This window comes from Abramis brama (genome assembly GCF_963993115.1).
Source record: "Abramis brama genome assembly, chromosome: 20".
In the NCBI taxonomy this organism is placed as follows: domain Eukaryota; kingdom Metazoa; phylum Chordata; class Actinopteri; order Cypriniformes; family Leuciscidae; genus Abramis; species Abramis brama.
In genome coordinates this window covers 21,801,859-21,873,947 of record NC_139982.1, presented here as the reverse complement: position 1 = coordinate 21,873,947, position 72,089 = coordinate 21,801,859, and the positions used below count along the sequence as shown (strand labels likewise).

The window sequence follows — 72,089 nt, the reverse complement described above, 5'->3', positions numbered from 1 at the left end:
ACCAGAGGCACCACAGACATACCCGAGGTGGGGCAGCGAGGTGGAGGACAGGGACCCGGCTCAGAAGGCCCGGAGTGGGGTCTGAGTGTGTGGTGCAAAACTTACCTGTCTCTATGGATCGGTGTGCATGAGAAGCCGTTTGACCAGGTCCTCGAACCGCACCCAGCTGCCGGCTGGCAATACAAGAGGGGCTGAGGGGTGCAAGGCTTTACAGGGTCGCACACCGTCAGTCTGGCCCTCTTGGGACCCAGGAACAGAGAAATTTGCTCTTTCTTTGAGAATGTGGGTACCGCTGGAACTCCGGAGAGCCAGCAGTGGAACACAAACACAAACAAAATTAAAGCTGCAAGCAGCATTTATCAGGGTTCAAGCATTTAACGCCTTTAAGCACATAAGCATCAAAAGACATTAAGTTTTATTTAGCAAGCTTTTAACCACTGTTAGCAACTGACTAGTTCGCAAAAGTAGTTTTTTAACATATTCGTGAATATTTAATGAATGGTTTGATTAACAGCAGTGGTTCTTGAGGCAAAGTTGTTCACTATAAGGAGATCTATCAGATGATATGCATATTGTGTGGATGTGTGTAACACCACGTTGATAACAGAGTCGTAAAACTTGTTAGCGCCAACTAGTGGCCGATTTCTTTCAAAATTCTTACAGGGCCATGCGTCGAACATGCCCATCAAGTTTCATTCCGATCTGCCTCCCTTAACCTTGTTTAATAGGTGCTCAAACTTCATTGGCCGATGGCGGCATTGTTTTTTGAGATACGCCAATGTCCTCATAGACATACATGGCACCTTGGACCAAGACACTGCATACCCATTTTCAAGTCAATCGGACTAACTGTCAGGTGGTCATAGCCCTTTTTATATTTTTTCCCATATTATAACGCCACCTAGAGCTCAATTGTCGTGATTTTTTTTCTGTAACCTCAGACTGAACTCATACATATGTGTAACGAGTTTAGTAAAGATATCTCATATACTTCTCGAGTTATAGCCATTTTAGTAAAATAGGCTCCTCCCACAGCATTGATCTTGCGCCCTTTAGCGACTGTGAATCGAAACTTCATCTTTTTTTGATAATTATTGATATTCAGACTCCAGAGAACATTTCTGCACTGGTTTAGTTCCGATCGGGCGAAAAACCTAGGACTAGTTAGCAAAAGTTTGACAAAATTCAAAATGGTGGAAAATTGATCATGGCGGAAATTAAATTGGATATACGTTTTGTTCGCCATGAGGTCTGGATTCTTGTGATATAAGACACTTGAGTCTATGACTCAATGAAATAATGGATAGGAAATCAAATCAAATTCCTTTTATTGATGCAGGTGACTCATTTTTAACTTTTTAAACCATATGAAATTGGAAATTATTTTAATGAATTTTTCATAAAGTTGATAAATTAAGAGAAATATTGTTTGGCAGGACCAGTTTGCCACATTTTTAATATCAGTATTGAAAAAGGGATTTTTCCTTTAGCTTGGAAAGATGCATAGGTTATTCATCTACAGAAAAATGCAGCACTGGGTTTTAATAGTCGACCAATAAGTTTGTATTGAAACTGATAGTTTGTGAGCAAATTCATTTATTCTTTAAGGAGAGTAATTTGCTCTCTAATTTTCAGCATTGATATTGAGAGAGCATAGATTGATGACAATAACTTAGGAGCAGTATTGTTAGATTTTAGCTGAGCTTTTGATGTACTGGATTATAAATTATTGCTGGATAAACTGAAATGTTCTCATTTCTCATACTGTAACTGTCTAATTGGACAATGTGTATTTTATAATGGAAGTTATTCAGATGTGAAAGAGTTGCAATGTGGTGTGCCTCAAGGAAGACCAATGATCTTCCTCGTTTTAAAGTGTGTGGACAGTCATGTATGCAGATGATAAAACATATTTACCTGCAGCATCAATTAAGCAGTTGTCTACTGCTTTGCATGAGGAAATTTTACCTCATCCAAAGAAAACTTTTTACCACTACACTGTGTAGCATGTAGCACGCAACGTGACTTGACGTGCTACACCCAGTTATAATATTCGGTAGGGCCTAATTAAATCAGAAGCAAGGAATGTCTACTGGAGGTACTGTAGGAAATGGTGCAACAGGTGAGCAAATAGTTGACACAATTTTGTTCTGATTCAAAGAGAAAATTATATTGATAAATGAAAAAGTTCTCTTCGTAGTTTGTTTCAGAAAGATGTGTGACAAATATGAACAATAGATAGTTAGTAAATCAAAACAGACATCATCGTCTCGTTTCTTTTAGGATGAATGATTCAACAGCCTAAAAGCTTCGATTCAATTAGGTGAAGTTCCACAGTTTTCATACAATTTGTGAAGAAAAAAAAATCAAAACCAATACTGTGTCTGTTTCTTTCATCTTGACCCAAATAACTTACAATAATAAAACAAAGTAATACATTCTATTAGGACTGTCGCGAAAACCGCAATCATGTAGTACCGATTAGCTGATTAGCCAACTGCAGAGGAATGCAAGTAACCGCAGCAGCCGCGATATTTGCGTGTTTTCATAAGGTTATAGACAGAGAATGTTCCACTCTCAGTAAACTTCCGGCTTCTGAACTGGTTGCAGTTCCACTCTGGTTCCATATGAGGGCGCTCACGGGACGAGTGCAAAATGAATTGAGGTCTATGGCACTATACCCATCAAAAACCACTTTTCTTAGGATATAATTTTTTGTCTAGAAATTTGAATGTTGTATTCGAAAGGAGATGCAAAGAAATTACACATTGCTGGGTGTTAGATTTTTTAGAGTCACTTATTTGCTTTAAAAAGTATTTTAAAATGTCAGTGACGTCATACACATCGTACGACCAGAGATACTGCTTTACGGCAATTCTTCAGTCACTTTGGTGCTTTCGCGCTCTGCACTTTCTTTTCTCTCGGGGCATCGACAACACAGGTTTTTGTTTTGTTTGTTTCTGGTCCCGCTTCGGATGCCACGATGCCATCAAGCGGTATCTCTGGTCGTAATCAGTCCTTCACTGACCAATCAGCGTTCATTAGCAGAATGCTAGCGTGATTTCTCAACGGCAATCGGGTGAAAGAGACAAATTTAGCCATCTAGCTCCATAGACTCCCATTCATTTTGCACTCATGGGCGATCGCCCCCAGTGGAACTCTGGTGGAACTACAACCAAAATTCGGTACAATAGGACTTAATAGGGAGTGGCCAGGCTCTCCGTAGACGGGCTCTGCTATAGACCTTATGCGCAAGAGAAATGAGGGTGCCGCCATCTTTAGAATATTGTCTTTTAACTTCCGTTTTTGCGGTCGCTCTGTATATTTCTATGGCGCTGCTGTCCAGGAGTAATTAGCTTTTGAAGTGGATTTACTTAGTGTAAAGTTAACGAAAGTTATCACGAGGACTGTAATGTTTAACTTCTTTTTCTTTAAAGGTAAAAATATTTGTTAGAACTGATAAGATAGAAAACATAGGATGTTTGTGAAAACATAGAACATTATATGATTGGGCTCCTGTTAAAAACTAGATGTACCGCATGCCGGTACAAAATATGACCGCCGCTCAGGCCTGCACTGGCTTTCCACAAAAATAAATGACGTGGAGCAATTTGGCTGTATTGCGTGTTTATGTATATACCTAAAAAAAGTAGTAGTATGTGCATGTCTGTCTGTGTGTGTGTGTATGTGTGTGTGTTTGTGTATGTATGTGTCTGTGTGTGTGTGTGTCTGTGCGTGTATGTATGCGTGCGTACATGTGTGTGCGCGTGTGTGTTTGTGTGTGTGTGTCTGTGCGTGTGGATGTCAGTGTGTGTGCATGCTTGTGTTTGTTTGTATTCCTGCATGTGTGTGTGTGACAGTATCATCCTAAACCAGAAACCCTTCGCTCAACAGCACCATCTACAGGCCAATGAGTGTACAGTCACTAAATGTGCACATAAATGAATTTATTTTATACCCCCCCATGGATGAAATTCTACGAAACTTAGCATACCCCCAGAGGATGTCAAGTTAATCATACACATGAAATATGGTGCAGTTCTGAACATCTCAACTGAAGATAGGGGCGATTAAAGCAGAATAATATTGCATTTTCATTTTTTATGGGAAGGGGCGCAAATCACAAATGAGTGATTATGGGCTAGGTTGATGTGGGCCCTTAAGACCAACATACCATAAAAATTTCTTCATCCTCGGTGCCACGGTTCAGGTAGTTATTTAGGAAAAACTGCATTTTTTGGGTTTGGGGGGGCCCAGCGCGGGGGGGAGTGGCCCCCGGGGACCAAACGAAATTTTTCCGTAAAAGTCTAGTGGGGCTACATGCCCACCAAATTTCATGTTCCCCGGTGTTTCGGTGTCCCTGGTATCGTTGACGAAAAAGTCAGTAGATGACAAAAAAAAAAAAAAAAAAAAACTTTGACAATCCCTATATGACCGCTTTCGCTAGCTATGCTAGCGGCGGTCATAATAAACGCCTGTTTCAAACTTTTGGATCCTTTAGAGGAATTTAAAGATCAGCAGGAAAGGCTTGATGCCCATTTTACTCTTATATGACTAGTTTTTCTAGTGTTTAGGAATAAAAACATCTGACCTGCTTCCTGTTCATTATATCATTATTCTGATTAATGGGTTTCACCCAACAGGCATCATATGGAAATGTGGGCGATCATGTGTTGATGCGTCTGGATGATGTCACAATATTGCATGAATTCAAAACAAATTATTTTTGCCTTTTGGTTTAATAAATGTATGGCGTTTTTATAATGCCATATAAATGCTATTTGGACTGGGGAGGAAGTTTTGAGTTCTTTTACTGCAAAAGATTAATAAAAAATCTAATTGAATTGATTAGCTAATAAGTTTTTCCATATTATGGCCAATAAATGGTCTATTAAAATTAAATGCTCTTTTGTATAAATAAATTAATAAATAAAACACTAAAAACTAAAATAAATCATTAATAAAGTGGATTTAAGCATCACAACATTATAATGTAAAGTATGAAAAAAATGGATATTCATTTTGAGATATGCTAAAGATTACATTTAACAGTGTCATTAAATTTAGTGTTTTTAAGGATGACATTTAAGAGAGCATTTAGATGATGACAAATATAATCTAAATGTAAAAATAGAGGAAATCAGCATGCACAATTAAATATCCAATAATAACCGATACTGATAAATTACAAAAACAACTCTAATAACGGCTGATAAATTATATGGTACAGATATATCAGTGTCCAGAAGCATTTTAGGATTGAACAGCATATTCTTTATATTTGATAATGTATATCAAAGCAACATCCATAAGATGGTGATTCTTTATGTTGTTTTTATTAACACTCTTTTATACACTTCGACACAAAAGAAATATTGTTGTATGTTTAATATGGATTATTCTTGGTGTGCTCCATGATGGCCAACAGGGCCAGCCAGGTCTCCTCAGCAGTCGGGACGATCTGATTGGCTGGCAGGATGAAACCATAGCGACCAGTGTCTCTCAGCTCAAAGGTGTAGGAGTACTTGATGCCCTGATCGTAAGTCCAGTCAATAGAGCCTCCACTGGCTTGGTCTGAGAACAAAACAGAGATTGTTAGCAGGGTAATTGTGATGCAAAACTTTAATAATATTCACTTAATATTACTTACAGATGGTGGTAATGATGCTTCCATATCTGTAGTAAGTGTTATACAATGACCGCAGCTTAGTAACGGCCTTCCTGGCAAGCTTATGCTGAAGAGACAATACAGAATTAATTTTAAATGTTTTTAAATAAATCTAGAACAGTATGTTTCCACATGCATACCAGTTCAGCCTGGTCCTTGGCAGGAGTGCTCTTGTATCCGTATGGATACAGGAGAAACTGGGAATAGCTGTGGATGGACACAAAGGCCTTGAGGTTGCCGTGTGATTTCACAAAGTCCACAATGGCCTTGACCTCTGGCTCAGAATGAGCTCTGGGTCCACGGTAAGTCTGAAAGCATGGGTCACTGCTGGATCCAGGACCTATAGATGAAAAACAGACAATTACAAGAAAGTATTACATAGTATAAATCTTTAGAGCCCCTTAAAAGTTACAAGTAACACTTTATTTCAATAGTACACTTGAGAAATTCTACTAACTATAAGTAACTTTGGAGCCAACTACATACCAGTCATTAGAGTATTAGTAGACTGTCTGCTTAATATCTGCTAAAACTTTATTTTGTTGGTCCCCCAACAGACATTCTAATGACTATAAGTAATTTTTCAAATACATGTCAACTTATTCTACTAACCCTAACCTAACAGTCTACGTATGCTCTAATGAGAGTTAGTTGACATGTAGTTGCAAAGTTACTTATAGTTAGTAGAATGTCTAAAGTGGATTATTGAAATAAAGTGTAACCAAGTTACATTTTAAGGTTTGTCTGCTTCAGTGGTCTACCAGCACCCGTCAATGTCAAAATAATTGAGATGGCCAAACAAATTAAAGAAGGAAGGCAGACCCCCCACCTGTCCCAAGACATGGGCCTTAAAGTACAATTTCAATGATGAAAGCATCTCACCTCCAAAGCCAGCGTCCCAGTTTCTGTTGGGATCAACTCCAACACAGCTGGAGCCAGGGTTCGGCTTTCTGGTTTTACGCCACATGCGGTCCTTAAACAAACAGATTCGCAATTGAAAAGCAGTCAGTTGGGATTTATTTATAGTTCTGAATTGAATGTGCATTTGAAGTCTTCCAGGCATCAGACTCTAAAACTCACACTGCTGTGGGTGTAGGCGAAACCATCAGGGTTGGTGACGATCTCCAAGAAGACATCATATTTGTTAAGGATGTCGGTGAAGATGGGGTCACGTCTGTAGTCGGTCACAATCTTCACAAGACAAAACACATGGGTATATGTGCTTAAGTCAATTCCTGTTCCACCAATGAATCAAGCATGTTTGTATTTGCTAACTCAAGAATAAATAGCTTTACCTTCTTGGCAAACCAGATTCCGCTGGCCTGGGTGACCCATTCTCTGGAGTGGATGCCAGTGTCGATCCAGATACCTGGACGGTTCGCTCCAGTGCTGAACTGTGTGAAAAGACATGATCACAATGGAGAAAAGTGTGATTATATTACACATACGACATACTATATTTAAATATACATTTGGAAAAGTATGAGACTCAAAATCTCTTTTGAAGCTGAATAATGTAAATGTGTTGGTGTCATTCATAGGTTAAACTTTCTTGTAAGCAATGTGCTTTAGGAGCGCTATGAAAATTCCTTTGTTTTGAGCAAAACATTTAATTCTACACAACACTGACTCAGCCAGTGGCTTGAGTTGTGGTTGGGGCTATATGTGCATTCACGCCATAACTTGTAAGCTGGGAATTTTCTGAGAGCTCCTAATTGTACCACGTGACCACTGTACCATCTGACCACTGCAGATTCATTTAGGCCAGGGGTGTCCAATCCGGCTCCTGGAGGGCCACTGTCCTGCAGAGTTCAGCTCCAACCCCAATTAAACATACTGAACCAGCTAATCTTACTAGGTATACTAGAAAACTTCCTGGCAGCTGTGTTAAGGCAAGTTGAAGCTAAACTCTGCAGGACAGTGGCCCTCCAGGACCGAGTTAGGACACCACTGATTTAGGCATTGATAGTGTTACCAAAGATATGCATAATTCTGACGACATAAACAGCTCAGAGTAGGACTTCACCTGTCGTCATAAAAGCTGCTTTTTGTTTAGGTTTCCAATAACGTGCATTTGGTAACGCAAAACCACGCGTGTTTGATAGTTGTACTGTTATCATTTAAATGCGTGGAGCGCGTCTTGGGTTTCTCAAACATCATCTCTGCGTGCTTTGAGTTCCGGACCGGTTGCTTATAACGTTTATCTGGGAACGCATTGTGCACCATTTCACAAAATTCGTAACGCAACTCATTTGTAAATCTACGCCAACACAGGAGAATACATACATATGTTTCTGAATATGCGAATTGTTGTTCATCGCGATTTCAAAATAAAAGTTTAACCCTTGCACTGAGTTTGCATGTTTTGATGTGCACATTCTTGTTCAAGAAATTACTATACAGCGGCTGTTGCATTTCTACCCTACAGAAGTGACCAAATATTAAAGTTAAGTTGAGATTTGAATTAAGTTGAGTCATTTTAAAGGCTGTTGTTCACTTGGAGCTATTTTTATTAGCACAATTTTTTATCCGATTAACAATGGAATAGAATACTCGATTACTAAAATAATCGATAGCTAGCCCTAAAATAGATAACATAATTAGTAATGAGGAAAGTGAAGAAAAATGCTAAATAAAACTTTCAAACAAAAGCTCTCAAACTTCTGGTTACAAATAATAAGCACATATGGGCAAGTTAATCTAAAAACGTAATGTAGTGACTAAGACAAATCAAATACACAATTATTTGTTATATTTAAATAATCTTTAAAACCCTTCAACCAACTACAAAACGAGACACCAAGGTATCTGTAGACAACCATCGAAGAACAACTAACCCCAAGAAATGAAAGCCATTTACGATCAGAAGGAATGTGAACAAATTAACTCTCCATTTCCTTTTTGAAACACACATAATGCCTATAAAAAAGGACTCTTCCCCACCCATTCATAGTAAACCTTCTATGAAAGAACATGGATATCTCCAGAACATTGTGTGTATGATTAATTACTGCCTTATATAGTGTATTTTGTACTGTATACTGTTTTATGCATGCTTTATGACAGAACCACTATATGTAACCTCAGCTATACCATGCTTCCTATCAAAATAATCCTTATGTAATGCCCTACACATTGGTAGGCCTATACATTTCTTTGCGTATTCTGGTTGCTGTTTGTGTGGGGCCTCACCCGACCCCAGAGCCGGTGCGCTCAACAGATTAAGCTATGTGTAACTTCCTCAACAGTAACAGAGTCAGACTATTTCAAAGGTCCTACAACAGTCTACAACAGCATAAGAATCAAAACCCGCAACGACACTGACCAAGCAAATAAATATAGTAAACAATAGGATTATAACGACAAATAATTTCCAGGTTTTTTGCCAAACAATTTCGGTTTATTATGTATTAATTAGTAATGCATTACACTTAACACTGCACATATATAATTATTTATCATGGCATACCTTCAGGACGTTCAAGGGGCGTTTCTCATAGCTCTTACCAATCACAATTTTGCTGACCAGATTACTGTTTTCTGCCACAAGCATGTCCATAAAAGAGTAAATCTGCAAACAGCATGGTGAAGATCAAATGACTGTAGATTTTGTGTGTAAAATTGTTTAAAAGATACAACAGGTAATGAAATTCTGAAAAACATTAGAAACACACTGAAACACACTCACAGAGTTCAGGTCATGGTAGGTGGAGTAGACAAAGTCATCGGTACTTCTTGGAAAGGCTTTATATTTCACCATCTCACGCTTTTCATCTTCCAGCAAATTCTTATGGTGCAAGAAGAATAGTGTCAACAAGAAAGAAAAATTAATATGACAAAAGGTTTATTGTGGAGAAACCTATGGTTTCCCAATCTGGGGTTTGTGAGGGAAATGCAGGGGGTTCAATTGGTGATAAGCTAATAATAAATAAAAATGTAAAATTAAAATAATTTTTAAATAAAAACTTCAAACTTCAAGAAAAAAATATTTGTTTACCTGCATGTCATGTGACCATTTACAAATATAAGAGAACATGTGAATGTGTTGTTGCTAAAGTATTAAAATATCAACTTAATATCTCACAGGCCTGGTATTTTATTCTAAAATATTTTAAGTTTACTCAAAAAAAAATATTTGGGAACCCCTGGTGTAACCAATGAATGGGTGTTGTATTATTGTTTATCATCTAAAATATTAAAATCATAATCAAAAAGGTTAATTAGTTAAAGATAATATTAGTTTTTTTCCCCCAGTAATATTCCCACCTGGACATCCATAATCATGACGTGATACTGGATCTGATTGTATGCCAGGAACTCCCTGACAGCCTGGAGGCTGTGAAAGGGAACACGAACATCCACAGGCAGGGACTCATGAACGGGCTCCATCCAGAAGTCCAGCTGAACACAGAAGGAAACAAGGAAATCTGATGTTCACAGTTTCCTAGTTTAAATACCAAATGCATATGAAAAAAACAACAAAAAAAGTAAATCTCTGGTCTTGATGTGAGACTAACCTCAAGATGCCCCTGTTCAGAAAGTTCCTTCAGGAGAGAGATTTGTGCCTCATCTTGTGCGGTGATCCGAAGAACCTGGTCTCTGACATCATCAACACCATATGTTTAATTATGTTGTTAGACATGAAATGTGGCATTATTTTAATTTTTATTATATGCCCCTATAGTGACTCACCTCTCGAAAGTCTTTTTGGCAAAAACAGCCACAAACAGAGCAGCTAAAAATAGTAATCTGTTCATCTTCTTACATAAAGTAGAGCTATCAACATTAAAAATCACACTTTATATTCTGTCTCTGTAGCTTTGACCATGTTGACCCTCCTCTTAACACTCAGCCACAGCTTCCTCCTGAGACTCTTAAAGGGATACTCCACTTTTTTTGGAAATAGGCTCATTTTACAACTTCCCCAGAGTTAAACAGTTGAGTCTTACCATTTTCGAATCCATTCAGCCGAACTCCGGGTCTGGCGGTACCACTTTTAGCATAGCTTAGCATAGATCATTGAATCGGACAGGACCATTAGCATCAAAATGACCAAAGAGTTTCGATATTTTTCCTATTTAAAACATGACTCTTCTGTAGTTACATCGTGTACTAAGACCGACGGAAAATGAAAAGTTGTGATTTTCTAGGCTGATATGGCTAGGAACTATTTTCAGGCGCTGTGTCATATCATTACGCCTGCTGGACTCATGGTACGGCAGCAAAGTTTCTTAATTATTACGCAGGAATGAGAGTATAGTTCCTAGCCATATCAGCCTAGAAAATCGCAACTTTACATTTTCCGTCGGTCTTAGTACACGCTGTAACTACAGAAGAGTCAAGTTTTAAATAGGAAAAATATCGAAACTCTTTGGTCATTTTGATGCTAATGGTCCTGTCCGATTCAATGATCTATGCTAAGCTATGCTAAAAGTGGTACCGCCAGACCCGGAGTTCGGCTGAATGGATTCAAAAACGGTAAGACTCAACTGTTTAACTCTGGGGGAGTTGTAAAATGAGCCTATTTCCAAAAAAAAGTGGAGTATCCCTTTAAAGGGATAGTTCACCCAAAAATTTTAATTCTGTTATAATTTCCTCACCCGCCTCAAGTTGTTTTCCGAAATTGTATGAATTTACATTGTGTCATTATTTATTTAACAAAAATAAAGCCAAAAGGCAAAAGCCATGGGTGACAAACTACCCAGGCAGCAACATAGTGTCGGCCCAGATCTGGCCCAGATCTGGTACACATGATGGATTCCACACGGCCCAGATGTAAGAACACCCTATGATTCAATTGCTTGTAGAGCCACTTTTAGCAGCAATAGGTTGAAGAAATCATTTTCTGTATGACAGTATCAGTCTCTCGCATCGTTCTGGAGGAATTTTGGCCAACGTTGGGCCAATTTTACAACGTTGCTTCAGTTCATTGAGGTTTGTGGGCATCCATTTATGCACAGCTCTCTTTAGGTTCTGCCACAGCATTTTAATCGACTTGAGTTCTGGACTTTGACTTGGCAAGTGCAACACCTTCATTCTCTTCTTTTTCAGCCATTCTGTTGTAGATTTGTTGATGTGTTTGAGATCATAATTGTCTCACAGTTGACTCTAGAATCCTTTGGTATACTTCACTTCCCATTTATTTTTATAGCGCTTTTCACAATACATATCGTTTCCAAGCAGCTTTACAGAAAATGCATGCATCTTCATTTAGAGTGATCTGTCATCAGAGGTGACTGTGTCCACACAGTCAAAGTGATACAAAGTTTTACAATACAATACAAATATTACAATACAAAGTTATGCATTTCAGAAATGTACATATACAAATCATGAAGTTAGCAAACAATGTATTAATTTAAGGCAGAAACAATGAGCTTATTGAGGCGATGAATACATGGTATACAGTATAGGAGTTCATGGTCGGCTCAATGACTGCAAGGTGCAGGTCAGCACTTCAACAGACACAGGTTCACGATAAGGTGGACGAGCGCAAGGCACGTTCTCTGCGAGACGTTCTAACCATAATGGTTCTGATAGCGTACTGGTTCTATCACTGACGGACGCTTGAACATGTTAAACATATCTAATAATTTCTGTAATACATTTTAATTTAAATAAATGCAATTTTGCATATTACATTTAAATTTAAATATTGCTATCCATATGCTTCCATAGAGTAGAACTAGCTAGAGACATCTTTTATGTACTGGCTCACTGGCTGTGACCTTGTATTTGAGGTGGTAATGGGAAGGGAAGCCGGCTGCTGTGGTTCCCACAATACTGTACAATACTAATGCTGGAGTGAGAGGAATGCAGCTGTTTTTCCTAAATGTTACTTATAGCAACATAAGCTAGTAAATGTAATCAATATACCTCAGTTGACTAGTAAATGTAATCAATATGCCTCACCTGGTATTGCCTGAAATCAGAGAGATCGTAAAAACAAGACCAAATCAACGAGTCATGGGTCCTTTGGGGCAAATATGCTAAATTATTGGTGTAGTCCTTTCTTATATAATAATAAATGAATACATTATTATTTTTTTGAATATATTTTATATATGTTTTTAATAATTATTGTTCATTAGATGAGTTACAGCAAAGAAAGCATTATAGACCATTTGAATATTATATTAATATAGAATATTATTGGGGAACTGGTTATATTTGAACGAAGCAGATAAACAAGAATGTGGCAATGACATTTACACAACTTATTATTGTTATTTTTTTATATAATATTATTGCTATATATATATATTGATTACAGCTGTGTGTGTGTGTGTGTGTGTGTGTGTGTGTGTGTACTTTGTTTGAATGGAGCAGATGGTCAGAACAGTTGCATTTATACCAAAACTTATCAGATATTACTATATAGGTCAAGATAACCAATCCATGGTAATCATTTACTTCTTGAGTTTTCTTATCTGAACCACCTCAATTCATATCCTGACAGGAGAGGCACACCTAAATGTTAAATAAGTCACATACACTCACCCTTCATAATATTACTACTTTAGACACAGATAGCAGTGGTACAATTAGTCACAATTACAACCTATTTCTTCATTCTTACCTCATAAAATGAAATAAGCAGGTATAGAATGGTTATAGAAAACCATCAAAAACATTAAGCTTATGCATTTAGATCTCTGCAAAACAGGATTTTGCTTTGTGAAATAGAAGAGCAGGAAACACTTCTACCGAGGATAGTTTTGACGTTATGACATAAGCTCAGACAGGCCTGCTGCTTTGGTTCTCACAACTTTGTGTAACACAAAGATGAATGAGAACAATGCAGCTGTTTAAATCTTTATTTTTAGGGATTACAGTGCGATTTAGTTAATACACAGACTTCTCATGAAAAACATGATTGGTTGATTTATTTAATTTATTGATTTAAATACACTATTCACTTCAGTTTGCTTAAAGAAATAGCTTTTGTCTATGTGAGGATTTGTTGTGGCGGCAGCTTATTGGTTGAAGATCTGTCTGCAAAAACACGTTTAATCTGGTCGATGAAACCGAGCTAATGAAAGGAATGACACCCAATTACACCCAAGATAAGACACGAAACACACTTAGTTGCTCAGACAGCAAAGACATTATCAATAGTGATAATATAGTTAGTCATGACAATGAAGCAGTGGCCATGCTATCCTAACTTCATGTCCAAAAAATGAAAGCAAGAAATTCAAGCAGGCTTAAACGAAGACAAGTCCACACAAATCTTTAATAAACCCCTAAAAGAGCCAGAAAAGCAAAATTTAGGATTTAAAATCACATACAGAGAGTTTTTGGTCGACTCAGTGACTGCAAGGTGCCCAGGTCCTGTGGCTGCAAAACAAGCCCAAACATCACCCCTCCACCACTGTGGTTGACAGTTGTTATGAGGTGTTTGTGCTGATATGCTGTGTTTGGTTTTTGCCAAATGTGGCGCTGTGCATTATGGCCAAACATCTCCACTTTGGTCTCATCTGACCAAAGGACATTGTTCCAGCTGTCTTGAGGTTTGTTCAGATGCAACTTTGCAAACCTAAGCCATGCTGCCATGTTCTTTTTAGAGAAGAGAGACAAACCCTTCCAAACAAGCCTTTTTTTTATTGTACTGTCATGAACTTTAACATCACTGTAAAGAGGTTGCTGTAAATTTTACAGTAACTTACTGGCAGCTGGGTGCCAGTAATTTACTGTAAAATGTTTACAGTATTATTACTGTATTTTCACTTACAGAATACTATATCATTTACTGTACTTGCATTTACAGTATTATTACCGTATTTTTATTTACAGTATTAGTATTGAGTTTTTTTTTCCATAATTTTTTTTATTTTTTATTTTTATTTTTTTTTATGTAGCCTATGTTTACTTTCGTTTAATACTTCCACACAGACGTGTGATTCCACATGAAGCCTACCGCTCTGCGCTTTGAGAGGGATGTGGGACACGAGGAGGAAAGAGACTGATCTATTTTCTGATATCTTCATGTTTTCTACTTGTTGTAAAAGGTATGAAAAGCGAATTTAATCTTCCACAAGGACAAGACATTTAAGCTATGTTTGAAATTGCGCTGCCAGTGAGAGCGAAACTAAAAAAAAAAAAAAAAAAAAAAAAAAAAAAAAAACCCGTGCGTGTGAAACGCGCTTTACAAATAAACTTGACGCGCCTTACATGTCTAATAACAAGCACAAACTGTGTTGAAATGAATCTGACGTGCAAGTAAAAATGTAGGCTATCTGTCCTACAACGTTTTTCTACTTTACCACAGTAAAGAATGTGAATATAATAGGCCTAATTAAAAGCAAACCAAGCTTTTAACGTTTATAATCCCCTTCGAAAATCGAGACGTAAGTGAAGATTTTGGGGGAAAAACAAGAGATTACATGCAGGGATGAGTCACGATTTTTGAATATTCGATTAGTTTATTTAATTATAGAATTATAGAATATCGAATAGGTTGTGTAATTATTCTCTAAAATAAAATCTCCATGTTTTTGGTGCTAATGCGGTGGTGACGCGTTCATTTAATTACGTTCTGTAATAAGGTCCTGTGTCCTGAATGTTCAAGGACAAAGTTTTTGCACTACCCTCCTAAGTTGCACTTCAGTAAATGTGTAGAAGATGTTCACAGATTTAATGTGACATTTGAAGTGAGTTGAGCGGTCTTATTTTCCTAATTTTTTGTAATGTCTTTGAATATGGGGGAGATAAATCGCAATATATCGCAGAATCGAATCGCAATACTTGCTGTATCGCAATATGTTAAGAAATCGCAATAATTCTTGAATTGTGGCCCAAATATCGCAATACTATCAAATCAAATTTTTGCCAATTTCCACCCCTAACCTACAGGGATGGTATTACCTCATAATCCATTACATTAAAATCATTAAAGCTTCATTCTTTTTCAATACATTCCTGTAGCTTAGATTTCCAGGGAATGAATAACTTAAATTAAACTTAAATACAATGTTAAGTTGCTTTGGATAAAAGTGTCTTCCAAATGCATGCAAGTAAATGTAATGTAATATATATATATATATATATTTTGGTTTACCTAATTCTGCATTCTACAAAATAGACAGCTAATGCTGAAGAGTCGTCTGTTAGCTGTTGTAACTGGATGATGATTCTGCCCTTCATTGTCAGCATCCATGTTTTTGCTTAGAGAACAGACTCTCCTGAAACAGACCATGTCATAGACTTTTAGTGTTATAGTTTACAGAAAAAAACAAAATACAATAACAGAACTTATTACTAATAACAATAACGTGGGGTGAAGATGAGGTAAGATATGATGTTGTATGGTGTTTATAGTTTTTAATCAATTAAACAACATTAAAAATATTAGTTAGCAAAACTTTGCCTCCTCCTCCTCCTCCTCCTCCTCCTCCTCCTCCTCCTCCTCCTCCTCCTCCTCCTCCTCCTCCTCCTCCTCCTCCTCCTCCTCCTCCTCCTCCTCCAGTCCGGAGGGAATGGCTGCTGCAAATTCAAAATAAAGAACAGAAACTGAGGGATGATTGTTTAAAAGCACTTTAACTCTGCTTCCGTTGGTTTCATCTGCAGTTATATTATGTTTGCCTGCTTAACTAATGCATACTTCAGCTAATTTAGTTGATGTCATCTTACTCACCTGTAGATGTTATCACCGTTACGAAGACAAAAAAAGACTCCAAAATACACCTCCGACATTGCAGACGACATAATTCAGACCACAAACTTGAAAATGAAACAAAAGATGAAATTAACAATGGTGTTGGATAAAGGGTTAGTTTACTCAAAATTGTAAATTCTGTCACCATTAACTCACCCTCAACTTGTTCATAACTTCAATTAAATTATTTAATGTGCTGTATACAAAAGATGATATTTTAAAGAGCATGAGCAACCAAACAGTTGGTCCCCATTGACATCCAAAGTATTTTTTCTATTATAGAAGTCCATGGGGACAAGCAACTATTTACCAACAATCTTCAAAATATCTTATTTTATGTTCAGAAGAAAGAACTTCATGCAGGTTTAGAACACATTGTGGGCGAGTAAATGATGACATACATCATTTTCTGTTTAAGGTGTACTATCCCTTTAACTTAGTTTTACTCAGTCAGTGTTGCCAGATGTACGATAATTATCGTATTTGTACGATAATTTCGACCTCTGTACGATGTACGATCAATAATGGAAAAAATCCTATAATGTACGATAATTTCAGAACTGTGTGACACTTCAAATGATGGTCGTTGTAATCAAAGGGCTTCTCATTGATCTAGCTGTGGATTCTACGTCTACCGGGGGAAGAACGTGTAGAGAGAGGGTGCGAGAGACCTTGCGTGTGTGTGCTAGTGTGCCTCGCGAAGCGCATGTAAGGACCCAACCAATATAGTGGGACCCAACCAATATACACCCAACCATGTAAAGACCCAAGGACCCAAGGACCCCCCCTAATATATGTGAACTTAACTTACTCACCAGTTAATATTATCACCGTGACAGCGACCCGGCCGACAGTCAGGAAAAAAGGCAGTAATAAGGCACCAAAACCATTCAGACGAAAGCAAAACGATAAATCATGTTAGTTTGCTGTTAACATAAGTAAAAACATTTGAAAATGTTTGTTTTACATAAAATAGAAATAATATACTAACCTTTTTGGTGAGTTACATGATCTTTTGTCCGTGCATTAACTGCCACTTCACCCCTCAAAAAAACACTTGAAAAGAAATCTCTCTTGCCATTGGTCAGTTTTTCGCGGGCAAGTTCACTACTGTAAATTGATTTACAGTAGGGAAGAATTACAGTAGTGACCCTATATTTTCCCATAATCCTTTGCTGTTTACAGTAACATACTATATACATATTACAGTAAAATACTGTTCAAATTATAGAAATCCATTACAGTGATGTTAACTGAGGCCTGTAGAGTCTGAGATGTAGCTCCTGTTTTTTTTGGGGGGGTTTTGCAGTTTTTCTGAGCATTGCACGGTCTGACCTCTGGGTGAATTTGCTGGGACGTCCACTCCCAGCTGGCAACTGTCTTGAATGTTTTCCACTTGTGAATAATCTTCCTTACTGTAGAATAATGGACTTCAAATTGTTTGGAAATGGCCATAACCCTTCCCAGATTGATGGCAGCAACAATTGCTTCTCTTAGCTCATTGCTGATGTCTTTCCTCTTTAGCATTGTGTTAACACACACACCTAAATGTTTCAGACCAGCAAACTGCTGCTTTTATAGAGGTGATCACACTTAATCAAAGACATTTGATTAGCAGCACCTGACTGCCATTTACCCCTCTTTATTCCTATGGAAGCAGAAAGGGTGTTAGTTTGTCAACCACTGCTTTTCCATTTTGGCCTATTTTTTTGATAATAATACTAATGCACGGTGCAATATGTCATGTGTTGTTGTTCATCTGAGGTTGTATTTACCTAATTTTAAGACCTGCTAAGGACCAGATGATTTTTTTATTATGTCATACATAAAACCAAATAATTCAATAGGGTGTCCTTTCTTCTATCTATCTATCTATCTATCTATCTATCTATCTATCTATCTATCTATCTATCTATCTATCTATCTATCTATCTATATGATTTGATATATATTATATAAAAGACAAAATTATTTTATTTTAAACAATTACATTTTATTTATAATAATTTCAAACTAATATCTAAAATAAATAATTGTATAAATATAATTTAAAAATGAAGCAATGTAATCCACGTGACGTCACACACACACACACACACACACACACACACACAGCATAACAGTGAAATATAGTAGGCTATTTTACTATTCATAATAGCCTCCGCTCTATCCGCGACTGTTTCGATTTGTAACTTTGACATGTCATGCTTGGCTCTGATTGGTAGGTCTCGTGGACATCTCTGATTCTATTGGTTGAACAGCGTACATTGACTATGATGAGCGGAAGTCTCTCAGAGAGGGGCAGATGTGGGAGACTGTCCCGTTCAACAAAAGTGATCCTTCAGGGAAAGTTGCCGGTGGGAATAGATTCAACGCCGTTTATCAAATCTAAACAAGCTCGACAAGAATGGAGATCGAGAAAGAAGTTAAAAAGGTACGCTTATTAAACTGGTCATGGTTCAAAGGGTTAGTTGCTGAAACATTCGGCAACGCCCTTAAAGGTAAAGCCACTGCCATTGTTATAAGTTACATGGCGAAACATTTGGTATAACGACTTGTTGGTTTCGAGCATGGTTAAAAAGCGTGGTTACATTTATTAAGAAATAGGAAGTGGTCATTAATAGGAAGTAAAACATAGAAGGAGGATCCTGGTACCTCTTTATTTGATAGGAAAACATGAATTGGAGTTGATGGAGCCAATAGATTTCAATTTTCCCATATTGTAAACAAGCTACAAGATGTTATCATTATTATATATCATTCTGCAGATACATTCACTATTTTTATAGGGGTGTTACTGCAGAAACTTTCTGCGTACATTACAGTTATTCAACCACAAGCCAAGTTGCAATATGTTGTGACATGCATGTACAGTAAAGAAAGAAGTGGGTTTTTGCAAGATGATGATGTAAAGATGTTAAGTTCCACTTCTTGACAGTTTAAAGTTATAGTTCAACCCAAAATTATAATACTACTGTTACTCACCCACCCACATGTCGTTCCAAAGTTGTTCTTTCTTTCTTTCTTTCTTCTGTGAAACACAAAAGATACTTTGAAAAATGTTTTTCAAAGACAATGAATGATGACCGAAGATGTCAAGCCTCAAAAAGAACACAAATTCAACATAAAAATAGTTAATATGCATTGTGCACTTTGTGTGATGAACAGACTGAAATTTAATCTAAATGATTTGTTCAAATCAGACTGGTCTAGTTCTTGATTTCAATGATCCAGTCAACACAGTTAACATCTCACTGGAGATATAATAAAAAACAAATTATTATAAAGAAGACTTAAATTATACAAGTATTAAGGATTACTTTAATGATACTTTTATGTCACCTTTGCATGTATTTTGAAGCTTGAAAGTTGCAGTCAACTTTGGAAAAGTGTCCAACAGTCTTCAGAGAATTGTAATTTTTGCGTGAAACGGACAGTTTCTCATGTATATAACATTTCCACATTTTTACAGTTGCAACACTAAGTGTACTAAGAGTTCAAGAGTCTATCAAAGAAACGCCTGCTAAATCTTTGCAAGAACTGTAAAATTGTCATGTTTTTAAAAGCAATAATTGAGGCTTGCACTAGTGTTGGTACAGTATAAATAACAGTAGTTACAGGTTTATGCCACAGTGGGCCTCATAGTTTTGCCGTTCAACAGATCTGGAGGGATCTCTCCGTATTTTAGGCAGAAAAAAATCCTCCAGGCATTCTCCATCTTTATGAATACTTGACCTTATAAGGCAGTCTTCCAGCTCAGGAGGATTACTGTTGAGAAATGCTGAGACAGGAATGAACTTTATAATCTAAATATTAGAATATCTAGTGAAGAAGACTGGTGTCAGATTCTTTTCTTACCCTTTAATTATGTTAATTATGTCCTGCTTCATACTGAAGTGTTTTTGTAAAGTCTTTTATTTAGTCCTAAATAGTAAGTTCTATGAAGTTTTAGAAGCACTAGATCGTGTATCTACGGAGAAAAAAGCCTCTTTGAATCTTGTCTGCTTGTCTTATGAGAAACAGACAATGCAATTTCACCTTAAATGGAACAATTAAGCAAGTAAAGCATACATGAAGTGTGAGAGAACTTTCCATGAACATGTTACATGTTGGTCTTTTCTTTTTTTAAATAATTGGAAACACATTTTTTTTTTTTTTTATGAAATTGGGGGTTGGACTATGTTAGAGAATAAAGAAATAATAGTGAATAATAATAATAATTTTGTCTCAAAATTTTGCTAATCTTAATATAAGCTAAATTTGCGACGCTTTTACCTGTTTTGGCATAGTTTATTTATTTAGGCTTTTTTTATTATTGTTGGAAAACTATGCATTATAAATACAGTAAAAAATACACTAATATTGTTAAATATTATTACAATTTGATGTAACTCTTTTTTTCATCATCATTACTCCAGGCTTCATTGTCACATGATCCTTCAGAAATGATTCTAATATGCTGATTTGCTGCTCAAGAAACATTTCTTATTATTATCAATGATTCTTTGATGTATAGAAAGTTCAAATGGACAGCATTTATTTGAAATGTAAATCTTTTGTAACATAAAAATCTTTACGATCACTTTAATGCGTCCTTGTTGAATAAACTTAATTTATTTGGATCAACTGATTGATAATTAACATTTTCTGATGGTTCTGCAAATCCTTTCACTGGTAATTTGTTTTTAAAAAAAAACTTAATAAGAGTTTCATACCAAATTTGTGGAATGTGCCAGATGGTTCATTAAAATACCATGCAAATGCTTTTTAAACTTAAGATGATTTGATCAACACATGCGTTTGATACGTGTTGATTTCTCCAATGTGTCTTTATGCATTGTTTTGGCAGATAACCCTGGGCCATGAGATTGGAGCCGGAGCTGCCTGTCTGAAATGCAAGGACAAGTGTGAAGGCTTTGATCTTCACTTCTGGCGGTTTGTACTTGCTTCCTTCCTATGTATTTGTGTAGTGATATTGTTCATGCGTGTGGTTTATACTGTGAAAACTGTGTAATCATGTTTGGGCCATCATTGGTTTGACTTCTCTGTTTTTATCCATCATCATCTTGAAAAACAAGGCAACATGCGGTACCAATTCTATCTGACAAATACGTCAAGAAAAGTGTCATGCTGAGAGAGCTCTGGCCGTTAGCTGCGCTCGACCAGTTTTTCTGAAGCGAGAGTCACAGGTGCCAAGATGCCCGTGCCAAAGCTCTATCGCTACGGCGGCGCTGCGTGACATTCCCGAGCGCCCTCGTGGGGCTTCAGGAATTCTTTGAATGAAAAGACGTCAATGTGGAGGTCATTGGATGCAGAGCCAGAGACTTCATCTTTGTGTTTGTTTCTATGCAGCAGAGATTGGCGACTAGCCATCCATTGGCTGAACAGAATTAGTGACATCTGAGTGGGAGTAAAGTGACTCAGACAGGCGTAGGCCCACTTCCTGTTCCTCATCTTCAATTCAAAGTCTTTCGTTTTTAAAACGCTTTGGGTAAAAACATCTGTGCTTTAATGCTTTGGATCACTGACATGCTGAAACATTTCTTTTGGGTGAAGATAAAGACTCTTTGGATTTGTGGCTACGATTTATGTTGTAACATTTCCAAAGACCATCATTCTTTCTGCTTGGCTCTTTTTGATATGTTAAACAGCTCAAAGTGTCCTTAAAAGGGGCCATGTTCTACTTTTGTAGTATTTTATTTTCTTCCCTTATAATGTCAGGGTTTCTTGCACTAAAAAGTCATAATTTAGTTTTCCGGATTACCCTCTCGCTGACCCTGCGTTCACAATAGCTGAGTTTCCATACAAAGTTGCGAATGTAACTTATTGAGCACATACATTTTTATGCACATCTTGGTGTTTCCATCCAGCAATTTCTTTATGCAATATGCTGAAATTCACATTAACAATTGGTGGATGGAAAACATAGCTAATTACAGTGGTTTGAAACAACAAAGTGACCTGAATGCATTCATTTTCCATTCAAATTGTCAACAAAGAGTTTGTCATGACATGTCCAATATAAACCTTAAGTCAACTTGCAGATAAACAAAGCACTTTATCCTGCTCTACAGAAACCGAAGTCTTTTCTCAGAATGTTCACAGGTCTCATTGAATGCAGTACAATATGATTTATTTATTTTCTGTTGCGGTAAGAATCATGACGAAAGGGTTTCAGCATGTAACCCACGTTGTTCTTTTTCCAAGTAATAACTGACTACTCTGTGCATGCCGTAACTCGACGTGCACAGCAATCCAAACTAGTGTCATCAGACTCTTAACTTAACAAAACAGACATAACTCAGAGAGACAGCTCGTCCGACAGTAATAATATGATACTCTCATTCTCTATCAATCATTGTTTTTCCCTCCAGTATTCTGCGGTTTGATTCTTCATACAGTGCAAATGTTTGGGGTCAGTGTCTTATGCTTATGTTTTCTATTTTTAAAATAGTTTAATTATTCCTGTGACTGTGAAGCTGTATTTTCCGCATCATTACTCCAGTCTTCAGTGTCACATGATCCTTCAGAGATCATTCTAATATGCTGATTTGCTGCTCTAGAAACATCAATTTTGAAAACTGTTTTTTGTAACATTATAAATGTCATTTACTGTCATATTTAATTAATTTAATGCATCCTTGAATAAAAATATTAATTTATTTCCAAAAAAATCGAACTGACCGCAAGCCTTTGAATTGTAGTGCATTATATAAGTGTTTCCACAAGTGTTCACCCCAAAATAAAAATTCTGTCATTCTCTTTATCAGAAAGATTTGCCGAAACTGCAAGTGCGGCGTTGAGGACCATGACGTGCAGCTTGAGACGGAGGAGAATAAGAAGGTGGGGAGGCTTTTTGAGGACACCAAGTACACAGGCCTCATAGCCAAGCTGAAGAAAGATGGCATCCCGTCTTATAAAGGCAACCAAGTCACGTTCAGCATCCCGGCAGCCACCATCAGCACTGCTACTCCTGTTCCGGCTTCCACTTTTGTCCCCGGCTCCAGCCAGACCTACACCCCCAGCTCTCAGTCCGCTCACGCCCCACCTGTTGCTGCCACTGCGGTCCCAGGAGCGTCAATTCACTCCCCTGCAGCCCCAGCAACAGGCCGTACTGCTGCATCAGGAACAGGCCGTACTGCTGCATCAGGAACAGGCCATACTGCTGCATCAGGAACAGGCCATACTGCTGCTTTAGGGACAGGCCATAGTGCTTCCATCCCATTTAAAGGCCCTGGTGCTGCCACTACTGCTGTCCCAACCCCCACTGCAGTGCCTGCCAAGACAGATGTGGTTAAGTCCGTTACCTATGAATGGGCTCCACCTGGGATCAACCAAGGCTTGGTAACTCTCTTAATCTTAAAATCATATACTATGATTTACTATACATTACATTATATTTCAATTAAGTTTTATTATATATATATATTCAAACTTGTGCTTGAGGGTCAGTTTGTAATTGTACTATGATACTTGTATCCACTAGAGGTCACTGGTCTCTACTTCTTCTTTTTTAGACTTTGAAGGTTTGGAAAACGTTAAGTGCTCTACCAATATTTTGATTGTCTTAAAATGCTGAATAATAGAAATATCATTTGCATTTATAATTAAGCTGATACTTAAAAAATGAGGTAAAAACAGAAGTTTAAAATATTAGCAGTAATGTTACTTTTTTTTTTTTTTTTATCAATTTTTTTTCCAATAAAAACATTATTCTTCAGAAAAGAATATAAAAATGCATGTTCTTTTAGTTTTAATTAAAAACATTCTTTGAGTAATGAAAAGTTACACCTTTCATTGATAGAAATCAAGCTGACCTTTTTGTCTGTAGGCCTACATGTAAACTTTCTGTTGCAAAATTATACATAAAACTTAATAAAATAATAGAATTATACACTTATATTTATTTACTATTATTTTTATTATTAATATAATTAAATTATTCCAAAATATTTATAAAAATATCTCTTAGAATATCCCAAAATATATATTTTTTAAATATGAAAGGAATGGTTCACCAAGAATGAAAGTCCTGCCACTCCTTTGTCATTTATTTTTGAATACCCTGCAATTAAAAATGCATCACGTTACAGAAGCCAAATAAGAGTTGCAAATCCCGTTTCATATTGACCAAAAAACATCACGTTTGTCCTCTCAGGCTCTGCTCTACATGGAACTTCTGCCTCCGGAGCGGCGACCCATCGCTGGTTCGGCGGGAGCGGATTACCGTAAGAAGCAGATGGCCAAGCAGCTTCCCGACCACGACCAAGACCCTGAGCGCTGCCACGAACTCTCACCCAGCGAGGTCAAGCAAATGCAGCAGTATGTCCGAAAGTACAAGGATGAGGCGTTGGGCATAGGCGACATCACCTTGCCCGAAGAGATGGGGCTGCAGGCAGGTTTGGCCGGGGAAAGGGGCCCTCAAGGTGTCGGGGCTGGAGGGAAGCCTGGTGTTGGAACAACAGGGACACCAGGAGACAAGGGTGATGCTATTGCTACAATGGGAAAAGTTGGCGCCCCAGGGGCTGATGGAACTTCACTCAGTGGACCTGCTGGTAACTACGTAAGTATTAACGGTAGTAATGGACACCTATTGTGAATGTGAATGTTGCTTGCCATGAATACTTTTCTCTATTACATACAAATAGCGTCTGTAACCTTTTTATTCTCATTATCCTTTTATATCTAAATGAATCTTGATCTAGATTATTTCCAGTTAAATGTCAACATCTATTAATGAAAAATCCCCTTTGGAGTTGTTGAGCAGCAGTATTTATTTCCACCACATGTGCGCCACAGGAGTCAAATCATTCTCCTGTGCTTATCTCCGGATTCACTTGATTAACATAAGAGCGGTTCATATACTGCCAAGCCTGTGTTACTCAGGCAGCTGGAATGAACGTTATGTTCTTCCAGAGATCTTCATAAATTACCACACTTAGTCCCTGTGGTTATGTTCGAGCTCGGGTGGATTTTTCCAAAATCTATTGTAAGCATCTGAAATCTCATGATGGAAACACATGTATGCCATCAGCCTAATGTTCTTGCCCTTTTTAAAAGGATAGTTCACCTAAAAATGAACATTGTGTGTGTCTTTTTATTTACTCAACCTAATGTTGTTCCAAACCTGTATGCTGTTATTGTTGCCCTGGAACAGATAAGAAGAATTAAAACAATCTTCTGCAGCTCTTTCGCATAGAACAACAGTTCATAATGATCACATTTCTCATGCTCTGAAAAGCACCATACATGTGATCCATACAATTCCTTTACTATATTTATAAGTTTTCTGAAGTCAAACAATAACTTTCTGATGAACAAACTGAAATGTTATTCACTGAAAATCTTGCCCCCTGCTGCAGCTATAATTATAATTGCGAGAAATAAAGTTATTTTGTGAGATATGAAGTCATAATTATACAAAATAAATTTGCTTTGTAAGATATACAGTCATAAATATGAGAAATAGTCTGAATTATGTAAAATAATCACATTGTGAGTCATTTTGAGATATAAAGTCATAAATACAAGAAGTCGTGAAATAAAGTTATAAATATGAGAAATAGTTATTATTGCATGCGATAATTGCATTGTGATAGTCATAAATATGAGAAATTGATTATCTAAAAAAGTAGAATTATGAGATATAGTCATAAATACGAGAAGTAAAGTTGTGATTATGAGATTAAGTAATTAATAATCTAATAATTACAACTTTATGTTTCATTAAGTCATAAATACAAGATGTAAATTCATAATAATGTGAAATAGTTATATGATATAAAGATCAATACAAGATATATCATTCATATTGTGAGATTGAAGGCATAATTATGAGATATAATGAGATATAAATGTGAGATATAAAGTAATTATGAGAATTAGTCACATTTTGTCATATCAAATAATGTAAATCTTGGGTCTATTCATTTAGACTTGGTAGTTTTTCCTATTTCCAATATTCATGTTTCACCTGGGGTGATGAATTTTTAAAGTGAACCATCTCTAGTCTTTTCATTAATACCAACCTCCCCCGACTGTGTTTTCCCCCCTTTCATTCTTTATTGATGTTTATGCCAAGCTGAACTCATCACTGAATCTCTGCCCACAGTCATGTCACCGGTGCCAGCTGCCCATGAAGAAGGGTGAGCCGGCGGTTTACGCCGAGCGGGCAGGCTACGATAAACTCTGGCACCCTGCATGCTTTGTGTGCTGTAACTGCAGCGAGCTACTGGTGGACATGATCTATTTTTGGAAGAAGGATCAGCTGTACTGTGGCCGCCATTATGGAGATAGCGAAAAGCCTCGGTGTGCAGGTTGCGATGAGGTGAGTGGAGGCAAAGTAATTCACATGGTCAATGTCACAAATTTGCTTACATTTGTTTAGCAACCTGGCAGACTAGGGGCTGGTCCGAAAATTGGGCTGATGGTGCAATAGGTGGCTCAGTCTGCATTGTCTTAGATGACAAGTTCAATGGTTCATAATGAAGATTGGTGCAGTAAAAAGTGTTCAAAATTTGAATTTTGTTAGAGCAGTACCTCTAGTAAAAAAGTCCTTCTGTCCACTTTAACGTATCCACTGTGGCACCTTAGAAACCGCACCACGAATTGGGCTAATTGTGCAACAGGTGGCTCAGTGTGCATTGTCCTATTTGTTCAGTGTTCAGTGGTTAAAGGAGCTGTATGTAAGATTGTGGCCAAAACTGGTACTGCAATCACTTTCAAATTGCTGTAGAGCAGTGTATCCCCTCCCCCTCCCCCCTGACTCGAGGTTGCCAGATATGCTGCAGGATCCAGCACGAACGTTTGTAGCTGCAGCTGTGGTAACTAGAGCAGAGCTGGCAACCCGGATGCCAAAACACTACTGACTTTAGCCGCTTTCCGACCAAGTAGTTATAGGAACTTAGTTCTAGGAACTGTCCACTTCTAAACAGTTCTAAGAACTACTCTCCCCCAAACTCGGTTTTGCTGTTTGCGTTCGCACTGGCCAAGTGGCCATAGGAACTGGTAGGAGGGGTAAGGGAGTGACGCAAGCACGGTGACTTTTATTTTGACGGCGCGACGGACCTTTATTTTGGCGGCGCTGAGAACGCCAGAGCAAACAATGCTCGCATTCTCTGTGTTTATTAGTTAGCAATCTGTCTAACAGTACTGTTTAATATCTTATTAGATAGAACTGTTATAGAAAGTAGACAGTATATGAAAAAAGGTTATTAGCCTATGCCGTGTGGTTGATGTCCAGTGTTGCTAGCTGGGCAGATAAACATAATCATGTTTGGCTTGGTCCCCTCAAAGTTGCGTTGGATTTTCTCTTCAGCATAAAGGTTTAGAGACCCATCTATCACTGTTTTCCATGTTTGTATAGTTTATGGAGTAAATATATATAGGCTATAATCTGTGTGTTAACATTCTAGCTGTTTTAAAAATGGCGGGTGCTGATGTTCCGCGTGCGTTCGGTCAATCAGCGTACACTAACGTCACGGATAGTTCCTATAGTGCTGGTTTAGACCCTACTCTGAAGTAGGACCCAAATTAGTTCCTACAAATGGAGTTCCTAGAACTAAAATCGTTCCTAGTTCCTGCGGTGCGAACACGCCGACATCCGGGTACTTTAGCCAATAGTTCTAGGAACTGTGAAAAGGTTCCTCCGGTCGGAAAGCGGCTTTTGTGATTGGTAGATAGGTGGAGGGTGGAGCATCAGGCCAAAACACAACATGACAACATCAACATCAGTTGAGGGCTGCAACTTCACTTTTAAATGACAATATCCTGGCCGGACTACTCTTGTCAGTGATATAAGTATTTGAAATGAACATGATTTCTTAATGTCTAGTGACATATCAGGGCCATTTTATGATTAATTGAAATACATTTCTTACATACAGCTCCTTTAAAAAAAAAAAAAAAAGAAAAAGATTAGTACAGTAAAAAAGTGCTCAAAATTTGGATTTTTAATTAGTGTAGTAACCTCTAGTATACAAAGATGTTATGTCCGCTCTAACGCATCATCTGTAGTGGCTGAGAAAGAGCGCCACAAAATGGGCTGATGGGGCAATACGGCAGTGTGCATTATCCCACATGCCAAGTTCAAAGGCCAATAAAAAAAATTGGTACAGTAAAATGTGCTGAAAATGTATATTTTGTTGGAGCAGTTATTCTAATAAAAATCTGTTATGTCAGCTTTAACGCATCCTATGTGCGGCCATGAAACCGTGTCAAGAAATGAGCTGATGGCACAATAGGCAGCTCGTGTGCATTGTCCTATATGCCTATATAGACCCCACCATATGTTTCATGTTAAAATCTGAACAAGTCTTAGTAAAATAATGAATGCAATTTTGTTGAATGTTCTTAAACTGTTTCTTATGTCGAATGTTCTTAAACAATTGTGTCTGTGTGTGTGTGGCCTAAAGCTCATCTTCAGTAATGAGTACACTCAGGCCGAGGGCCACGATTGGCACCTGAAGCACTTCTGCTGTTTTCACTGTGACTGCGTGCTGGCTGGAGAGACCTACGTCATGGAGAAAGACAAGCCTGTTTGCAAACCCTGCTACATGAAGAACCACGCTGTGGTAAAGAGAAGACATTCCTTACTTTCTCTCTCCCTCACTGTTTCTCTGCTCTATTTGATTTTGAGTATCTTTCTTTCTATTGGATGTCTTTTTATCTTCCACAGAATGGAATGTATAAATGAAATAAGGCATTAATATGTGTTTAGTAATAATAGTAAAGTAATAGTAAAAAGTAATAATAATAAATAGCCAATAACCTAGTAATATGATATATATATATATATATATATATATATATATATATATATATATATATATATATATATATCTTAGTACAATAATATTTAAATGTTTTATCAATTTATAGATAGATAGATAGATAGATAGATCATTGAAACAATTAGCTTTACAACCGTTGTACAAGTATCATTCATGTCACGCCTAAATGGAAGTGAATTCCTGCTAAGCCTGGGCTATTAAAACTAACATGCTCGGCATGTGTTTGCCAGCCATATTGGTTCAGGAGCAGGTGAAGGAGATTAAGGAAGTGCCAGTGACATGATAATCAGAGGAAAGGGAGGGCGGATGCGCTTATAATGGAGTTGTGTGATATCGGACACCACCGTTCTCTCTCAACGCCTGCATGTCCAATGACACACAGCTCTTATGACTCATCTGTTAGACATCAGCTTAGAAAGGAAACTTCAGACATTCAAATAGAGCAGAGTTTTTATATTTGATCATCTGTATATTATATTAATATAATATTTATAATAATTATTCACACACATATGTATAATTATTATTTTTAATAATATAAGTATATATTATATTGATATAATAATGTTAATAATTAATGAGGGTTGCTTCCAAATAACTTTGATTGCACTTATTACAGGTGCAATCACACTGGTGCATCCTGGGATGCCTTGCTGAAGGGCATTTAAAATCTACATAAAATATTAATGATTATTAATTATATTAATGATTATATTAACTATTAAAATATGAATTATTGATTGTGCCTGTAACATATGTAATCAAAGACGTTTGTCACAAGTGTTATTTCAAACAAATACATTTACTATGATACACTTCTTCCTGTGAATTTTTCCATGTCTCTCTGTGTTCACAGTGTTGTGCGGCCTGTCAGAACCCCATCGAGCCTGAAGCTCAGCGCGTGTCGTATGGAGAGCACCATTGGCACGCTGAGCCCCAGTGTTTCCAGTGCTCCTGCTGCTCCAAGTGCCTTATGGGCCAGCGCTTCATGGCCCTGCAGGGAATGCTGCTCTGCTCCGTAGAGTGCAAGAAAAAGATCATGGCCTCATGAAGGAACAGCTACGAATTCTACTTTATTTGGGAAAGTGCTCAGAGCACTGCAAACCAGTTTCTCCCTAACGCATTACTCATAAATATATACTCCCAATATTTTAGAGATGAATGTAGTTGAATGACCAATCTTAATTTTCATGTCATTTGAATGTTTTTTGAGAAATAATAAGCAATATGTTGGAGCAGAGGCTGATGACCCAATTTAATAAGTGTTGTCAATGTGACAGTGTCTTTTATTATTAATAATTTAGTATTAATAAACAGAAGCAATGATGGCTTTTGTTTTTTGGCTACTGAATTTTTTTCTAAAATTGCACTTTATGTTTTTCATAGCTTTCATTTTGTAATCCAATAAATGTTTTGCAGTAATATGAATGGATTATTTCCCCATCTTTCCACTTCAACTATGTATCCAAATATCCATCGTTATTGTGACGTACAAGTTCGGGATCTCAAGGGACTGGTGTTACGTTCATGTTAACGTCTTGAACGCTTCACACCATTGAAAATTCCAATCTAGGCCGGCACTTTTGGGGAAAAGTTAGTCCTCTGTGTGTTTTCTTACACTTAGCTGTGGAAACCGGGCACAATTCAAGGAAGCCCGGTTCCATTGTCTCTAATGGTGGCGAACTTAAGACTATGCCGTCATTTCCTCCCATCGTAACTGTCCACGGTTGCACGAGGGGCTCTACTGTTCCACCTCCCCTCACCTCACGCCACACTAGGGTGGAGTTTTCCAGGAGGGAATTCTTTCCTTCAATGTCACTCCTCGTGCAGGAATTTATTTACATGGTGCTTTCCCTGCCAAACATGGAAGTGCACTTACTTGCATGCTTGCCTCCTTAGCACTTGTTTTCCCATGAGCACTAACTGTGCAAGAGATATGATCTGTTGATTTGTAGCTCCCTGAGGTGATGAAACAGATGCAAAGCATTAAGCGTCACTGCTGTTTAGCGAAATTATAGCACAGACCCCACACATGAAGAGTCAAGACAGGCCAGGGAGATGATCCAGATCCCTGGAGGATCCTACTGGTGACAGGAGAAATGTGACAGGTGGGATCCTGGAATTACACTCGTTAGTCACAAAACTGTTGAGCTTGTTTTTTACAGACATTTGAGTAATGACAATATAGCAAAATATGGTTATTAGGTTTGGACTCTCTTTCTGCCTATATACTGTATGTTCTGGCTAACTATGCAGTGATGTCTTTTGAGCCTTAGTTAAGTGTTTGTATTGCAAGGCCCCCTCCTCAGTGCGGTCATGTTTATCTGGCCTTTAGCTGAGAAAATATTCCTAGATAAGCACATAGAAACAAAACCGGTCCATTGTGTAGTTCAGTATTGAAAAATAATCTGGTGTTAGCACATTATTAAAGTGCACATGGCCAGTTCAATCAGTTGGGTTACACTTTATTTCGATAGTTCACTTTAGACATTCTATTAACTATAAGTCAATTTGCAACTACATGTCAACTAACTCTCAGAGTAGTAGTAGACTGTTAGGTTAGGATTACTAGAATAAGTTGATGTACTTGCAAAGTTACTTATAGTCATTAGAATGTCTGTTGGGGGACCATCAAAATAAGTGTTAGCAGATAGTAAGGCGACAGTTTACAATGCTTTTTTGACTGGTAGTTGACATGTAGTTGCAGTTATGAATGTCTAATGGGGACTATCAAAATGAAATGTTATAGATAGATGGATAGACAGACAGACGTGTTCATTCGGACACCCGTTTCCGCTTTAGCAGCAATAGTTAAGATGATCCTGGAGAGGGCGCTCTTCCACATTCTATATGTTGTTGCACAGCACCAGTCTTCACTATTTAGCACTGTTTAGTTCATAGCAATGTGCAGTGCATCTGTGTCCCAACGATTGTATGTTGCTCACCATCACACCATGATTTTTTTTTTTTTAGCATGGTGCTGTACGACATCATTGTTGGTCCTCGAACAACATTTTCGTTAACCAGGTTTAGGGTTTGGCCTGTAGGGCTGGTTTGAGGCTTGAACAACATTCTTATCAAATAATAATTTCTCTTTTTGGGAAGTGTGTGGTTAAGGTTATAACAAGAAAATTGTCAAAGAAACGTAGTCTAACCATTACTTAGCAAGTTATGTGACTTTTTGTTGTTCTTTGTCAAGGAATGATCCAACGGCATGAGACTCGTCCAGATGCTCCAGGTAATTGTGAGAGGAATGTGAATACAGAAAGAGAGAGGAGGCAGAGTCAGAGTCAGAACTCAAGCTCAGTCAGCTGTCTCTTTGACTGATAAGCCTCCCCAACAACATTCCTCCTAAAAAAAAGAGAAAACGAGTGAGAGTTTGACACATAACAGTGACGAAACAGAAGGAACTAGTGTGCTGCCTGCCAGAATTGGCCTGACGCCTTTCTAGTCACCTCAGTGATGTTTACTCAGCCATAAAACCTTAAGGCCACCTCTCTTCACATTTCTCTTCAACGGCTTTCCAAATTCTTTTTGAGCTGTTTTTGCATATGTGTGCTGATATGAAGCAGACAAGACCAGGGTTTCCAGGTGTACTCCCCACCTCTATCATCTGGGCATGCTCATACCAACTCTGGGCAGGCAAATAAAGCAAATCCCTGGCACAGCCCAAATGGTCTTTAAATCATATCTGCGGTTGGCTTTGGGTTCTTTCTGCGCTCTTTTGTGCTTTTGTTCATCTCGTACACTCCTCCTTTTCCTGCCTTTTTCATTGTGTCAAGTCAAATACGATATTAAGTGAACTCTCCACACCCACCTTTGGTATATTAGACCATTGTTTGATGTACTTGCTCATTCTATCTATTTCTCTCCCAGTGTGTTTATCTCTTTTTCTCTAGGACAAAAAATGGAGAAGCCCCACCCAGATGAAGAGTAATGTAGCTCTCCCCAAACATAGCTGAGGAGTCATGTGCTATCCATACTCCACCAAGACCATTTAAGACATTAGTGAAACTTATTATTCACTGGGAGTGTTTTTCTTTGACATTGTGGGTATTTATTTTGGGTAGCACAAAAATGTTTTAAGCACAGTGAATTAGGATGAGATAACTCTCTTTTGTACATTTTAAAGTTTTGGGACGTTTGGTTTAGCATTTCACATCAATCATTAATACAGTAAAGTAGAGAACAATAGAAAAGTATGTCAAGTAATACATATGCAAAACACCCAATTTTAGGAATGATGGTTCGTAATCACTGTATATTGTACAATGTACAAAACACATCTGGATACTTATGCAACAGTTACAATATAGAGAAAGTAATTGCACTATAATATCGCAATTAGTTCCGGTCCTCGAATTTGATTGGCCCAGCAAGTCAGAGATGAAAGAAAGACAGAAAATAAGACGAGGCATTATGTTCAATCTGTGGAGTAGATAAAGGATGAGAGGAGCTAAATGTAGATGCAGAATATATGGACACAATTTAAGTTCATTTAAAGTGTTTAGAGAAAACAAACAGAAAAAAAAAGTTTTACAATATGGTTACCATTTTAAATGTTCCTCTTATTGAATTTTTGTTGGCCTATTTGTTGTTGCATGTGTTGTAGAGATAATTTTCATCCATAGTCTGATTTCTGAATATTCTGATCTAATCTAGATCTAATGTCAACACAACATGTTTTATCAGTTATTTTGAATTTTACACATGCATTGAATGAACTGATGAATTTTACTAATCATAGCCAATAGACTATATGCTTTTGGGTGTGTTATGTTGTGCGAATATGTTTATTTGATAATATGTGTTATTAAATAATGTGTTTTTAATTAAGATACAGGATATTTTTTTATAAATCAGGGATGTCCCACTTTACCAGACCAGCTGGCCCACTTTACCTGAAAAGAAATTTGTCTGGAGTGCATGATCTCAAAATGTTTATTGGTATATACCTTGCAAATAACACATTATATCAACTGTATTCAAATTGAAGTATAGCTGGACCTTAAAGTTACCAAAAGTAATAAAGAAAAGAAAAGAAAAACATCTACTGTAGGTATCTAAATTACATGTTTTACAAAAAGTGGCCTATTTTACCTGCATTGATAAATAGCGGCACTGTGACCTTAACGCCATTTGTATCACTCCCAGACAGACTAGGCTATAGCCAAGTTTCCGAAATTGCTATACTCCTTCATTGACTAGCCTATTCCAAATGGATACGGTGCACTACTTGAGGAGACATTTTATACAATAATAAAATTATATATCAAGAGCACTCATTCAATCATATAATATAACAACAGATGCAGCCATAGTCCCCTACATGAGAAAGGGGTGAACAAAAATAAACAAGTGTTTTGGAGACAACGTTGAAACGAATGGAACTGAAAATATTAGCGCACAATCCTGAAATCACAACTTGTTTACTGGATTAGCCTACTTCGAAAAAAGTAATAGACCTTATGTAGCTCCGCCCCTTTCAGCTCTGGGTTCGTTCCACTGATCTATATAGAATGACAATGTCATTATATAGATCAGTGGTTCGTTCATATTTAACGGCTCTGGGTTCGTTGTGGTCTTTTGTTTTGTATTTCCACAGCATGAAGGTAGGATCTTACGAATTTATGACTGAACCGCTCGTTTTAAAATCTTCCAGGTCTACTGACATTCATGACATCCGCTTTAAATATGACAATGCCCATGATGACTTTCGTTAACAATAACTCCACAATATGTAAATTCACTTCACCAGCCTACTCATTGACAACATATGCCAGCTCCCGCAGTTAAAACACAAAATAGTAAAGATGCCTGCCTAAGGTCCACATTTTGTTCTTGAGTAGACGTCTTAATTTATTTGGTAGGCTATATTTAGCAAAGTTGCGGTAGTCGCTCTCAAATTGATTGCTTTTTGTCTATGTGAGACCTTTTAAGGTGTTCTGCTCAAACATATCTTTAAACTATTTCAGTCAAGATAGATTTATCAAAGCTGAAGTACAAAAAGTGGACTTCTTGCTTATGGCAAGAATGCAGAGAATCTACAGAACAATGAAAAATTATAACGATTATTCCAGTACATTCTTGGTGTATTGTGTTACTGGAGCTGATGTTTACTCAACAGTGTTTGACAGAGATTTTACAGGCCTCATCAACCATGGGCTCTCCAGGTTCAGTTTGCATAGCCTAGCAACTGCCTCAGTTTCCTGCCTTTGTACACTGTTTCATTTCCCATTCTTCACCCTGGAAAAACGTACAAGCAGAGGCAAACACAATCCGTCAGAGCTCAGTCATTTAAACACCTCAGAAACGCACAGTAGTTTAGGCCAAGAGAAGCGAATAATCTGGTGAAGCAAGACATAAATTACATAAATGCCACAAATGGATAGATAACCCATTCAAAAGATCCTCTGTTGTTTGATTCTTCTCACACAACTCCAAACTTGTACCACTCATTTTGGAAAGAAAACATATTTAAACTGGCAAGTAATGGTTGTTTTTCATTCCCAGTGCCATGAGTTTGGGGTAACTATCTGATTGACCAATGGAGATGGAGTATAAACATAATATCACATAATCACACGTTAAACATATAGATTATAACTTTTTCCTGTCAGTATAACCATATGTTTTTTTCCAATGATTCATGTTCACGTGTAGGCTACTTTACAATAATGATGATGCACATTGACTGAAGCACTTAACCTTTACATAAATAAGTATGAAACCCCACACTTAAATTGTTTTAAGTGTAGAAAGATAAGAATTCTTAAAGGCTGTACTCTGGATTTAGCAAGCTATTGGAGAACAATTTTAAGAGCTAATAAACGTCTCAAGTAGGAATGTGTAACTACCTTGTATGGGCATTAAAACCAAGAGCTCTTTTTTTTTTCTATCATTTTTCTGCAGCAAAGAGGTTTACTTTATTTAATGTGGTTTAAATAAGGAGGATTTCTAAAGGTGGTGAGGTGGGAAGGTCAAACAGAGAAAAAAAACACTAACTTCTCTCATTCTAGGACCTTTTTAAAGGTGGTACAGAAAGGAGGGGATTCCTCTTCCTGAATGGTGCTGATGTCACTGAGTCTCACCTCTCTGTGAAGGAGAAATACTGAGGTGAGAATGTGAGGGGTCAAAGTCTGGCTCTTGTAATGTTTCTGAACTTCTTTTTTACATCTCCATCAGTTTTTCCATCCATCCATCATTTGGATGAAAGAGAAAAGTGGATGTTTGACATCAAAAGACAGAGGACAAGCCTCTCCATTCCTGTACTGCATATTCCGCTGACAGGTGACAGAGAAATGTCAGAATTAGCCCAATTCTTAGCCTTTAACCTTTGACCTTTATATCCACATCTTTCATAACTTTTACTTTTAGTGCCACTTTCCAGCAAAAACAATATTCAAAAGTTTGATTTTAAACTGAGTGTCCACCTCATGGAGGTGAGTTAAGAATAAGTTAATGCTATTTTTAACAAGCTGTTTGCTGATATTACTCTTTATATCCAAACAGAGCTGATTTACTCCCAGCTAGCACATTTATACTCTACAAAACATTTAGCAAACATTATAGTTTGCTAGTGGGAATGTTAGCAACATAACATGTTTGAAACGTTCTCTCAATGAACATTGATTTATATTATTGAAATTGTTGAATATGTACAGAATACTACTTTATGTGAACTGTACAGTCCACATTTTCTTTTTTAGGAACACTGTAAAAATTGATCAATTGACTTAACTTAAAAAAGTGAGGAAACCCCGACGACTTAAAATTAGTAAATAAACTTCATGCGTAACTGAAAAATTTAAGTTATGTGGAATTGTCTAGTTCACATAACTTAATTTCTTTCAATTACGCATGAAGTTTATTACTTAATAATTTTAAGTCATCGGGGTTTCCTCACTTTTTTAAGTTAAGTCAACTGATCACTTTTTACAATGAACAATTATTATAAGAACTGTAAATTGTTTCCCAGTTTTTCAAGGAAATAATATATTACCATATTTGCTGGAATATATTGCTTTCTATAATCTGAAATTTAACACCAAAGAAGCCTTTTTGTGTTTTTCACACTACTCTTTTCCAACTATAGTTCAAGTGACAAGAATTTTCATTTTTGGGTTATTGATTCTAGGAATGTTTGTCTCTAATGTTTACACAGCCTCTATATAACGTTAGCCCTGTTAGGTATTTTCCCAAAACTGTCCAGGTCAGCGTAACCCTTCCTCAAAGGTATTTGAATCGATTTGGCCTGCTTACCGCTCATTGCTAACTAGCCTATGAGTCTGTAAACTTTTAACATTATTTCATGGCTGTGCTTGCCTTGTTTTGGCATTACACAACACAATCATTTCCCTTCCCCTGAGACTGATTCACTATAGAGAGCTGGTCCATGCTTGCTGAAAGAATGCACCTCATGGAATGCCGGTCTTTGTATCACTGTAACTTTCGAGCCAAGTATCATGAACAATACGAACTGTCACAGACTTGTTTAGTTGTTACTTAGTTGCACCTCCTTTGCCTTGAAACACTAAGCCGTGAAGATTTGAGCTGTAGTGAATTAGAGGGATAAGATAAAAGCAGCCATTAGCAGACTAGGGGCCTGTTTCGCACAGAATGCGTTTTTGCAGTTAAAAACTGCATGTTAACATTGAAAAACATTGCCGCAATGGAATGGAAAAACGCGTTCTGTATCACTTACAGTTTCTTTTCTATACAAACCTGACATCATAGGCACTCATGTAAAAGACGCCTCATGTAATTCTGCTCATGTGATTGCCTTGGTTTGACAGGTCTCAATGATGTGAAACAGCCTATATATATATCAACAATCATTATTCTGTTTTCCTCATCCAAGTCTGAAACTGAATGCCATTTATTCCATGGAATGAATTGGTAACAGCATGTCCTAGTGTTTTCACAAACATGCTGTACTGATAAATCTGTGGCTCTGGAATTCTTACAGTCTGAGGTAATGGAGTAAATGCAGAAAAGTGTGGAGCAACCATTGAGTTTTTACCCCCTCACCAGGCTCACGGCGTAAGGTGATCAAGCAGATTATGCTAATAGCTTAAGTGAATTTCCATGCATTGCTCTGAAACTAAATCATATGGAATCTTGGTGTAATATCTGCATTTTCAGAAACCTCCAGTGTTTAAATATGATAACTATGATTAACTATAGTAAAACAACTGGGTGTTGTTTCACAAAGCATGTTTGGGTCATGTTTCAAGCCAAAACTGAAAGGAAAAGATGATTTTAGTTTATTTTTTATTCAATTGTATGAATATGTTATAAAATTGATATAATATTTTATTCAATTTTAGTTTATTTTCTATATATATATATATTATTATTATTATTATTTTATTTATTTTTAATAAAATTTGTTTTGGTTTTTTTTGGTTGATGTTTTGTTTTTTGTTTGGAGTTTTGTTCTTTGTTTGGAGCTTTTGTTTGGTGTTTGATTTTTGTTTTGTGTTTTTTTTTGCTTTGTTTGGTGTTTTGTTTTTGTTTTGTTTGTGTTTTGTTTTGTTGTTTTATGTTTTATTTTGTTTTTGTAAAAAAACAACATGATTTTAAGTTAAAGGCAATAAAAAAAGAAAGAAAAAGCACAATTTCTATTCAAAATATCAATAAAATTATACATTTTTTTTTACATTATGGTAATGAGAAAGAGTTTTCTTTGCATTCCTAATTAGTTGAAACTAGCTGTTTATGTTTCTAATGCGATTAAGACGCACTAGTGCTCATTTATTTTAAATAATGCCTTTAATGTTTACTAATGCTTACTAATTTATGAAATCTTTTTTTACGACTTGAAGATGAAGTGATGCATACTGTACATTGCTTCCTGTTGTGCCAGAGTTAATGTGAGAAAGAGAAAACCAGCTTGGCTTCTTCTGTCAGCAGACTATAACTTCTCTTGAGTTTCTTGAAAGATTTGTGTCATGCAATGAACTAACTTCATCACAACACAACAACTAGCCACATTGTTGTCCAGATCAAAGCTTTTAATACAACTTAGCTACTTATGCTATCATATACACATAGAAGAGGGACTCTGTCTTGTATTTTAATGAGCATAGTGTTTTGTCCCAAACTCATCTGTTGGTTTCAGATCATAAATCAGATATCACTGAAATAAAGAGGATACTGTTTATACAAAATTCCTCCTCAAGCAACAGCACCAGTTTATTCCCATTGCCATGCCAACAGCCTGGTAAACGGCAACAGTGTGGAAAGATTAACAGTTGTGTGAAGTAGGTTTCACCGGGCACTGGGTGAAATCCTTTGCGATCCACCAGCAGCTCATTTCTCGGAATGGCTAAATGGTGCAATAATCCAGGCTATTCATGCAATATTGCATTTGTATTTTTGCAGAATTTGTGTCAGACACAGGTTACCAAACTATCATTTCGCTTGGATTTTAAAATCTCATGTTTTGGTCCATATAATGAATAAAATTACTTTTATTGTATAGCCAAAAAGCACCTTTTTTTGACATTTTAAAAAATATCTTATTTTTTTTGCTTCACAGAACATCTTTCTACACATCATTCATGAAAAAACAACAAATAAAAATACTTTTTCATGGTCATGTTTGCGGCATTTGAGGAGAATCCTCCATCATGTGGAAGGAGTTTCCCAACCTCACCTCTCTCCCAGAAAACAAGGGTGGGTTAACTTGCTCTCTAATGACAATATATTGAGCAAGCCATGCTTTACCCAATTTCATTAGCAAATTTTCTCTTTTTCCTCCCTTCCTCCCTCCCTCTTTCTGACTGTTTCTTTCTCCCGTTGCTGCAATTTAAACTGAAGACACGCATGGGCCTTTCACACCACTTCTGGAAAATTCCTCTCCTCTCAGTCTTTGCTTTAGGGAGGATATGCTCATTTATATCTGTGTTTGTAGGTTATACGCCCTGTGGGCATCTGTGGACTGAGGGGTGTGCCAGGGCAGGGCTTTTTCAATGAGATTCTTCCCTATATGTTTACTGTTACACTAATGTTTAAAAGTTTGGGGTTGGTTAGATTTTTCAGTGTTGTTTTTTTTTTAAAGATGTCTCTTATGCTCACCGAGGCTGCATTTATTTGACCAAAATATTGTGAAATTTAACTTAACTCGTTTTCTATTTGAATGTATTTTACAGTGTAATTTATACCTGTGATGGCAAAGCTGAATTTTCAGCATCATTACTCCAGCCTTCAGTGTCACATGATCCTTTAGAAATCATTCTAATATGCTAATTTGCTGTTCAAGAAACATTTCTTATTATTATCAATGTTGAAAACAGTTGTGCTGCTTACTTGTTTGAGAAAACAGTGATACATTCTTTGATGAATGAGATTTTTTTTCTTCAGTCTTTTGAACAGTAGTGTATTTCCAAAAATCAGCATGTAATACTGAGAATCACATTCAAAATCAGTTTGCATGTGGTTAGATGTGACATTGCCTTAAAAAATATAAATTACAGTAGCCTCAAAAAGTATCTGGACACATTTTGTTTTTGTCCAAACAATGAATGTCAATTAGGTCTGAAACAATGTTGGCCCTCATTGGCTTTGATTGTATTTAAAAAAAGATTTTATTTTATTTTATTTTTTATACCGTCTTTTGTGTCACTTAAGAGATAAAGTAACACAAGTTCGGAACAACAGGAGTAAAAGTAAATGATGATGGTTTTTATTTTTGTGTGAACTATCCCTCTAAACTTCAAGTATTTCTCCCACAAAACCCAAGATGCTTCATCTCTTGGCCTCCAGAGTTCAGTCAAAGCCAGTTATCTTTCAAACAGACATATCAATGGTTAAGACCCCATTTTCTGCCAAACATTTTGGGTCTTTCCATGCAATAAATTTAGCGACTCACAATGAACTCCAAGGAAACAAGGGAGGAATGACATATTTGTGAATTCCCAAGTGTCCCTCAGCACTGTATAATGATTGTGGTTAGCTTCTTCAGACACACCTCTGTGTCTGAATTTATGTGTGTTGAATAATAAAAACAGAAGGAGTGAGAAAAAGTGGGAGGCTGAATAGATAGAGAGAGACACGCCCTGATAAAACTTTTTTTAACGTCTTCCAGATGATATCGCTATGCTGATGCTTGGTTTGAAAACAACCTCTGATTCATGTCAGTGTATCCAGCTGGTGCCTTCCCTGTTGTTTTCATGTCATGTGTCTGCATTTCCAAAATTCCTCCAGACCTGGCCTTCTTAAATAAACACTTGTGAAGAGAAATACTTAAAAAATTATTTTAAAATGTAAAATAAATATATAAAACGTAATTAATCACTATATATATATATATATATATATATATATATATAAGCAGTTATCCTGCTTCTGTAAAATCTGTAGCCCTAGGAAATGGGAGTATGCCATGTACTGTATTTTTTCCCAAAGAATGTGCCATGTTGTGGCAGCAACTTCCAATAGGCTATAATGCATTTCCAGTGACTCACTATCCTTTTTTTTTTTTTTTTGTACTGGCCACTCCTATTCTGCTCAGGTGCAGTCTTCACCTATTAACATTTAATGCAAATAGTGTTGCTATGCAGAGCCCCAGTATCTGTTTATAATGTAAACACCTTGACTATATATTAGGGCTGGGTAAAAAATATCGATTTCTCGATTTTAATCGATTCTCATTTTTACGAAACAATATCGATTCTTAAATCCCAAGAATCGATTAGTCATCCTGTTTTCAGTTGATGAATGAATGGAATATTGTTGCGCGCATCCCATCCAATAAATCGCAATAATCTTTGTGCTTTGTTATTATTGATATGAAACAAAGTCTCAGATTTCAAATTACGTCCATTTTCTTACGAAATTCAAAAACATAATTACCGTTTTGGTGCTGTGGCGTGAGATCGCTCTGGCGCAGCTCAGCTCTAGAGAAGCAGCAACGCGGAGCGCACATGATCTTCTCTTGCCTTAATAAAACCAGTTACCGCGAGAAATAAACACGAATGAGCATCTGAAAGTGTGTTAAAAGATAGAGTACAACTTATCGAAGTCCGTATCATGTCACATGGAATCGCTCAGTCAGTGTTTCAACCGTGGAAAGACGTTAGTAAACAATGTCATGTAACGTCACATTTACCTCAGAAAAACCATATCCAGTGACCATAAACTCGTTAGTCAGCTAGAAAAATTAACTCTAGAGAGGAGCATTTTGCTAAATATATGCACCATATTACATAATCATTATTTATAATTTGTATTGTTCTTCAATATTTAATGCATGTTTAAATAAATCTGGAAAGTTTTTATGACAGCCACCATTTAATTTTTTTAATTTTCATATAACTTTATTATTATAAAAATAAATAAAAGTGTATTTTAAGTGTTTGTATACAAATCAGTTAATTTTTACCTTCAATATTATAGTAGGCTAATGAAGCCTATAGGGTACAACTGACTCCCATAGTTTACAATAATTTTTTTCCCTTTTATTTTCCAGTTTTCCTTGAGAAAATTTACAATGTATTGTACCTGATATCCAAAATAATCGATATTGAATCGAATCGAATCGTAATCGAAATCGAATCGAATCGCAAGCTTGTGAATCGAAATCGAATTGAATTGTGAAATCTGTGTCAATACCCAGCCCTACTATATATGTGACCCAGTCAAATGGGTAAATTTTTTGCAATTGAGATTTATACATCATCTGGAAGCTGAATAAATAAACTTTCCATTGATGTATGGTTTGTTAGGATAGGACAATATTTGCCCGAGAAACAAGAAACAAAAATCTGTACTCTGAGAGTGCAAAAAAATCAAAACATTGGGAAAATCGCCTTTAAAGTTATTTATTTATGTTCGCGATTGTGCTGCATTCACTCACAAAAATAAATGTTTTATATATTTACGGTAGGAAATTTACAAAATATCTTCATGGAACATGATCTTTACCTAATATCCTAATGATTTTTGGCATAAAAGAAAAATAGATCATTTTGACCCATACAATGTATTTTTGGCTATCTGTGCGACTTGTGACTGGTTTTGTGATCCAGGGTCACATATGTTCACATGTGTTCAAAAATGTAGTTTGTTTACATGCTGATTAAGGGTAAGGTCATGTTGATGTATTACAGTATTTTATCTTTCTTATTAGCATAAAGTTGCAATGTTTTAAAAATGATTTCATAATTAGGACAGTGTTTTAGTACCACAGTAAAATAAAATAAAATTAAGAATGAAGTTATGGGCCTATTATGAGATAATGTAATAATATGCCTACGATTCTATTTATGAAATCGATCATTTACGATCATTTATGAAATCATTATCAAAACATTATGGGCCCTATTTTAACAATCTGAAACGCAAGTAACTTTGTGGGCGGGTCTTGGGCGCTGTTGCTATTATACCGGCGGGATAAATGACTCTTGCGCCCGATGCAAATCTAAAATGGGTTGGAAGTAGCTTCATTATTCATACTGTAGGTGTGGTTTGGGCGTAACGTGAAATAAACCAATCAGAGCGACATCTCACATTGCCTTTAAGAGCAGGCGCGTTTGTTCCATGGCGGATTGCTATTATAACGGCGGATTTGCCAGGCGCGCACCAGGAGCGGTTCACAGCCGAGGAGACTGACGTTCTCGTCAGGGCCGTAAAAGACAGAGAAGTGACATTGGGGATGGGAGAAACCCACCCAAATTAGCTTCGGTTAAACAGGCGTATAATAATTTATTTTTTCACATCTTCATGGACACAACAATGATTTCCCTCGTGTGTTAATATTTTTCCTTGTAATAATGTATGGTTTTCTAAAAATGAAAACTGCTGTTTCTGTGTAGATGAGAGTTTTGGTTAAAACAGCCAATCACATTTTTAATAGAAAAGTCACCTGATTTTTGTGTGTGTGATGAGCTACAGTAGCAAAATGTATTATACTATTTTGCATTTTATGAATATATGTTGCTGAAATATAATCTTCAGTCTTTCCCCATTTAGATAGATGCCTTCCATTAGCACAGCATTCAAGAAGATTAATGGCGCCTCTTACATCTGCTACGCCTCATTGAAACATCCCTCAACCATCTTTCCATCTGGTGTTCTCTACCTGATAAATGCATTGTGTGAGAAGCAAAGATGACCTGCGTCAATAGTCGGAAGCTCTCGGCCGAAGCCGCATGATAAAAGTAGACATCTCAAAGAGGAACTGTTTTCACGTCTCCTGTCCAAAAACAGTTGCAGTCGTTTCCTCAAGCTACTGCAAGCTGGAGGACAATACAAGGGTGTGTCTTAGGCCTTTGGGGGAAGATTTATGCTCTCTGTCCCATTTGTATGGGCTTCCACTGACAGGAGGAGTTCCCTGCTCGAAGAATTCTCCCACACAGACGACCCACGTGGCGAGCAGGGATGTCCTCGGATAATTTTAGCCAGCTGACGTCGTTCTGTGTTCCTACCTTACATCTGTTCCTCCTTTTGTTCCTGATGTCTGCTATTAACTGTATCGCTTTTTCGTCTCTGAAATTTAATGTCAAACACATGTGCTTCTGCAAGGAACAAAGCTGTTTGAGAGAGACAAATGTTAGCAACCAGACCTCAAGTCTCTATCTCCCTACCGCACAATGTTATGTTTTGGTGCCCATTGACTTTCACTGTATGGACAAAAACAGATTCTTCAAAATATCTTCTTTTGTGTTCCGTAGAAAAAAAGAAAGTCAGGTTTGGAATGACTTGAGCGTGAACTATGTACTATCCCTATAACAACATTATTTTCCCTATAATTTTATCGTGGATACTAGATCTTTTCCTGAAATCTCATGATCTCAGAAGGTAGATACATTTTTTGCACATGGCGCATCAGGGAAAATCTCACAGAGAGCTCACATTCATCACAACTCAAACACATCCTGCTTGGAGTCCATTGCAGGAAAGAGTGGGTCACCATAACATTATGTAATGGGCTCTTTGCTGTCATGGCAACGCTGTGGGAACTGGAACTGTGTATTTGTGCGGTTGGAGGCTGTGGCGTATGTTGACAAAATGTTCCTCACATTGGGTTCCTGGATGGGCTTGGCTATAAACACTCAGTCAGGGAGTTCCCTCTCTGACACAATTCGGGGTTTGGAGTTCTGTGCAGGTATTTATTACTACGTTTTTGGTCACATCCACTTATTTTTCATTTTTCCACAGGATCTAGAAGAGGTTTTGTACTGTACTCTGAAAAAGGGGTGTTTTCTGAAAAGATCTTAGGCCAGATCAATTGCCAAAGGCAAACAGCGATGACAGGCCATTTTGTAAGTCCAGAAGTATTTATCTTAAGGTCTTTTTATAATTGATGAACCATTTGATAACATTTTGATAACGAATTATTTAAAGCTATGTTGTCAGTGCACTACAAATGAACTGGTTCTATGCATTTATCTTGTTATTCAAATTGATAGAAAAAAAGAAGGCCTAAGAGATTTCTGATCCATTAATGTTGGCAATGGGTTTGCCAATGGGTTAAACTCTAAACAATCAAAAGTATACAACTAACACACACACACAAACACAGAGAGACGTCAGAGGATAAGTTGGAGACTGTTTACCAGTTAATTCATCAGAAAATTCAACAACATTTACAAAAAAGTCAAATCTACACTGTGACAGAAAGTAGTCTTTGATTGTCTAAATATATATCCAAATGCAATAGCTAATAAAAGTTATTAATTATGTCTGAAAACACTGTTCTCAGCAACAAGGCTTTCCCCAACCATGTTTAAAAATAGGGTCTATGCTTCTATCTAGTGGTTATACATATACATATATACCAGTATAAATAATATAAAATTTGGTTTTTATAATGTTATTATTCTTTTATATCTGTGTGGTTGCATGTTTTATTAGTGTCTTAACTTCCACAACCCTGAGAAGTACATTTTGTTAAAACTTTTTTTTGTGTGTGTGTGTGTGTGTGTGTGTGTCAGTTTTTCAACGGGCCCCTTAGGATCCCTGGACCTCAGTTTGATTCTAATTGATTTACATACCTTGACTAATTGCATAAATCATGGCACTTCTGTCACTTTAATTGACAGCTATTTACGGTACAGTTTGATCCGGGGAGAGTTCCTTTATTCTTTGTCATTCACGTGTAACATTAAAGTAACCCATTTGAGCAGAGCCCTCTGTATCATTTGTGAGAAAAATGTTGCATTTTGAAGTGAGTATGACTCACTGGACTTAAATGAGGGATACAAAAACTGAGAGACATTTTCCCTTGTGGTTTGTAGTATGTTGGCATTAGGGATGATAGATTTAAAAACTGAACAGTAAAGAATAGTTATGGCTCCTCACATGTCAGACAGTGTGTTTATAATGACTTGTATCTGTTACTAATGGGTACAAAGGTTTGATAAGGGACGTATCCACCGGGTGAGCCCCTTTCCTGATAAAGAAGGCACTGTCTGCATCACTCTGAGTCACCGGGCCTGTGTTTGTGTTTTTTATTGTATCCAGGCAAAGGCAGTCTGAAGTTTCCATCCTTCTGCTCGGAGCAGCACTTTCCTGAACTCTGGCCAGGAAAATGTGTGTCGGCTTGGCAGCTCGGCTGTGGGAAGACTATGGGCAAAAACTTGTGGAGTTTTGCGGCAAAGGGCTTTATATAGCATTACAGCTCCTCGGGACTCCCTCTTTGGTGTAGATTTAGGTATCAGTAGAGGGATACTGTACAGCAAGAGCTTCAGTTACATGAACATAGTAAGTGAAAATGAGAGGTGATGGAGAATAAACAGCATATGACTTGGATAAATTAGTGTGTTATGGTTCAAAATTAATATTGTGCTTGTAAACTGTAAAACTGTAGACATTTTTCTGGCCATGGAGCCCAGTCCACTTACATGAGTTTGACCCCTGGGACCAATGGCCTGTTACCTCCAGATAAAGCTTTAATTTCATGTTCAGCTGCACAAGGAAAACAAATGCTATTCCCCGGTCTCTGCTAATTACTGACATCCCATTTCAGGAAGAAGTTTGGCCCACTCCTCCTGTTTTCTCTGTTATCAACTGTACATAACATCCTGCATGAGCACTGAGGCAGGCCAGTCCACTCAGAGAGAGAGAAATAGACAGAGAGACTCCTGTATCAGGTTGGTGAGGGAGGAAAACTAAATTATTAAAATATTATATGGAAAATATTGACTTATTTTAGGTGACATGTCCTCACTATTATAATAATGTAATAGGTATAAGCCTAGCCTATTTAAAATAGATTTAGTTTTTATTTAGTAATGCTAAGTTATAACTAGGGCTGTCATTCAAATATAACTGTTGTCATTAACGTCATGATCTCTGATCAGTTTTTAGAATGAGAACGGTAATAAAATATAAATATAAATTTGGTAAATATGTAAAAAGGTAATATAAAAAAAATAACAGTGTGGTATGTGAAAACAATATTAATAGTAACAGTTTTTTGCATTAAACAATTTTTTAGGGTAACTTAAAAAGGTTAAAAATATTTTGTAAAATATTTTTCTCTCTCAGATTTTCCTGAGAATGCCAATGCAGTTGCTGTGTTTATGAATCCCCTACTTAATTCCTCCTGAATATGCCCGCCTTTAAACATGAACAGTGTGATGATGCCAAAGCAACTGAAACCTCCCTTTTCTCCATGGTATGATGAACGGATGACTGTAGGCTTCAGAACCAACCAATCACAGCCTACTCATGCTGGATGGCAGCGTATCCGACCGGAGACGTCTGCAAGGAAATTAGTAAATGCAGAGATTTTTGGCAACAGCTCTGAGGAACATTTGTGTTTCAAAGGCGATGTATTATGAATCTGTGAAGAAACAAGCACTTTCAAACCCTTTGAACATGAAAAAATATATCAGAACTGAAGGCTTGCAACATGCCTGTCCCTTTAAGGCAAATCAGTTCACTCGGCAGCCATTATGGAAGGCAGTACTAGGAATAAAAGTGCAGCTCCTTTATACTTTACATTTTAACTGTTTGTATTTTATAAATATTTTATATGTAGCTTCATGAATGTAGCTCAAATCATGTAGCTCTAAAACAGTGTATTTTTCAGACTAGCATAGAACTTAAGTTCAAGCATGTACTAGAGTAAAAAAAACATTTTTTTAAAAGATCATTGGCTCTTTAACTGAAACCATTTCTACAGCTGCTATATTAAGTGTTGCGATTTTCCCATTATTTTTTCTATGAGTGGTCCGTCCCCCCTTCTCTTACAATGTCTCTGATTATGCTAGGATCCTGAAGTACCCTAAAAACTCCTTACATGGTTTTGGTGGAAACATTAAACTCTGCCGAGCAGCTGATATGGACATGCTCCTGCCGTCACCACAGAGGAAAAAAACCTGAGGACTGTGTGTTTAAAATTCCCCGGTTGAAAGTCCCAGTGGACCTTTATGTTTTGCTCTCAGAGTTCGCCATCAAATTTAAGAGCTGTACTGACGTTTTGCTAAAAAAAATGATATGGGACTTGCAATGAAAAGGCTCCAGCTCATTTTCAGCCTCTTTTTTTTTAAGACCTTGAATATTTGATAATATGTAGATTTGAGTTATCCCTATTATGCAATTAATTATGTTCCTACAACAGCTCAAACGGGACACACACAGTTTAACCCTTTAACAGTATCCACTCCTGTCAAATGACTGTGTAATCTTTTCAATTGAAGTTAATTTTTATAACTCGCTGCAGTTAATTGGGCATGTCGAGAGGTATTTTTTAGCCTTCATAAGAAGGCAGCCTGAGGCATGTTCTTCCCTGCCTTTGTACAAGCGGATGTGATTTTCCATTAACTTGTTAACACACATCAGCTGCATTTAACCACCCCTCCACAACACCTGAAAACATTTTCGCTGACTTGTCTAAATAATGTCATTAAGCACATTTGAGTACGTTTAATTTCAAAACACAAAAGAGATAGTTCAACCAAAAATGAATGTTTCCATTGATTATGTCAGTTATCATTTACTCACCTTGGTGTTTTTCTAATGCCGTATGCCATTCTTTCTTTTTCGGCCCAGATAAGGAGATTTTGTTTTTAAATGTCCCACTCGCGCTCATCCATAAAATGGCAGTGAACAGAGACCATCATCAAGCTTTAAAAAAAATGGAAATGTATCAGAAAGGTCCCATGCGACGTGTCGTATATTCCAGGTGTTCTGGGGGTATGCGACAATGTTCGAACAAAAATGTATTGTATTATTTAATGAAAATCCTGACCTTGGCCGTTGGTTTTCTCATGAGACTCTATTGAACTGCGCCACTAATAGAGTCTCATGAACGTGTAGTCCTGCACAAAAGACAAACCAAGCCAAGGTCACGATTTAAATTTGGGTTTGTTTTTTACCAAACCCCATTGTATATTCCCAGAACACTTGGAGTGTACAACACATGTTGCATGGGACCTTTCTGTGATACTTTCCATCTTTTTTTAAAAGCTTGATGCTGGTCGCTATTCATTTCCATTATATGGACAACTGCGAAAAAACTATCCCTTTAAGGCAAAGTTGATCACAGTAGATCACATGTACAGTACAGTACAGTACAGTACACATACAGTATGTAAAGTATCACGAACGATATCATGTCATGCTGTATAGTCTTCTAATATCATGTGATAGCTTTGCATTAACCTGACAAAAAAAGTAATTATTCAATGGAAATGATCAGAAACAATAATGATTCATGTCAAAGCATTTTTGTACTTGAGCCTGAGACTGTATTCACTGTATACCTGAGATGGGCCACGGGAATGAATGGAAGAAATTGGAATCCAATATGGTGGCTCTAGTAAAGTAAGTCCCTCCTTGCAAATAAAAGAGCCAGTCTGCAAAGTCACCACCTGGTCTTTGCTTGAAACTTCGCTCAGTGCATGTACATTGGCTGGACGGTCCAGATTCCAGAATATAGAGTTTTTAGCATTATTGAAAGGTAAGAAACAACGTTTATGGTATCAGCCTTGTCAGATTTTACTGCTGAATTGAAATGTTATTGAAATGTGAGTTTGGCAAGTTTTTGTTTCCCCATTTAATTAGACAGGAGCTTTACTTTCATGACTTAAAATAGCTGCCTTGAATTACTAGGCTAAAGGACATAGTTTTAGCATTAGCATGGTCTTTGGAACACTTTCAAAAGCACCGCCAGTTTGAAAACTAATTGCCAACTGTAAAACCTTTTATTAAACCCAGATAGCTTTCGCAAGCCAAAAAAGGTCTCAAGAAGATCATATTCCTCAAGAGCTCCCAATGGAAATTCAGCTTTCTCATGACCACGCCCTTTGTTTTTTGTCTGCTCATTGTTTGTGCTAATATTGGGATAGTGAAGAGCAGTGATCTCTCACACATCTGTTTTCAAATACTCATTACACCCTCAATCAAGCGAGCAGGGTATTGGTGGTCTCATTATTGTGTGTTCATGACCGGAGCTTCCTTTTGAACTCCCTGGGACACTCCACCCACCTGCGCACACTCATTCACTCCAGGTCACATTCACACCGCGGGAAGTGTGTGGTCCGATAGCTGCATATTTGGTTTCAAACGCTGTTTTTCCATGAAAAGACAAAGGTTTAATGACACTGAGCTTGGAATTCAGCCTGCAGGGTTCACAGTGTCAAAGACTGCGGTGAAGGCCGTACAGTTTATGTAGCTGAGTTTTCCTTGCGTATTGATGTCTATAATGATAGATTGATTGATTTAGAGTACACACTTTTATGTAGACTGCATAAATGAGACAATTAACCACTCATCGGTATCCCTGAGATGATGTTTGTGGAGCAAGGTGGAAAGGAGGCAGCCGAGGCCTAAAAATAGCCTCAACAGAACCATTTCATCGCGGTAGCTTGGAAGGAAAGAGAAGGAAAGCTGTGTGTGAGCTGATAGTGTGGTTGGAGAGAATGAGGGAGAAAAGGCGTAATTAAAGACTAAATTTAACTTGGGAATTCCACTTTGGGGGAACCCTAGTTGAGAGTTTGCGTGACTGACTATTTCAGAGGCCATTAGCAACATGCTAACTGCCCTCAACTCAAGATGAAAAAACACTATAGAAAAAACAACAAAAGGGCTTTTCTATCTCTAATTGTGTTCCCCTCAGCCCACACCCTTTTGGCACAGAATCAGGGTAAGTGTTCCTGTAAAACTTCACTGTTGCTAAATTTGGGGGTCCGTGGTTAGCATGGTTTTAGCTAATTCAGGTAGCGCATTCAAGGGTAGTCCTCATATTCCAGTGCAAACAAGTATGGAAAACTACTAGAGCAGTGATGGTTGACAGTGTTTGCTTTGGACTGCACGGCTACTCCAGCATTTTCAGTCACCTGGTTCAAATGTACACATTGTTAATAGCTAACTGTGAAAATGATAAATTAAAGCTTGAATAAAATTAATTGGTTTATGTAACACATTCATGTTTTGCGAATATACATGATGCTAGATAGATAGATAGATAGATAGATAGATAGATAGATAGATAGATAGATAGATAGATAGATAGATAGATAGATAGATAGATAGATAGATAGATAGATAGATAGATAGATAGCCATGCCCATTGTCTAAGAAAACTGAATATTCAGACATAATACTCATTTTGGACTAATCATTTCCACATACTATACAGTAGAAAAATAGGTATATTCGAACATGAGGTAACATGATGGAAACAACACTGAGGACAGAAAAAAACATGAAATATTCACAAAGAAAATTCCTTTTCACTTTAGATGTTATTTAAAATTAGTTTTATTAGTTTTATTAAATATTAACATAAATGTAAAAAATATTTAGAAATGATTTAAAACACACTCCTATACAGAAGAGGATTAGGGCCAAGCAATAATAAAATAAATAAAACCATCTCGAGATTAAAGTCATTATAATGCGAGATTAAACTCGTTAAATTTCGAGAAAAAAAAAGTCGAAATACAATCTTGAGAATAAACTCATTAAATATCGAGAATAAAGTCGTCTTGTTTCGAGAGAAAAAACTCGTTAAATTTCGAGAAAAAAAAGTCGAAACACCATCTTGAGAATAAACTCATTACATTTTGAGAATAAAGTCGTTGTGTTTCGAGAAAAAACTCGTTAAATTTCGAGAAAAAAGTCGAAATAATCGTGAGAATTTGGGCCAGTGCAAGTGTACTGGCGTCTTCTCAAGCGCCTCCTTCTTCGAAATTCCACACCTTGAGGATCAACAAGTTTAATAATGCGTCTTATGGTATCCTGGGAAACCACGAAACCTCAATGAATCGCGCGTAGGTGAAGCCAGCGATAACCTTACATTTGTCCACTGGTTGTCATTTCATGGTGGACAAAAGCGAGTACATCGCGCAAATTGGACTGATTTTTTCTTCTAAAAAGACCTAGCCGCTTGCAAATTATCTTTAAAGTTTGTATGCTAATTATTATTCTGTCATAATTAGCTAAAGTTGATAGTATTTCTTTGTTACTGAAAGAAAGTCTAAAATATAACTTGACTAAGTGATCCAACTCTGCCATGTCCTCTATCAGTAGACTATGCAATGAACACTGATCGAATGCGTTATTCTCTACATTTCATTTTGACTTTTTTTCTCAAAACACAACAACTTTATTCTCGAAATTTAATGAGTTTATTCTCACGATTATTGCGACTTTTTTCTCGAAATTTAACAAGTTTTTTTCTCGAAATTTAACAAGTTTTTTTCTCGAAACACAACGACTTTATTCTCGAAATTTAATGAGTTTATTCTCAAGATTGTATTTCGAGTTTTTTTTCTCGAAATTTAACGATTTTTTTCTCGAAACACAACGACTTTATTCTCGAAATGTAATGAGTTTATTCTCAAGATTGTATTTCGACTTTTTTCTCAAAATTTAAATATTTTTTTCTCGAAACACGACTTTATTCTCGATATTTAATGAGTTTATTCTCAAGATTGTATTTCGACTTTTTTTTCTCGAAATTGAATGAGTTTAATTTCGCATTATAATGACTTTAATCTCGAGATGGTTTTATTTTTTTATTATTGCTTGGCCCTAATCCTCTTCCGTACTCCTATGTTCACCCAAATGTGATAAATAACAACTAATATGATTTCTAAACATAGGCCTACTGAGTTTATGATTCTGTCCAGTGTGGCAGTATATTTTCATGAAGGGAACATTTATCACTAGGGCAGCTTATAAAAGCATAAAGGAGGTGCATGAAACAGGATCACTGGCCAGCATTTCCAGACTTGGCCTAAAATGAAGGCAAAAGGCACACCTGAAGCTGTTGAGTAACAGCACCGGTATGCACGATCTGAAGCGTTTAGAGTCATCTACCTGATCTAAACTATGCTGGAAAATGGTTTGAGGGGTCTGTCATGCGATGGAGATGAATATTCCTCCGTGTGCGACTGGGCAGCCGTGTCAAAGCTGCAGGATTGAAGCTTGTAAGGACTCGAGGGCTTGTTCATGCAACACCTCAGCAAAAGCTGCTCCACAGTTAGTAGCCTACAAATGGAAAAAAACGTATTTATCTCTTCCTGCAAAGCTCATATATACTCTATCGACTAATGCGACCTCGGGCTCTGGGCGGATCCCCGATGTGTTTACCACACCTTCAGCCAGTGTGTGTTCGCAAGCACAGAGCAACGTGGGTACAGATGAAGAGATTGGGTGCTTTTGACAGGTTTATTGTGCTTGGAAAAGTTACAATGCATTAAATTTGATCTGTATAGACAAAGGTACATGCTGGCAGAGAGCACGAAGGCTAATGCATTCTCTCTAGTTTAATTTCCTAAAGTTGATCTAAGCTCAGTCTTTATAAGAGTCAATGGAGAAACAAATGCCGCTTTTATGTCTGAATGAGTTATGCAATGTTTAAGCAAAGACTTTCATCAGTGAGTGCTGTAAAGTATGTGCCGTTTCCTTTTGCTGAAGACTTTAATTGAAATCTGTTTTGATTGCCAATTGCCTGCTCTACAAGTAGCCAGGAACACTGTATGTTATGTTCACACTTAATTTTTTTTTGTATAGTGTAATTGTTCTCTAATGCATGTGAAAATATGAGGTTCCAGACCTGGAAGGTGATGACAATAGAGTAACATTGCTATAGGCTGATTCTCACGATTACCGCATGTCAGGGTTTAATATGATGTGCCAGTATAAAGAGATTCACAGAGCTGAGAGCTTTAACAGATGAGGTGACTGTCAGGAAGGCCCATCTGATATCATTGTGCTGAATTCATTGTTTCTGCAGGTAGATTTATATCACAGAACCATGGAATGTGACCTTTGGCTAATTCATCAAAACTCCCCAGAACTGTTTGTGCCTTAGGATGAACAGTTTTCCTCACACCATGAGCATGTGAGTGTACATTTTAATCTTTATGTACATGTTTGTTTATTATGTTTTTGGAAAGTGAGATCGCATGATATTTTTCAGTCTGAACTAACCTTACCTTGTCATTAAAAAGTCAAATGATTTGATATTTTTGTAGACTTACTGATTTTGAGACAGTCATGAGTGTCTCTATGATATTTCCTGTTTTATTGTCTGCATGATGATTGCACCACATGACGTTTTGTTAAAATATGTTTTTTAATATCTGTTTTTAATATATATTCATATATTCATAAAAAAGTAATAATAAAAGACTGTGCCAAACTATCCTTTAAAAAAAAAAAAAAAAAAAATGCATGATTCCAGGACAGATGTATCACCCTGATATTTTATATATATATATATATATATATATATATATATATATATATATATATATATATATATATATACTGTATGCATATATTTATATATATATATATATATATATATATATATTACATTTTTCAAAAATACATTAAAATGTAATCCACTGGAATCCACTGCTATTTTTAATCTCTGAAATAAATTCATTTGGATTTTTTGAAACAGAACAAAAAAAAAATATATATATATATATATATATATATATATATATATATATATATATATATATATATATATAAAATGCTATTGACCCGAGTGCCCAAAAATAGTCATGACCAACATACCAAGTCCTCATGGAAAGTATGAATTTGAGAGGATTTTAAAACTGCTTCACTTGATTTGCTAGTAATAGCTAATTACCTCAGCTATATTAAATTTGACTCGTTTTATGCAACATTATAAGGCAGCTGTCATTCTCCTGCTAAGTTGTCATGAAAATGACATATTGGTTTGATTACTTTGCTTCAGTAGCTTGTTGGGCTGGTCCCATATCCTCAAGGGGAAAACTGTTGAACTTGCAAACTTAAATTATTATGACGGTAAAATATTGCTCCTGAATAGATCAATCAGACTTGCCTGCCAAACCCTTCATCACAGATTATAGTACTATAGATACATTCATTGAAGAGTTTAGCAGTGAAGTCTGATTGCTCTGTTTCACATTTTTATTTTAACCAAAAAATTAATAAAAATACAGTACACCCACATCAAACTCGAGATCATAGATCTAGACCGTTCATGATGCTGACAAAGTTTGATCACCACTTCAATAACACACGCTGTTTTGCTGTTGGAAATCAGCTGTGTGTTTATCCATAGGGATTATGGCCTGTATTGTGCGTGCCCATGTGGGTAGAATGTGCTTTTCACTTCCACTGTGGTGTGCTTTTGCTCTGCTGTCATGAGCCACCACGGCCTCTCCCCTTTTTCCTCCCGACTGTCACAACACAATGAGTTTGTTGTTTACGTGTGTATTAGCTCCAGTGAAACTCCCTCCATTCCTTCTGGATATAGATAAACATTATATTCAGACATTTGGTAAGAATTATGAAAACAAAGTGTTAGGGGCTATACATGTTTAGCAGAATGACCAAGCTGGCCACCATCCACTTTCATTGTGGAAAAGAACAGCTTGGAAATTTTGTTAGGTCAATTTATCTGATATTTGAAGACTCTTATTGACACACTGATGAGGGTCTTTATATCATTTCCTGTTTTTTTTTTTTTCTCCTCTTTTTTACGCATGTTGGTTGCACCACATGACTTTGATTTGGCAGAAAAAAATAAAGGCAAAAAAGTCAAATAGCGAAGCAAATACCATCACTGGATCAGTTTCCAGTGTAAAAAATATGGAGAGCGGCCTATTGGCTGAAGTTAAGATTGTGTCTGAAATCTAAAAAAAGACTGCCTTCTATGGTAGTACACTTGGTTTTAAAACAGTACAGTTTATGCATAAAATCAATAACTGTGTGTTGACAGTCTGTTGAATGGCTGAGCTCCAGAAAATCAATGTAGCTTTCAATGGATTTTTGACAGTTCAGCATAAAAGGGTTCTTCAGGACAATATGGTTCTATAAAGAACTTTTAGGCATAGGCTAGGCTATGTGTAAATAACCTTTAAATAAAAAAATACCTCCTCCAAGAATTCAGTGAAGCTTAATGATTAATGAAGAGCAAGACTGAGCGAGATAAACATTTAGCATTGCCCTAAAGTTTAAAAACTTCATATGAATGAATGAAACGGGTGAGGAAAAAACACTTCAAATAGCGACCATAGGCTAGCCTACTCTAGAGGAAATAAAAACAATCTGTCAACATTCCTTGAATTCTGTTTCAATAAACAGTGTTTTGAGATAAGGACGGCTAGACAGGGATTTATTCCTAAAAAGGTTCCTTATCGTTGTTCCACATTTGTTTGTAGCAGTGAATTGAGCGCCGGTTGTGTGTTTTGTCTGCGCGTGAACGCGTCTTCCGTGAGGGGCGTGGACGCGTCCTGTCTCGAGCGCACAGTGCGCGTAGCCTACAGCAGGCGCGACAGACAGCAGTGCGCGCCTCGCACCTCCAAAACAAAAAAAAATGGGACTTGAAAAAGAAAAATCGGAGACCAGTGTCATTATGGATGAGGATGAATTCAATAGATCGATTGAACCTATACTTGGAAAAAAAACGAAAGTGTATTCAGATGTACCGGACAGAGATCCTAACGATATTAACTCGCACTTAAAGGTAGGTGACAACTTAATGCAAGAGATTTTAATATGACTTATTTTATTAATACTTACTAATAAACATCGTTACTATACAACTGACTAAACATCGTTGATATAAGAATTGATAACGTGTTTCTTACGGTATGATGCGAGGTTCTTTTAATTACCGCCATTCACGTGCATTGTTTTTTAGAATGACTCTATTCTATTTGAATAAGTGTATGTTGCACATGCGCAATAATAATCTTTCTTTTTTTCTTTTTTTTTTTTTTTATTCAGTTTTGAGTGGATTGGCATGGCTGTTTTGCATACATCAGGCTACTCCATTAATATAGAAATACCATAGACTTTAGTTTCACTTTATTTTGATGTCCCCTTTACCATTCTGTTTACTATAACGTTGCACAGGTCTACTAACTCTCATTAGAGTGTTAGTAGAGTATTAGTAGACTGGCAGGGTTAGGGTTAGAATAAGTTGACATGTAGTTACAAAGTTATAGTAAGTAGAATGTCTGTTGGAGGACCATCACAATAAAGAGTTAGCATAAGCAGACCGTCTACTAATTCTCTAATTAGTTGACATGTAGTTGCAAAGTTACTTATAGTTAACAGAAAGGGACCATCAAAATAAAGTGTTACATAGACTTTCAGCAACACTGATCTCTTGGTCTTTAAATGTGTGTAGTTAAAATAAAGTTTGACATTTTCTTTCTTTTTATACATTTGGACTAATTTAGTTGAGTTTGTGCACTATTGATTTTCTTGTTTTATGCTTGATTCCACAGGTTGGTTTTGAAGACATCATCGCTGAGCCGATCTCCACGCACAGCTTTGACAGAGTGTGGATCGGCAGTCATGCTGTGTTCGAGCTGGTGAAATACGTCTTCTACCGGATCCTCACCACGTTTCTGGCTATTCCCCTGGCATTTATTGCGGGGATTGTTTTCGGGATCCTCAGCTGTATACATATTTGGTATGAAAAGACTTCTTGTTGGGGAAGGCTGTTGGCTCTCTGTTGTATTTTCCACAGCCCAATTGCAAAATATTTGCCATGGCCACTTCCCACCTAGATAAAGACTTTTATTTGACAAAATTGAAGAAATACCACAGAGAAAGTCTTGCATATCGGTTTTGTGCAGCACAGGTGGGCCTGCATTTTCACATATGGTGGAAAAATCCACACATAACTCGCATTGAATTGTTAACATTCTAGTCAAGTGTTTTTTTCCGACTTCTTAGGGGTTTGACACATGCAAGCAGAAACTTGGCAAAGCTTGGTGCTTGACCCTTGTGCAGTTTAGATCAGCAGCTCTTTCAGGGTCAGTGTTCCTGAGGTGCACACATTAGCACACTGTACAAACTTTACAACCCAGAGTAGCAGAGTGACCCCATTAGCTTAGGAATGAGTCGTGCTGACAAATTTGTCAGTTAAGATCAAATGTCAAGAATATCATAAAGAATTGGAAATGGGCTGTTTTTATTTGGGGTTAGTAAGTAGCCACCTAGCGTCTATCCAGAATTCCCTATACCAACCACCTATACTGTATACCTTAGTAATTGCGTAGCAATGTGCTAATAGGATTTAGTAAATTTAAGGTGTCACAGACATGAATGATGCTTCAAATTGTGCAGCTTGTTGAGGAATGTTTCTATCTATCAACACACTAGCAACCACCTAGAACATCAACTACAACCACCTAGATCGCCAAGCATAGTGGTAAAAACCACAGGACCTTAACAGCTGCAAAGCAACACCCTAACAACCACCTAGATCGCCAAGCACAGTGCCAAAAACCAAAGGACCTTAGCAGCTACAAAGCATCACCCTAACAACCACCTAGCTTGCCAAGCATAGTGCTAAAAAAACACATAGAACCTTAGCAATCACATAGCAACACCATAACAACCACCTAGATAACCAAGTATAATGATAAAAACCACACAGAACATTAGAATCAGCAATAGAATGTCATAGCAACACCTAGACCCCCAATCAAACAGCTAAAAACCACACAGAGCCTTAGAAACCGAATAGAAACACCCTAGCAACCATATAGAATGTCAAAGATAGTGCAAAAAATCAGGCAGAATTTTGGCAACCACATAGCAATGTTTTAGCAACCATCTAGAACACCAAGCATAGTTCTAAAATCACATTGAACCCAACCAACCACCCAAAATAGTGCTAAAACTACACCGAACTATAGCAACTGCATAGCAACACCCTAGCAAACACCCACAACATTGAGGATGTGAGTTTTGCACAGGTGAGGCACCACTCACAATTAAATATTTTTTTTAAATAAACAAATAATTTTTAGCAAAAATGTGGTTCATTACAAATGAGGTTAATGTTATGAATGCCCTAAAAGACCTTTAATCTTATAAATAGGAAGATTGTTACAAAAAAATAAGATTTTAGACCGGTGCTGTAGATACTGGAAACACACCTTATATATTCTCTCATCTCTTATGAATCCCTAACAGATGGCCAGTGACAGATCTTGCATATGGTTTTAATGTCAACAATATCAAAGGTTATGATTTAATGGAACCATCTGAAATGAAGGATAATGCTTTGCACACTTTCCACGGTGCATTTGTACACCAGAACAAAGAGAGAGGAACTCGTTCACCTTGATGTGAATGATTATTATATAAGCCCTATATTTCAGCACACATGATGATGAGTTATTTTCCATCTGCAGGGTGGTGATGCCAGTGATCCATGGCTGCATGATGACACTGCCCTCCATCCAAGTGATCTGGACCAGCTTGATGGACATGTTTATTGGGCCTTTCTTCTTCAGCATTGGCCGGTGCTTGTCATCCATCAATATCAAAACTGTTCAAAACTGAGCAAGTCTGTCCAAATCTAACTCCGCATAGAAGTGTTGCAGAATCTTTCCGTCGTGTTCTTTTGGCCTCCTTTTGAGGGTTATTAGCTGAAGGATAAGTTGTCCTTGACTTCTGAAGCAAAGAGAAGAGAAAGAACTTTTCTTTCCTTTCAGTAGACAATTGCAATATTCATTCCGTTTTTTAGCCACTGACATGTCAACCTCGTAATGGGCGGCGTAAGTGCTGACATGCTTTTTCAATACTGTTATGTAAGTCTAATTAAGCTTTTGTGTTACAATGTAAGACTTTTTAAAGATTTTATTGTAATGATTGAGATTTTTACCTTAAGGATAAGATACTGTGCTACTGCATGTAATATGACATTGCAATAAGCGCATGATGTGCTTGTAAGGAAAAAATTATGCAACTACTTCCAATAGGGTTGTAGTGTTGTGCTATTTGAGTTAATATTTATATTGTTTGGAGTTGATTGATTTTTATCAACAAGAGTAAATTAGATGATTTGATGGAATTTCAGTGTACAAACTATTTATGATTTTCAGGTACATTCCTATTATAGAGAGCATTCTATACAAATATCACATTTTCTTCTGTATTAATGACTTCTTTGACTTCTATCATTCTGTAATGATAGAATAGTGCCCAAATGGCGATTAGTTTGACTTGCAAAGCGACATTTGACACGCTGTTTGCCATTGATTGTGCTTTGTTAGTGGCGCCGCAGAGTAAATGGAATATTTGACTGTGCAATGGAACATTAGAGGCTCAGGTGCCGTTTCCTCACCCCGAATGATGTCATGTAGCAAACATGCTGAACACAGCTCAGCTTATGAAAGACAGAACTAAATGCCTTTCATTTCACAAATAAAAATTATTTTTGGAAGTTGAATGGACTGTTTTCTTTGCTGAGAGACCATAGGCAAGAAGATCACTGTGTGGCACATGGAATGTTAACCTGACAAGATTTAACATCTTGTGCAATGTAAAAAAAACCTTCGCGGGTCATGTTCAATGCAGCAGATATGCCTGAGGATAATGGTGTACCTGCTTAAAAAGTATGTTTTTAGAGAAGGGTCTGAGTGTTATTGAGTTCTTAACAGATGGGTTTTATGAAATGTCTCATTCTGCATTTGATTTTTTAGAATAATAGGGTTACTATGAGGAATTTTTGTCATTCATGGAGACGTTTATTTAATATAAAGTAATAATCAATTTAAAAACATTATATAAAGGTTTAAACAGATTTAAAACATGCTACCTTTTTACCTGAGCAACAGCGACCTTTGGCCGCTATCTCGTCATTGTTTGCATATTTTGCATTGCCTGCACATCCCAGCACCTGTACTAGATACACAAATATAGGTGCAATAAATGGACACTAAAAGATGTATAAAGTAAATGATAGAAAAGTTATAGCCTAATAAGTATCATAAGTCACAAATATGAGAAAAAAACAAGATTAAACAACTGCATTATTGTTGAAAACATTCCAAACTAAAGTGCAAGTTTTGCCTTGAGGTGTATTTTGGTATGCAAACCGAGTCACATTTTCAGGTTTAAACATTTCAAGAATGAATTGCTTTACAGAGCTAAAACTTTAAACTAAAACTAAAATTGTAGCCAATAAGTGTTCAGCATTCTCAATAGGTTTAAAAAACATAAAATGCACCTCATGCATAAGTAGGCTATGTAGAGCTGTGAAATATAGGATGACTTTGGTAAAATTTGGTTTGTTTACCATTTTATTTTGGTCACTCACTACATAATCCCCGTACTTCTGAATTCAGGCTGATTGGGACACTTTTTACATGTCATTTCAATGGCAAAAAGTGTCCCAATCACCATTAATTCACTCCCAAATTTGTGTTGCTTTACAGTTGTGATTACTTTACCCTTGCTCTAACGTGGAGAAACAGTGCGAGTGGATGTTTAGTAGTGTACACGATCGTGCAGGAAAATATGGTACAGTGCCCAAATATGCCTCCCATTTGGGAAAAAAACACGTCAAAATCTCCAACCACTAATACTGCGTAGCTCTGTGAGTGGCAGGCTAATGGAAGGTTTCATTCATTGAACACACAGCATGTCCTCCTGAGAGAAACTCCCACAGATGCCATGAGAGGTTGAAGGAGAGATAAAAACATTCAATAGATAAAGTTTTATGGGACTTCAGTTGGCAAAAAAGAGGGCTGTTGTAAGGAAGAGGACTCCCCAAAGTAAGCAATCTCCCCACGCCTCCCACACTGCTTCCTCTGTACTGATTGTCTTGTTTCCACACTCACTCATCTGATCGCACTTCAGTCACTCACAGGACAGCATGACTAGCGGATACAAGGACGGGACACCTGAAGAGGTAAGAATTACAATTATTTTACCTCGGAAATCTTTTATTTTTGATGCCAATTCATTGTGCAACTTATTACTCAAACACTTTTAGGGGTTTATCATGAAGGCGGTGTGGTGGCACTTGCTCCCATTTGTTTTCGCGCATGTTGGATAATGTGAGGTCTTATCTTTTACTGGCACGTATTTGTTCGGCAAGCCTCCCTTGTTTACTTTGTGCACACTTTGTGCAAACACAATTTGATGGAATACGAATATTAGCTAAATGAACTGCTCACTATCCATAGGTGGAATGATGTGCAAGTTCGTATAGCGCATGTTGACGGAGCGCAATGCAATTTTTTATTTAGAATTTTTATTTAGAATTTAGAATAACTCATATATTTAAAGCACGTCCTAAAAGTTTGATATTTCAATTGTGGGTGTATTTCTTTTATATTTTCTGCTGCGGAATAAAAGTAACGCGCGCGCGGCGTATAAAATGGCGCCACCCTGCGGCGGGTCGCTCTACTGTGTTCCAGAGGGGTGTGGTGCTTCATTTCTATCCGCTTAAAACCATCCCATGCCAGGGCTGTGCTGAGTTGCGCCTCAGTCTCCCCTCCACGCTCATGAACTTCATTTTCTGTTTTCTTTGGAACCGCAGGAATACGCTCACTCACCGTTCATCAGGAAACAGGGGAATATTTACAAACCAAATAATAAAGAAATGGATAACGACAGCATCAACGAAAAGACACTTCGGGATGTCCACACCAAGGAGATTGACCTGGTCAACCGGGACCCAAAACATTTAAATGACGATGTGGTGAAGGTAGGTCATTCAATTCACTTTTTCTGCTTTATGCAACTTTTTTTCTTTGACCAGACATTTTAAATGCATTTTTAGTATAATTATAATTTTAGTATAATGCATAATTAGTACAATGTAACATGAAACAATTGCATGCAACTTTTCATACGTAATTATTTTAGTATATATTATAATTAATCTATTATATAATGTAATTTATTAATAAATGTTTGTATTATAATTATATATATATATATATATATATATATATATATATATATATATATATATATATATATGATAACTATTAAATGTTATGCTTTGTTATATTAAACTTAATAAAACGTCTTCAAAGAGCATTACAGTTTATGCATGTCCTAATAGTTCGGAATAATAACTCAACAGAAAGTTTGGCTTTATAACAAAGGCGATGAGTCACTGGTCAGTTTGTCACGGTGGCACTGGAAACAATTATTGCAAGCAGCAGCTGTCTTTAAAATCCTGTTATATTACTTGCAAAACCTTAAATGTACTTTTAAACGCACTTGCATTCAGTCTCACCTGGACTCTACTATATGATACTGATGTGCTGGTGTCCCTACCAGGCTTCCTTAGGTGTTTTGGAGCAGCAGTTGATTTCTAAGCTTGTTCTACCTCATGGACCAGCTGGTCATACCGGTAGTCAAATTAGTTCTAGACCAGCTAGAAGATCCACAGCTACCAGCTTAAGCTGGATTTTCCATCAGGGTGGAAACAATTATCACTGGAGCAGCTGTCTCTTCAATGTGAAATGTTGGGACTGTGGCACAAGTTTGTGAAATCTGTGCATGCAATAATAGCCTGTTGCTCTCATTTGGACGGGCATGATGCTTTTGTAACTCCCATGCGGTGACGAGCTGTCAAAGTAAGGTCTTTTTTTATAGAGGAAATATTAAGAGTTTCCTGTTTTTGAGCAAAGACTGCACACCTAACATTCTTAGTGAACATTTTCCTGGGCGTGGGGCGATGCCTTGCATAGCAACTTTCCCTGAAAGAAAAGTCGACTGGGTCACCTGATGATACACTCAGCTTTCAAAAAACGACCCCCCTGCATCCATCTCCACCCTTTCGCATTATTTTTTCGCATGTCTTTTCCCCTCCCACCACAACATGACACTGAGTCACATCCCTGAGGACACATGCAGTTGAAAGCCTCTTATGATTTGACTGAAGATTGAATCCAGGGAACACCGAAAGCCAGTTTTCTTTTTATAATTTGCTGTTTGCTTGGAATTATGGGATTGCTGTCACAAGGGCTCTGAAAGGGACTCATTTTGTGCACACAGTCCTTTTATTTTGTCCTTAAAAGGGGTCGAGCACTCGCAGGGGTCTTGCGTAGGAGAGCGTAGCAGGGAATTCCCATCTCCATTTTCAAAAATTCTCTGTACACGCACACACACATCCCTCTGCACACATGGGGCGTTCCTCCAGACCATGATGCACTCGTGGTTCAAGTGCACTCCCACAGACATCCACATCAAAGATCCTTGTGTGCAGAAACACATGCGTAGCTTTCCCTTGGAACAGAATATTTTCCTCTCATAAAAGCGCATTCTTTTAATAGCACGCTGGAGCAGGATTCCACGTGGGAATCTGGCCAGAGCACAGTCTAGTGACCTCCGCGTAGTCATCACGAATGCATCAGATTATGCTTGTAGTATACAGTGTTTGCAGAAGTACTATAAATCCTGGCTGACCAATATACGAAAACCTTCCATAGCTAATAGAGTTACAGTACCATGGCTTTGGTGGGTTTGTTAGTCACTGCACATGAATTTGCAATTTGAAATGAATCACAGGCTGTTGCCATCGTGATCGAGGATTTAGAAAAAATAAACAAGATAGCTATAATTGTTTTTAATTTAAACCGTTGTGGATCCTCAACAATGCCATTGTTTTTGCACAACTTTTGTTGTCTGTCCAAGTTCAATAATTTGATGCATACTGTGGAGGACTACTTAAAAATACATTTAATTATAAACATTAATTTAAAAAAGTAATTAATTGATATGTTAATATTTAATTACACATTTATATATGTAATTAAATATGTCTGTGTATTTGTCAGTTTTTTTATTTATTTAATTTTACTTAATTTATGCATTTTAATTAAATTAATTTAATCTATTTATTTATTTTTATTATAAAGTGTATTTATTTGTCAGTTTGAAAATATTATATATATATATATATAAACACACACATATCTGCATTTTTAAACATTTCATTAAATAAACAGTAACTTATTTATTTACATTTTTATTTTATTTCATTTTGTTTTATTGTTAAATATTTTGTCATTTTAAATATCATTAAGTAAACCGTTTTAAATGTGATTTATTGAAATTATTTATTATTTACATTTTTATTTTATTGGGTTTATTCCATTTAAAAAAAAAAAGTTATTTATATTTTTATTTTAAATGATTTAATTGATCATTGGTCAACTGATCACTCCTACTCCTCCATAAACTGCAGTGTGCACTGGTGATTTATTAACTATGTGGACGGGTCTTATATAATCACAAGCCCCCAGATCTGAAGAATGCAAGTTGATACTTCTGTCAGTACAGTGAGGGTGTTATCAGGGAACACTGTGCAGTCAGCTCAAGAACTGTTTATTTTAACGTTGTTGAAAGTCATAGTTGTAATATTCAAGTAATGGAAACTATGTGTCCAGCCAATTGGGATATACTGTAGATAAATGAATGGGGAGGATAGGCTTTTATAAGACTGTATAATTTGGTATTTTGTTGCCAACTTGAGCCGCCATGATGGTTTCAATCCCTTGGACAAGTAGTAATTTATCAGTTTACTCTTACAGGAACTTCAATTTACTCGAAACACTCTTCTATTTTGTCCAAACCTTGTGGTGAGCCTACCAGTCTTTTTAGCTAAAAAACTTAAGGCTAACTTAACCAGTCAGCCTTCTTTGGTCAACCAGCTTTATTAGATAGACTGTGGTGGTTAACCAGCATTTTTTTTTGCTAGTGATCTAAGGCTATGCTGTTTAAACTAGCACAAATAGCCTAAAGTGGTTAAGTTGCCTACATTTCAGTTTGCAAAACAGTAATTTTCAGATATTATCAGTTTAAAGATCACCATAAACAACACTGATACCTAAAAATGTAGGTACGTCTGTTTTGTTGACTAGTTATTCTGATTCAAACCGGAGTTCTTAAATAAATATTAGCTTTATCTTGACTTTCATGTTTGACCGTGAAGGACGGGGTGTGTTTGTGTGTGCTTTTTCCCTGTGTAATCAAAAATGTCACAACTGAAATAAACACATCTGTATTTAAAAGAAAGTGCACTGCTATACAGTGATGGTGTGAGGTTTGCCAGCTCTGGGAAGATCTGAACCAAGCTTCCCAGGGCTTATTAAATGAGTTTTACATTTACATGTCTTCTCTAAATGTTAGTGTTTGGTGTCAGGCACTATCTAATCCAATCTGAGGTTGATGCAGGAGGTTTAGAGTAAGGTGACTTGGGCATGAACCAGGCCGTACCAGCCTGAGTGAACCAGAGCAGGGTGCTGGACAGTGTAAAGATGCTGTCTATGAGGAATGTGGAGATGGATGAAGAGGGGAGGAGGAATTGTGCTGGATTTTTTAATGTCAGCCCACTTGATATGGATGAAAACATGCAGAAATACTCAGATAACTTTCATAGTAATTTAGTCATCCAAAAAAAATTAATATAATATAATAAAAAATTCAGATAGATGGGTTCCAATGGGTTAGTTGTGCAAAATGAAATGATGTCTGGTTTTATTATATCAATACACAACGATTTAATTCTGAAATCCCTTTCACCTCCAGGTGGACTTCGAGGACGTGATCGCTGAGCCTGCCGGCACCTACAGCTTCGACGGCGTGTGGAAAGCGAGCTTCACCACCTTCACAGTAACAAAGTACTGGTGCTACAGGCTGCTGACGGCCCTGGTGGGCATCCCGCTCGCCCTGGTGTGGGGCATCTTCTTCGCCATCCTCTCCTTCATCCACATCTGGGCCGTGGTGCCCTGCGTGAAGAGCTACCTAATCGAGATCCACTGCGTCAGTCGAGTCTACTCCATCTGTGTGCACACCTTCTGCGACCCTCTGTTCGAAGCCATGGGGAAGTGCTTCAGCAGCGTGCGGGTCACCGCCACCAAGGTGGTGTAGGGACAGGGAGAAGGAAAAGAGCCAGAGGGATCGGGTGGGATGGGGGAAACCAATGTCCAAAGCAGGGAGATAAATCACATGATATAATAAAGAGGGCGAAATAAACGTGAACAGAGACGGAGGGTTGCACTGTATTTAGGTGGCCCTTAGGTAAGACTCTCCTCTCTGTCTCTTTTCAGCGTATTTATGAGCTTTGTCTCCTCTCAGCTTTGGATTCCTTGGGGCGTAGGGGACGTGTGTAGTAAAAATTCTCATTTTTTTGTAATTTGTTAGAATTTATCACCGTAGGAATACCGATTTAGCCTGACTTTTAAAGGGACAGTTCATGCAAAAATGTAAAATCTGTTATTATTTACTCACCCTCATGTCATTTCACGTCCGTCAAGCTTCAAAAACACCATAAAAGTGATCCACATGACTTGTGCGCTATTATTCAAGTCTTTTGAAGTCATATGAATGATATGAAACAGAACATGTCATATTGACCACTTTTATGGTACTTAAATGGTGCTTTTTTTTGGTGATTTTTGTCCTTTTTGGAGCTTGACAATGGTCACTATCATTATATAGAATATCAATTATAAATATATATATATTAAAAAAATGTGAAATATATAAAAATAAATATTTTAAGGTCCAGTCGTATTAGCAATTGCTTCGATTCCTATTGAAGTAACTGGATTTCAACCGTGAAAATTTGCTGAACAACAGAAAATGTGACTGCACTTTTATCGTTAAATATTTTCCATTTTGTATCCCACAGATACATTACAGGTATACATTTGGAATGGCATTAGGTTAAGTAAATAATGACTGAATTTTCATTTTGGGGTGAACTATCCCTTTAAGATTTGCCTGCTGGGACAAGGCTGTGAATTTGTTGGGGTTTTTTTTTTTTTTTTTGTCCCCCATCGTTCATTGACACGTCCACTTAAGTCTGTCCAAAATAGTTCCTTAACACTAGATTCGAATAGTTTTGTGTTCATTCTTCCATTTGGGTACCATCACCCTTTTTTTTTGCCATGACTGGGTTTTTGTAATCCAAACGTTTTTTGGTTGTTTTTGGGAGAGGGTTCGGGGAATCTGAACGAATATTAGAGAAAAAAGTAGGCGTGGCCCTGCTGATGTTAAGACTGCCCGTCACACTGCATGTTGCCACTAAATATGGTGGATGGCCCGAACACGGGGCAAAAGAGGTGCCCTCACTGAACCCTTTGCCAACTCAGCATATACTAACAAAGAGACTGTTCCTGACTTTGACATGTAATGCTTCAAACCGGTCATCATGTCAACAGCTTTTTGAGTGGCAGAGAATGTCTTTACAACTTCCAGAGAGACATCATGTGAATCTAGCAACTATAGGACATTGATAGGACACATGAAGATTGAACTATTTTAACACTACAGCACATTACCACAGCCTTAACATATACTTAAACTTTATTTGCAGTCTTTGAAGATGAAGAATTAGGGGGGGGGGTTTGCATTTTTTTTAAATGTTGTTTCTGCAGTACGAAGTGACATTTGGTTTGTAATTTTGTCCCGTAAACAAACCTGTCTGCTTCTCTGTTTATTCACTGTCAGACACACACACACTTACACACACACACACACTGGCAAAGACTGGCAGCAAACCAAAGTTTCCAGCATCAAAGGCTGCTGCTAAAGTAGGGTTTATATAGTATTTCGTACTGACATTATGCTCACTTCTGTCACCTTTTGTCTACCCGCTTTAACTTGTTCACCTCTTTGTCTACTGTACCTGCTGTCTTAGTATCTATTGCGATGCATTTGCTTCAGTGAGTCTGCCTCTGTACATGAGATCTTATTTTTATTCATATTTTTTATATGAAAACTGAAATTCTCTTTCCTTGCTTTTACTGTAAAATCACATAATGCTGTGCACATTAAAGAAAATGTAATATAAAACAAGTTGATTTCATTTGTCTGGTTCATTCATCGTCTTTATTTGCACGTGGACGGTTGCACTGCTGCAGGCTTTGCTTTCTTGTAATGAAAAAGTTTTTGATTAAATGGCTTTGATTTAATTTTAGGACTTTGTTTAAAGCCCTTTTGGGTTGCTTTATCCTCTCTGTGGTCATTTTAAGGCTTTCTTTATTTGTGTACAAAACCTGCACAGTCCTTGAACCCACGGCAATTAATATTGAAGTATTTTAAGAGAAGCCAAAAATAAGCACGTAAGCTCAGGGTTACTAAAATAAAGTGGAGAGAAATAAATCAGTGCTTATTCATTTTCATGTGCCTCTAGACAACATCAGTATTATTTTAGTATTCTGAGATACTATTATAATTTTTATTTAGGTTTTATTTTTGTATTTTCTGTTTTCATTTTAATTTTAGTTACAGTTTTAGTAATGTTGTTTTTTTTTTTTTTTTGTTCTTATTCATTTTTATTTCAGTTTTAGTTTTCAAGTTAAGCTAGGCTAAATGAAAATGAGAACTGTTGCCTTTGCCAACTAGCTGAAGTAAATTACCGTGAAGTTTTTGTATATTTTATTTTATTTCAGTTAACGTTTTTTTAATTTAAAATAATGAAAATCCTGGTCTACATGTCTTAAAAGAATCATAACCACAATAAAGATGTTAAAAGTATCAACTGAATTTCCTTTCACTTTTACACACTTTCAAAGCCTGACAAGAGAACCTATATTTGCTAGGAAAATAACCTATATTCAAAAAATGCTGTAAAATGCTTCAAAGGAAATGTATCGCCCCCTACGGGAACTGTGGATATTAACACACAGAATCACCGGGGGCTCATTTATAAAACTGTGCGTAGGATCCTTATTAAAGATTAAAAGTGTATGTGCACCCGAAAGCCAAAAATGGCGTGCGCCAAAAAATATTCAGACTTATAAAACCGCGCGAACGCCAGCGGAAGATTGTGCGCACATGCGTCTCCTCCCCGAAATAACTAGCCTATATGGAGCTTACAACGCCTAGTTTTACTATGCATATCCTCATCTGCATATCATCTGCATATGCATATTCATCCATACCACGTTTTTCTCAATATTTTCCACTGGCCAAATAGTAGTAATGGATTTATATTTTTAATGGAAACAGATATAGACCTTGTTGTGCATTATTTGCACAAAAATATTTTTTCTCAGACAAACTGCTATTATCATGATAAGCATTTCTCAATGTAGTTAAAACATTAAAACACAAATATTTATTGAATATAACAAAATGTTGTAACTTCTCAATGATTTCATGTATAATTTAAGTGTTTAACTCCATTAATGAGAATTTAATTTAAATGTTTAGGCTATATCAAAAGTTTAAATCATTATTTTATTTATTTATTTGAACTGTTATTGTGAACATGCACTGTATTAATGATTAGCCCTCATAATGAAAATGTACGGTTTTCCTTTATCTAATCTGCCGTTATAATTATGCGTCAGTTTTACTAAACGGCCAAACACGCTCGCTGGCGCGGACATGGATATTTGCTTCATGTGATAGGCTCGGTGAGGGAAATTATATTTGTATTATCTTTCTGTATATGTATAATTTTCTTAAAATGTTCGGTCTAAAGTGACCAAAAGACATTTAACTCCAGCTCACCATCAGTGTCGCCAAACTGCTCTGTCTCCAAAATGTTCGTACGCATGGGTCAGAGTTTGCGTGTTGGTGCGCAAATTTTCCCGTCAAGTTTGTTTTTATAAATTACAACTTATGCGTATATTATATAGCTATATAACTATATAGCTATATATATAGCTTATAGTTGCCTACGCCTCTTTCAGGGCCTGTTTTGTGCGAACGCAACGGTTATAAATGAGGCCCCTGCTGTTGGACCGTGAGAAGTGATTCCTGTCTGAATTATTCATTTGAGTCGGATCTTTTCTGTAACGAATCAGGCAAAACGAGTTTGATTCAAGAGTGATTGTGAATCATTTCGACCGTTGTAAATGGTCTCAAAAGACTGGCAACAGTCCTTTAAAAAGTTTTGAATTTTATTTATGGTGCATCCCATTATTTGTCGACAAAGATTTTAAAAATGAATGCATTTGCTTAAGTATATGTGTAGCGAAAATAAACAGGCTAAGTAGGCCTATTTGTCAGGTAAACATTGTTATATGTGATAACACCTCCTCCTGGTAAATAAAGACAATAGCAAGCATGTCTGTTTGATTATTCATTGTACCCATGTGGAGGAGTCATTGAATTGATTCAATGTGCAATTACGTGTGTTTAATATAGGCTAATTTATAGGCTGCTATGTACTTTGATATTATGCCCAGTAAAACTTCTTGCCAAGATTTATGGTTTAGGAGACTGTTCATTTTCCCCTAGCCCCGTGGGCATCACAACACCTGTTTCTTTCAGATGTTGTTTTCGTCAGAATATCTACTGCCATGAATAGCCTATACACAAAACTGCACTGAGTCATAGATCTTCGCTATTTCTTTTACATGGAGAGTACAAACAAAGTCAAGGTAAATCAGATCTCAGCTGTTTGATCAGACACAGAACAGATGGTACTTTCTGAGCAGCCAGCCATCCACACCACCACCAGGTTTTCATTTTCCACTGTCATTGTTTGAATCATTGTCACCATAGCAAAAACAGTAGGCCTGTCACACTGTTCAGCTGGACTAAAACATATATGAATCCGGGAAATTACCTGTTTTTGTCCATGTTGTCTTTTTGAGATTACTGTTTACTGAATCTGAAGGTGGAAGTGGGTTGTTTTGCAAAGGTTTTCAGGACAATCACCTACTTAGTGAACAAAGGATAGATTTTAGTGACCAATGCCGTTTGTAAGAGCAGAACGCGTCCCTCCTGGGATAAAGGATGATGGCCGACCATGTTGAGTGATTGAAGGAAA

The 72,089-nt window shown here is 37.0% G+C and overlaps 4 protein-coding genes and 1 long non-coding RNA gene across 5 annotated transcripts; 3 read left to right on the top strand and 2 right to left on the bottom strand.

Moving 5' to 3' along the window:
• Positions 1–5,317: 5,317 nt before the first annotated feature.
• On the bottom strand, positions 5,318–10,521 carry LOC311070806 (carboxypeptidase A1-like). Its single transcript, XM_084094868.1, has 11 exons — positions 10,361–10,521; positions 10,186–10,267; positions 9,935–10,069; positions 9,357–9,455; positions 9,138–9,239; positions 6,964–7,062; positions 6,749–6,859; positions 6,551–6,641; positions 5,809–6,008; positions 5,651–5,735; positions 5,318–5,574 (listed from the first exon to the last, which is right to left on the bottom strand). Exons 1-11 carry the CDS (start codon positions 10,423–10,425, stop codon positions 5,387–5,389), a joined length of 1,257 nt encoding a protein of 418 aa, XP_083950994.1. The 5' UTR covers positions 10,426–10,521; the 3' UTR covers positions 5,318–5,386.
• A 5,589-nt stretch (positions 10,522–16,110) lies between these two features.
• On the bottom strand, positions 16,111–18,452 carry LOC311070939. The gene is made up of 3 exons (XR_014603729.1): positions 17,141–18,452; positions 16,305–16,390; positions 16,111–16,153 (listed from the first exon to the last, which is right to left on the bottom strand). It is a non-coding gene; the product is annotated as an uncharacterized lncRNA (long non-coding RNA).
• Positions 18,453–18,603: 151 nt separating this feature from the next.
• tes (testis derived transcript (3 LIM domains)) lies at positions 18,604–30,538 on the top strand. The gene is made up of 7 exons (XM_084095079.1): positions 18,604–18,759; positions 21,175–21,260; positions 23,096–23,669; positions 24,484–24,888; positions 26,437–26,652; positions 28,739–28,897; positions 29,973–30,538. Exons 1-7 carry the CDS (start codon positions 18,733–18,735, stop codon positions 30,165–30,167), a joined length of 1,662 nt encoding a protein of 553 aa, XP_083951205.1. The 5' UTR covers positions 18,604–18,732; the 3' UTR covers positions 30,168–30,538.
• Positions 30,539–56,801: 26,263 nt separating this feature from the next.
• On the top strand, positions 56,802–60,782 carry cav2 (caveolin 2). The gene is made up of 3 exons (XM_084094574.1): positions 56,802–57,050; positions 57,820–58,007; positions 59,743–60,782. The coding sequence occupies exons 1-3, from the start codon at positions 56,901–56,903 to the stop codon at positions 59,891–59,893; spliced, it is 489 nt and encodes a 162-aa protein (XP_083950700.1). The 5' UTR covers positions 56,802–56,900; the 3' UTR covers positions 59,894–60,782.
• Positions 60,783–62,107: 1,325 nt separating this feature from the next.
• cav1 (caveolin 1) lies at positions 62,108–69,828 on the top strand. Its single transcript, XM_084094378.1, has 3 exons — positions 62,108–62,246; positions 62,880–63,047; positions 66,887–69,828. The coding sequence occupies exons 1-3, from the start codon at positions 62,211–62,213 to the stop codon at positions 67,226–67,228; spliced, it is 546 nt and encodes a 181-aa protein (XP_083950504.1). The 5' UTR covers positions 62,108–62,210; the 3' UTR covers positions 67,229–69,828.
• The last annotated feature ends 2,261 nt before the right edge of the window (positions 69,829–72,089 follow it).

Coding starts and splice junctions, on each gene's coding strand:
- LOC311070806 (XM_084094868.1), bottom strand. CDS start 10,425: ATGAACAGATTACTATTTTTAGCTGCTCTGTTTGTGGCTGTTTTTGCC. Junction 10,070..10,185: donor CTGAACAGGGGCATCTTGAG/GTTAGTCTCACA, acceptor TTCTGTGTTCAG/CTGGACTTCTGGATGGAGCC. Junction 5,736..5,808: donor CCAAGGACCAGGCTGAACTG/GTATGCATGTGG, acceptor TTGTCTCTTCAG/CATAAGCTTGCCAGGAAGGC.
- tes (XM_084095079.1), top strand. CDS start 18,733: ATGGAGATCGAGAAAGAAGTTAAAAAG. Junction 18,760..21,174: donor TCGAGAAAGAAGTTAAAAAG/GTACGCTTATTA, acceptor TTGTTTTGGCAG/ATAACCCTGGGCCATGAGAT. Junction 26,653..28,738: donor GGTGTGCAGGTTGCGATGAG/GTGAGTGGAGGC, acceptor TGTGGCCTAAAG/CTCATCTTCAGTAATGAGTA.
- cav2 (XM_084094574.1), top strand. CDS start 56,901: ATGGGACTTGAAAAAGAAAAATCGGAGACCAGTGTCATTATGGATGAG. Junction 57,051..57,819: donor ATATTAACTCGCACTTAAAG/GTAGGTGACAAC, acceptor TTGATTCCACAG/GTTGGTTTTGAAGACATCAT. Junction 58,008..59,742: donor CTCAGCTGTATACATATTTG/GTATGAAAAGAC, acceptor TTCCATCTGCAG/GGTGGTGATGCCAGTGATCC.
- cav1 (XM_084094378.1), top strand. CDS start 62,211: ATGACTAGCGGATACAAGGACGGGACACCTGAAGAG. Junction 62,247..62,879: donor AGGACGGGACACCTGAAGAG/GTAAGAATTACA, acceptor TTGGAACCGCAG/GAATACGCTCACTCACCGTT. Junction 63,048..66,886: donor TAAATGACGATGTGGTGAAG/GTAGGTCATTCA, acceptor TTTCACCTCCAG/GTGGACTTCGAGGACGTGAT.